Source organism: Rattus norvegicus, chromosome 3, assembly GCF_021556685.1.
Source record: "Rattus norvegicus strain SHRSP/BbbUtx chromosome 3, alternate assembly SHRSP_T2T, whole genome shotgun sequence".
In the NCBI taxonomy this organism is placed as follows: Eukaryota; Metazoa; Chordata; class Mammalia; order Rodentia; family Muridae; genus Rattus; species Rattus norvegicus.
In genome coordinates, this window is record NC_141536.1 from 156,123,356 (window position 1) to 156,193,009 (window position 69,654).

Sequence of the window (69,654 nt, forward strand, 5' to 3'; positions counted from 1 at the left end):
CTACAAAGACTATTAAAAACAAGACTGGTTCGTTCTCCACCCTGCCCCCCCTCCATACTTTATTTTTATACGTGTGGGTACTTGCCTACATGTATGTCTATGCACCACGTGCATGCAGTATCCACAGCGGCCAGGAGAGGGCGCAGGATCAGTGCTGACAGAGGGAAGGGAGGGTCCCTGGGACTGGAGTTACAGAGGCTTGAGCTGCCCCGTGGGTGCTGGGAATCGAAGCTAGGGCTTCTGGAAGAGCAGCCAGTGTTTTTAACTGCTGAGCCATCTCTCCAGCCCCGAGATCGGTCCATTTTAAAATTGGAATAATGCATACACAGCTCTAAAAAGAACTAAGGAATCTTCTGATCATGGAACACAATATTCTCTAAAGGATGTTCCGTGAGAAAAGGGAAGGTAGAGCTCCTCCCAGTTGTTCATTTGTGATGTCTTCTTAGAGAAGGGGGGAAGTAGGAGGACGGGCAGGCAGACTCCTTTTTTCATACACCAGACAGTCTTATCAAAGTGGCATCTGAGAGGCTACCCTTTCGGAGGACCAAAGTTCAGTTCTGAGCACCCCGAGGGTTCCCCCACTGTGACATGGCTAGATGTGGTGGTGTACACCTTTAACTCCAGCACCTCACAGAATCAGGTAGATCTCTCTGAGTTTGAGGCCAGCTAGGGCTGTAGAGTAGGACCCTACTTTATGTGCCTTGAGAGAGAAACCGAGAAACCGGGGGCTTGGGAAACTGAAATCTCAGGCTACGTCAGGCCTCCAAGGCTTCCCTGCAAAGGGCCTGCGGAGTAGCTTAGGTGCTACAGGCTGTCTGGCGTTTGTTGCACACGCCCACCCACTTGAAGCTGAGAAGAAATGGATGGTTCGAACGGACGACAGCTGCACTTTTCAAGGACACTGAACACTTGTGTTGTGAAACATACCCGCTCCTTGCTTGTCATTTGGAGAATGCTCTTGACCCTCAGGAAACCAGGTTGACTGGATGGGACCCTGCTAACCTTCCTACCTTCAGCTCATGAGGTAGGGACCATTCTGAGGGAGGCCTGGGACCACTGGGTTTCATCTGAGGTGGTGGGAGTCACAGATGAGAAGTGGCACACACGTAGGAACCCCCCTCCTCCCCCCCAGGAAGTAGGCACAGATGCCTGACCTCAGTCCACTCTAAATCCATGTTTGCCCTGCACATCACTGACCCAACTCTGTCACCAGATGGCAGCACAAGCCACCCAAACCCTGGCTCCCTCCGCCTACCTCCTAGGCACATGTTCTACAACTGTTCTTATATGGAGGCCTCCTTTTACCTTTGAGGCATTTGTTAAAGTACCAGTCAGGCTGGCTTTGAATTCCTTCTGTCTAGAACTCTCAAATCCCTCTGCCTTGGTCTCCAAAGTAGCTAGAGCCATAGGCTCTAGCCTCCAGGCCTAGCCTCATCCCCTATCCCTAATGGACGGATGGATGCTAACACCGCCTCCTTCAGTGGTCGTGGCTGTAGTGGTCAGTGTTGGCTACCTCTAAGGACAATAAAGTGACGGGTCACATTTGACCAATAAATGCTACAGATATGACTCAGCAGTTAAAACTCGCTTACCGAAGTCATCATTAGGACCAGAATTGGCACACAGCTCCCATTAATAAGCTGGGAGCCCTCTTCTGGCCTATAGGTGCACCTTCTTACGTGTGTGTGCACACTCATACGGGCACATATTTTAAATGCTTTTCACACTGTCATTTCAGGTCCTCAATAACCCCTTTCTCCTCCTTTGTTAATATTGCAGAAAGTAGCCTAGGGGGCCTCTTGTTTATTTCTTAATAAGGATAGGTTCTTACAGCCCAGGTTGGCCTCATACTTTATGTAGCCAAAGATGACCTCGAACCTCCTTCACCTTCACCTCCTGAATGCTGGGATTAAAGGCTTGAACCACAAGCCTGGCGCCACGGAACAGCCTGACTGGATACACACCAGAACATGCGTTCACTACTAAATTCCGGTGCCTCGGAATAAACGTTTGAAATGTGCGTCAGGTGGCGTGAGGCTTCTTGACATCTGCAGTTCCCCTCACTTCCCTGTTCTGTGCGATCTAGTCCTGCTGATCACCCCAGCATCTAACCGCAAGCCCGCGCCTGCCCCAGGGCCTTTGTACATGCTGTCCCACGAAAAGGCCTATTCTGTTCAACCCAGGCTGCCTCTGCTCCCTGTTCAAATGGCCTCCTGTCCCAGCAGGCTCTCCCCTGCTTCTCCAAAGCAGTTTTATTAGTAGCTTCTCACAGATGACCACATGAAGCCATTGTGAGCTGGGCAGTGGTGGCACATGCTTTGATCCCAGCACTTGGGAGGCAGAGGCAGGTGGATCTCTGTGAGTTCAAGGCCAGCCTGGTCTACAGAATAAGTTCCAGGTCAGCCAGAGCTACATAGTGAGACCCTTTATAAAGAAATTATAAAATAAAGAAACTGCAGTACGTTTTTGTTTTTTTGTTTTTTTTTTTTGTTTTAATTTATTGTGTTTTTTCCTAGGTCAGCTCCCACCAGTCTGTCTGGTGGCCTGGGTCCAGGCCAGAGCCATGACACACATTAGATGCCAATGACTCTAAAGGAGTTCTGGGACAGGCCAGCCAGCATGGCTCTAGCACAATCTAGGTGAAAAGTCTTGTGAATGGTGGCACACACCTGTGATCCCGGCACTTGGGACAGTATGGGGATCAGGAATTCAAGGTCAGCCTTGGTTATATAAGCAGTGTGAGGTCACTTTGAGTATATGATACATTGCTTCAAGAAACAAAAATTCAGGACTGGAGAGATGGCTCCTTGGTTAAGAGCACTTAGGAGGATCTGCTTTTTTCCTAGTACCCACAGCACTTCAGTAACTAAAGATCCAGGGTTCCAACGCTCTCTTGTGACCTCTGTGGGCACCAGGCACACACATGGCACACATACACACATGAGGGCAAAACGGAAAATACATAAGTCTAGACAACTTCACTCTGTCGGGGGATAAAGCTCCCCTCCCTCGGGCCAGGGCTAGCTCCCTCTATGCAGCCATCCGGAAACACCACACGGCAACCAGAGTTAAGGAGATGCTTCCTTTGTTATAAATATATTATATACATCCAAAACATGACATTAAAATATTACTCCATGTTACAGAAAGATATTAAGGCTTTCTGTTATTTACATTGACAAGCAAGCACCTTTAAAAAAAAAAAATCCAAATAAAAAGGCCTTATTCTTCCTCCTCTGACACACTGGCCAGAAGGGACACAGTGTCCCCTCCCCAAATGACAAGTGACCAAGCCCTTCATAAGAGCTGCGCCCATGAAGATGTCTCCACAGGGAGACCTCAGATGTGGCTGGACACGTGGACAGAAGAACTGGGGAAGGGAAGGGAGCATCCGCGTGTGGGCAGGACATTCTGGCCTCTCCTTACCAGCTGCCCTGACCCTTGCCTAACTCTGCTGCCCTTGGGTGGCAGCTGGGGTGGCCCATCTACTTAGACCTCTGGGGTCGGTTTGCAGGGCTAAGGGAGGATCATGATCTGGGGACATTTAAGTGTTCTGGGGGCTCTCTGGATCACTGAGACACACCACGTGTGTCAGTGACCCTACACTAGGGAGCAGGCGTGCAGAGCATCAGGACGGGGCTGACCAGTGGAACTGGGCTCCCCTCTGCAGTCAGGCTTGGCCTTGGAGCAGCTCAGTGGCCAGAAAGGTCCAAGGAAAGAAAAGGAGAAGAGGAAATGAAAACTCGGAGGCTCAAGTATTCTGTGTCACTGGGGGTGGGCTAGGGGTGCCCGGGCCCAGCCCAGGGGACTTCTCTTCACTGGAGCAGTAGCTCAGAGACGCCGGGATTTGGCAGATGGCTTCAGTTCAGGTTGGGGAAGGTTGGCGACCAGGAGGCGGGCATGCTACTTGATCTTCTGGGCCCATTTCATGTCGTCCGCCCTCGGCTTCTCACCGGTCAGGCTTTGGATGACGTCCTCCAGGCGCCGCCAGAAGCCTATCACCTCTAGGGGGTAGTTGAGCCAACCTGCGCAGACATAGTCAGGGCTATAGTGAGGAGAGCCAGCCTGCTTGGGGTGGCGAGCCCTCGGGAGACAGGCTGAAGGTAAGGCACAGAGACCTCCCTCACGTGGGGCTTGGGTCCCTCCCTCAGGCCTCCCCCAATCACTACGATTTTCTTTCTTTTTCCGTTTTTCAAGACAGGATTTCTCTGTGTAGACCTGGCTGTCCTAGAGCTGGCTGGCTGCAAACTCACAGAAATTCACCTGCCTCTGCTGGGACTACAGGAGTGTGCCATCCCACCTGGCAGTCACAAGGCCCTCTGTCTGTTGTGTTCACTGCTAGAGCCTAAGCCTAGGGCAGTAAATAGGCACCCAGTAAGTTGTTGTTGGCTCAGTGAGTGTCTGGAGTCACACGAGCTTGAAATAGGGAAGGGGCTTTGGTGTGGTCATGGTCCTGACCTAGAAGAATGCTTGCACATAACAGGAGCTCAGTAAATGTTTTCTGAGAACACTGGGTAGGCCAAGGCCGTATGCCCTCCCACTCTCCTGACCCTGGGGATGGCACCACCCACCTGTGGTGATACAGAAGTATGTTTCATGGGGTGCCACATGGTGAATGCGATGGTGTTTCCGTGGCAGGATCACGTGCCAGTCCTGCAGGACGGTGACCCAGCATGGCAGCCCTAAGTACGTGTGCGACCACTTGTGGATCTGATTGGTGAAGGTGCCAAAGATGATCAGGCAGAAGACGAAGCATTCCCAGGGGTACAGCTGCTCCAGGGTCTCTGCAGGGCAAGGGCACAGGCATGGGACTTTTGTAACTGCCCACTGACTGCCCAGGCCCCCCTCAGCCTCTACCATGAAATCTTCAGATTTAGAACCAGCCAGGGACTGGCTAAGAGTGTGGGCTCTGCAGCCAACTGGGGCTAGGTTCTGTTCTTTTTTTTTTTTTTTTTTTTTTTTTTTTTCCGGAGCTGGGGACCGAACCCAGGGCCTTGCGCTTCCTAGGTAAGCACTCTACCACTGAGCTAAATCCCCAGCTGGGGCTAGGTTCCGATTCCTGCTGACACTTGTGGGTTGTGTGGGCTCGGAGCAGGGACTCTGGGTCAGGTTCTCTGAAGCAGGACTTGAGGACACTCATGTATTCAAGGGAAGACATCTACAGAGCAAGGTAGGTAGGCAGAGTCTGGGACAGGAGTTCAGGCTCTGTGGGGGCCTGGGGGTTTCTAGGGTGCAACAGCTCCATAGAAATCACCTTGGGGGGTCTGGGGAGATGGCTCAGTGGTTAAGAGCACTGGCTGCTCTTCCAGAGGTCCTGAGTTCAATTCCCAGCAACCACATGGTGGCTCACAACCATCTGTAGTGGGATCTGATGCCCTCTTCTGGTGTGTCTGAAGACAGTGACAGTGTACTCATATAAATAAAATAAATCTTTAAAAAAAAAAAAGAAAAAGAAATCACCTTGGAAGTAAGCAAAGCCATGGGCCTTCAGAGGCCTTCACTTGCTGGCTTCTGGCTCATGGGAAGGGGAGAGATAGGAGGTGGGTCTATAAGGAAGGGGCTGATGGGAGACTTGTCAATAAGGGTGGGCCCTGCAGTATCCCATCCCTGGCCTCGGGCAGATCCTCTGTTTCTCCCAAAGGGAGATGTCACCAGCTACCACAAGTTCTGGCTTTGCCCCAGCTGATACCCAGCTGATTCAAAAACAGGCATGCTGGCCTCAGTTCACAGTCCATATTTTGTCCCCCCAACCTTCCCACCCTCTCATGCTGGGATTGAACCCAGGAAATGTGCACAACAGGCCAGCTCTTGGCTGCTAGGTCCCACCAAAGCCCTCAGTGTGCCTTTAAATGATACAACAGATGAGAGCTGGGCTGGCTGTGACTCACAGGGACTGTGTCAAATGAGCAGCTCCGGGAAGGAGGTGTGAAGGAGGACTCTAGGGACCACGTTACCAGAGAATGCTCTGAGAAGTTGGGAATGCAGTATTAGGCTAAATGCCCAACTTTTACATGCACCCTACTAATGGAGAATACTTTAAATGTCACAAGACACCCACGCATACCCTGGGGGCCTCCGTCCCTGAGGCACACTCTGAGGAGCCCCAGCTGCAGGTCTCACCTGGGCTCTGGGTCTGGAACTTGTAGGCCATGTTTAACAGTGGCAGCAGTGTTACCAGGCAGTTGTCACCATTGGTCTCGATGAAGTCGTGCCTTGTGATGGCTGTGGGGTCAATGTGGTGCTCCCGGAATGGCCGGATGAAGGCCTAGGTGGGCAGGGTACAGGCAAAGCTTCCCAGTAAGCTAAAGGCAGCTGGTGCATTACAGACCCCGCTTCCCGCCCCCTACCCTGCCACTGACACAGACCCTGCCCCGGATGAAGTCTGGCCGGCTGCAGTCCCAGATGGCTTCAAAACACTGACGGGGACCTTCCTCAATCCTCTGGGCCTCACCCATACTGGGAGGGCCTTGAAGACAACCTCCTCCCTGAAGCAAGGGAAGAGGCCCCACAAAAACAAAGGGGACCCTGTCTACCTGTCCCTTAAGCTCCTGCTTCTGGGAGCAACCTCCAGGCTCTCAACTCATGCTACTAAATGGAGTCTTCCCTGGGTGAGCAAGACCCAGGAATGGCTAACCAGAGCCCAGTCATCTCCCCGGCGGGGATTGGCAGCAGATGACCAGTGCAATACCCGCTGGACCAATGATGAGGATCTGAGAGTTTGGCTGCCTCTAGGGGAAAGAATTCTCTAGGCAGCCAGGAGTGGAGGCCCAAACCCGGCAGGGGAAGCAGAAACCAGAGATGAAGAGTCCAGTCTGAAAAGGTGGTTGTTGCAGCTCAGTGCGGCTTTAACTTAGCACTGATTGAGTCAGGAGTCCTTGCCCGATGAAACCAGTTTGGATTCAATTTTCTGCATAACCCTGAGAGCCTCACTGACAGCTTACATGCAAGCACAAGATTGACCCTGACTTGAGGGAAGACTCCAAGAAGCTCTCTGACCTGTCTTCCTGTGCTACCATTGGGATCCCCAGTCCAGTCTCCAAAACACAGAATGACGTGTGGGTAGCTAAGGCTCTCTGAGAGGTTCGGGGACTAACCCTGGGACAGTCCCAGAGCCTGTCATACGCACCTTCCCAACAATGGGCAGGTCCACAGAGCCCCACGTATCAGCACCCCAATGTACCAGGCCAGACAGGAAGTCAGCGACGAGAGCTCCTGCAACTGTGGGCAACAAGAATGTAAGCCAAGGCAGGGGCATGCAAAGATGTCTCTGACCCTCCCGTCAGGGGCCAGCCCTCCACCATCTTGCTTGTTTCCTCATCTGTTCATTCATTGTGAGAGTGAAGCAGCCAGGCCCCTGCCCAGTGGACAGAGTCTCAGCATAACATTCCCGGTTCTGGGCTGCACAGAGCAGACTCACCTGCTGAGGTGGGGGTGTAACCAACTTCCTTAAAAAGGCCTCAGCTGAGTTGTCTAGAAACCCAGCACGGGGCTTGGGGGCTGAGGTGGGAGGATCGAGTTTGAAGCTAGCCTGGGCTACAGCAAACATAAGCAGTTCCTTTCTTGCAATTATGTCCCCATCCCACCTGGCTTTTATCGTGGACTTAATCCTTTCAGCTTTTCCTTTGCTTTCAATCTGCTCAGAACTAGCTTGAGGTACCCCTCCCCACCAAACAAGTCACCACAGGCCTTAGATTTGGGCCATACTCCCACCTCTACCATGCATGAGCTGTGTCACTGTATGTGTTACTCAACATCTCTGTATCCCATTTTCTTCTTGTTGGGCAAGAGTGAAGACGTAAAAGAGCGCAGTGTGACCATTTACCAAGTGCTGTCTCAGCAGGGCACACCTCTGTCTGTGGCCTCCCGGTCACTTCCTTACCTCTCTCTGTTAGTAGCATTTAGCTCAAATGACAGAGGTGAGACACAGGCTGGGGGAGAAGTGTTGAGTCAGATACACGGCAGTGGCACAGCTGGATCCATGTACACATGGGGAAACTGAGGCAGAGTGACCAGCAGTGCCCCCCACCCCCTGCAGTTTCTTGTCTTCTGAGCCCTTTCCCTGACTGATCCTCTCTGAACATCTTTCCTTTCCAGGGTGCAGTTGAACAGCTTGCTTTCCTCTGCTGCTTGGGGCTCTGTGCCCTTCCTAAGAGCCGAGTTACCTGGGGCATCTGAGCCCTCCCTCCCATCTCCTGTCACTTTCCTCAAGCACACCTGCCCTTTGTAAGTTTGTACTGTCAGCTCTGGGCTCGGCTCTGTGGGCTCTGGTGTAGGCCTGGACCTTGATTCTGCAACATCAGTGAACTCAATGTCACATGAGGTAGTGCTTGGCACACAGTAGGTCCTCAGAGCTGACTCAGGAGGGTAGCTGGGATCTGTGCAGGTCTGTGCCATCTGAGGCCCCCACCCACAGTTTCTCACTGTAAACTGGTTGTCTGCAGCCCAGGTTCTGAGTTGCAATGATGACCACTTTGGACTCTCGCTGACAGGGGACCAAGGCCTTGGTGTGCCATGAGAACCGTGGGTGAGAACCTTTGGATACCTCCCCAGAGAATGGGACTGTAACCCAGGGCACAAGAGAAAGGACACAGGGGATTGTGGGAATGGAATTCTAGTGTCCAATCTGTTTAAAGGCAGCTGCTAAGGGTAGGTTTTTAGAAGCCCACAGTACCTGTCTATCCCTGGCTACCTATTCACAAATCTACCTCCCACCCACATATCCATCCACCCATCCAAGCACAGGGCAGTGGGGTGAGAGCAGTGGGCGGGAGGCCAAGGATAGAAGGGCTCTACTGCCTAGCGCTGGGCAGTCCTGTTGCTCCCTGGCACCCCAGTGGGTCTGGGCATTACTGAAACACCTATTGTACCCTATGAATGGTGTAAACACATTGCCTCTAAGCAAGGGAGGGTTGGGGGCCCCATCTCTAACTAACCACACTGCTATGCCTCTTGCCTTGTTTGGTCTCAGCGTCCTTCCAGAGGCCTGTCCCAGCTTCACTGGTCAATGACAGATTTAAACACTGCCATTCTGACACACAGTTCTGGGGAACATTGGGTGTCTGTGGTGGAACATGGCAGGGACTCTAAGTCCAGGCTTCTTGTGAATGTTGGGCTCAGGGTCTGGATGAGACAATGTCTTCCCTCAGTGGCTCGAGTCTGGTTAGAACTGTACTAAGCGGCACACACTGGTGTGCAGGCTTATGTGGATCAAGGCTGTGCTGCTGACCATCCAAGGTCACGCTGCAGCTTCTTCTCCAGTGGAATCTAAGGGGCCGGCAAACTTTCTCTACAGAGTTAGACAGGAAAACTGTCAGGCTTTGCGGCCACACAGTCTGTTCCTATGGCTCTACCCTGCCAACATCACAGGGTGACCACAAGCAATGTGTCAGTCAACACAGGGGCGAGGGGTGAGGGGATGGTATTGTCGTAATACCTTGTTTGCGTTTGAGAGTATTTTGGGTTTGGTCTGCTTCACTGGGCTAGCTCATCTGGAGTCACCATGTGTCACGTGCTTGGCCATTTCCCTTTTTACTGCCAAGTGCTGTCCCGTCATTGGGTGCAACGCACGCAGCCTTCACAGGCCCTTTCTTGAACCCTTGCTGCATTGCTCGTTCACGGAGAAGCCTATGTGCTTAAGATCCTCCCATTCCTTGCCCAGAGGACAGCAGAGACATTGTGTTTTTTGAGACAGAGACTCATGTAGCCCTGGCTGGCCTTGAATGTCTCTGATCATCTGGTTTCAGCCTGTCAAGTACGAGTGTGACAGGTGTGCAAACACAGCCTGACAGACAGTGACACGAGGGCTCCTCTAGGCTCTCTGCGTGCTGACCTCTGGCAGAACACAAAGCGCGCAGCTCTGGCTAGTCTAGCAAGCCAGCTTGCCCTGGGGATCCAGTCTCCACCTCCCAAGGGCTGGAACTGTAGGCAGGCCGCTATACGCACTTGGATTTCTTCTATATGGGTGCTGGGATTCAAACTCTGCCCCGCACACTTGTATGGCAAGCAGTTTACCACTGAGCTACCTAAATACCTATCCAGCCCCAATGCTATCTATCTATCTATCTATCTATCTATCTATCTATCTATCTATCTATCTATCTATCTATTTATTTATTGGCAGGGTCTCACTGTGTAACCTTGGCTAGCCTGGAACTTGTTATGTAGACCAAGCTGGCTTTCAACTCAGAGCTCTTCCTGCTTCTACCTCCCAAGTTCTGGGATTAAAGGCACTCACCACTTTTTTTTTTTTTTTTTTTTTTTTTTTTTTTTTTTTTTTTTTTTGTGTTTGGCACTTTTGTTTTTAAACCAGAGCACACCGGACTTCAGTGTATTACCTCTGTTACCCCTTGTGGGCCCAGGGCAGGTCTGTGTGGTTAAGCTCCTTCCCCTTAACTGTCCTGGGCAGTTAATCCTCTGTGATCGGAACATAGATCGGAATAGCATTAGAAAGTCAAGCCTGGCTCCTTTGGGAGCTTCTCCCTCGTTCCCGGCGCCGTCCAGCGCGCTAGGGAAGTGCATTGTGCAGGCCTCACTCTTCACTTAGGTTTGGGCTGTGAGGTTGTCTCAAAAAAGGGGTGGTGGTGGTAACGTGGCAAATAATCCAGAAGGCGCTCCCTGATTCAGGGCAAAGTGACAAGCTGCACCTGTTCTGCTGACACCAAAAGGAACCGGGAGAGCCATCGCCACCCCAGACTCCCGAGACAGCCTGGTAATTCTAGCCAGCGTTCCCAAGTCAGCCAGGATTGCAGGTGCGGAGTCAGATGGAGCCTGAGACCGCCTGCCTGGTATGTGTATGGGCCTGAGCTCTGCCCCCAGCACTGCTCAAAAGCAAAGCAAGAGGCCCAGTGCAGCCCAGCACTCAGGAGGCTGAGGCTGGAGGATCAGGAGTTCCGGGACAGCCTGAGCTACCTAGAGAACTCGAAGGCAGCCAGGGTTGTGGCTGAGAAACTGCCACAGACCAGTAATCCCCGATTAGGGCCGTGACAGGTAACCAGACTGTGCTAGCCTAGATGGAACCCTGGGATAGGAAGGGGACACTGGCTATGGAACTAAAGGCAGGCGATCGATGGTAGAGCATAGACAGCATAGAGCAGCCCCACTGGGAGCTAACTGGCACAAGTGTGGGGCTTCAAAGCCTGCTTCCTTCCACCACTCCTTATGCCGAGCTGGCCTAAAAGCGACTGCTGGGAGAGTATTATCTCACACATAAAGCCCTGGGTTCCCTGGGTTTGATCCCAACCCTGCAGAAACAGCTACCAAGTAAACCCGGCACTCTGAAGGTGAAGCAGGAAGATGAGGAGGTTGGAATTGTCAAAGAGAACTATCTGCTACAATAGCATACTCTCTCTCCGAGTCCAGTGACAGGCCCCGTCACACCTGACCCGCCCCGAGACCTCAGACCTGCTGAGGCTGGAAGGGAAGGACTGTCCAAGGTCGCCTATGGGGTTGGGGACAAGAGGACCACACTCAGCCTCATGTCCCTTAACTAGCAGAAACTAGCCACACAGTACACACTCTGGGCTCTGGCACAAGCTCCTCTGTGACAGCTGCCTGTGCCTGACCCTGGCCCCTCTGCGAGCCTCGGTCTTGCCATCTGTTGGATGGCTGACACCCGGTACTCACAGAAGCATGCTCTGGCTGGTGTCACTGGTGTCAGGAATAATCTGGGTGAGAGAGTGTCCTCTCCCACCACATGAGGAAAAGGGCCTCAATTCCTGCAGCCTGGTAGCTGTTTCTAGGGCGCTCAGTTACCCATGAGGTTCCTTTAATGGGGGCAGGGTGCAGATACAGACGTCTCTTTGTTCCAGCCCTGGTGGCAGCTGGTGGCTGGGTCACCCTGGGAGCAGTTTTGGCCTGGTCGCCATCCTTCCCCGCAGACACTGGGAAGGGCACAAGGATGGTTCTATCCGGCAACAGCAACATTGTGAAGTCTGTGTGGAGCTGAGAGGCCGGCAGGCTGGGCAGACAGACCTTGAGCATCCACACCATTTGGGCTCGGTTAAATCCAAATGCCTTAGGCAGTGTGGCCGCTGGCCCTCAGCGCTGATCCCTGCCCTCCTCAATCTTCAAGTTTCTACTTCAAGGACCCATGGCATCCTCTCCCCAAGAGCATGATCAGCTTGTCGCCACACCCGGTCACCAGTGACCTTCAGGGCCAGCTGCTATGCTGCCGACCTCTGGTGGCGCCCTGTCTGAGGCCCGCTGCCCCCTCAGCTTTCCCCGTTTCCTGCTCCTTGTGTTCATTCCTGCTGTCAAACCGAGGTCTTCCCCAGACCACTTCTGTTTTTCCTCTGCCACCCACTCTCGGGACCAAATATGGACTTAATCCCTTACCTCACCCACCACTCACCCCAAAGCAGCCTGACTGTACATGGAGCTCAACTGCCCAGCTCCTCTCAGTTCAAAAAAACCATCACCACCTGCTCCCTGGATCCTAGCACCAGAAACTATCTTCCCATGAGAAATTCACCAGTGACTCCCTACAACACTCGAGATAAACTGGCAGCCTAGACCATGACCCCAGGGTCCTGTCCCACTCGCCCATCCACGTCAGTGAGAGGCCGGCAGGCTCTTTCCTTTGATGTGCTGCTCACAGCAGCCCCAGGGCCTTTGCACCTGCTCTGCCTGGAAACAAGCCTCCTCCGGCATCTCCTCCCCTTAGGCTGTAACAAACACAAGTTTATCTTGACCAACTCTCAGGCATAGTCTCATACAGGCCCAGCTTTGCCAACTGGAATTCTTTTGGTTTAAGCTCTGGTTTCCGGGGCTACCCCAGGCATTGGCAACCGTTGAAGAGATAGAAATGAGCTGGCACGGTGCCCTCGAGACTACCTGCGTGTTAACAGTCAAATCAGGGCGGCTATTCAAATCGATTGAGGCTTGTGCAAACACCACTATCAGGGGATTACCCGCCCTTATCAGCCCAGAAGCTGGGTGCGATGGGAGCGCTGGCCATCTCCACTTCAAGGATGGGGCTGGGAGCTGCAGAAACCCAGGTATCAGGCAGTGAGAGGCGGTGGTGACCTGCTTGTACGGCACACAGCTGGAACTACTACCGGATGTCTACCCACCCTTGGCCAGGGACGGTGTGGCCAGAGATCCCAGACCAGGGCCAGTGGGCAGAGGACAATGCTGGAATCTTGCGCAGGGAGGTGGCCAACTCAGGGTATGACCCAGTAGATGCTTATAGAATATCCACTGTCAATCAGAGCAGGGACTGAGATAGCCTTGGCCAGTGGCCTTGCAGGCAAGGTCACCTTCCCTCTTCTCCCCGATCACCAGCCCTCTCAGCATGGCCGGATCCTCCAGGCTTTCCTATAGCCCCAGGAATCTATACTGTCATGGCCTCAATATTCAGGACATGGCTGCAGCCAGCACAGCCAAGGCTGTAGGAGACTCCTAGAGATGGGGCCTAGGCTTCCAGGCACAGAGCCGGATAAACTCTCCCCTACACTGGCTCTCCCCTGGACAGTGAGACAGTTTGATTAGCAGGACTGCACACTATTGGGTTAGGCAGACAGAATGCTTTTAACAGGATTGAGAAGCAAAGCCACAGGAAGGACCAGGTGGGACCAAGGGTACACCACAGCTCCTTGGCCAGCCCCGGGGCTCAGGAGAGGAAGAGAAAACACCAAAGGACAATGGGCTGGAAAGGAGGGAAACAGCCATCCGGAACAGGGACTGCAGCTGGGCATTCCGACCATATGTGCTTCAGGTTAAGGGGTAAGTGTCGGGGTTGGGGATTTAGCTCAGTGGTAGAGCACTTGCCTAGCAAGCGCAAGGCCCTGGGTTCGGTCCCCAGCTCCGAAAAAAAGAAAAAAAAAGGGGGGGGGGGAGGGTAAGTGTCTTGTAGGTCCCTCCTCTCAGCCCCCAGTTCCTCATCAATAAGATGAGTTTCAGCCTGGCCAAGGGGAACACCAGGACCTCCTAGCACCGCACACAGTACCCTCTACTCCGTCATACCATCCAACTCGCTGAATTCTCGGCTCCTGCCACATACCAGGGTTCATGCCTGAGGCTAGAGATACAGCAGTGGATGAAACAGGAGAAAAAAAGAATCTGACTTCTGAGTTGCTGGAGACCTAGAGGGCTCAGGATGATAAAGTGTGTGTGGCAGGGCTTGGTTTGCCTCCCAAGTACGGAGATTAAAGGCTTGCAGCCACCATACTCCATAGGGCTGTCTCTGAGGGGTCATCACGGAGAACCTACCTAAGCAGGTGGTTGTCAGTAGTAGATCTTGGGGTTCAGAAGTGTGGAGTCCTGAAGGGCTACAGGCAGACTACAGGCAGAGTGAACGGCTTGTACAAAGGCCCCAAAGGAAGGTGTGTGTGTGTGTGTGTGTGTGTGTGCGCGGCCAGTGTGGCTGAACAGCGACAAGGAGGGAGTGTTAAGGTTGGGGCTGTCACATGGAATGGCCACCTGGTCAACACACTGGACAGGGCCGTGGGAGGGACTGAAGCCCCCGGAAGAAGAGAGTAGGGCAGGGGCGGCTGAATTTCAGTACTGTAAAAGAAGAATGAAACAAACAGGAGCGGGGGGGGGGGGGGGGTGACGGCACCGTGCCACTGGACTGAACGCTCCAAGATGAGCACGTGGGCCTCCCATAGCTTGCCCCTGATGCAAGACCACCCTGAGCGTTCACATGCTTGCTTGCACAAAGGCAAATGACCTGGGGAGGGGCCCTGGCACTCACCGACACCCAGGATGACGAGGGGTGTGTGTTCCCAGCGGGCCAGCAGCAGGAGGTGGACCGAGTTGTGGGCGATGAGACTGAAGCACAGGATCACGGAACACCACTCCTGGAGGCGCTTGCCTGTGGGGAGGGGGAGGGGAGGGCTGCGTGAGGCGCAGGCTGCAGGAGCCTCAACGGCAGCACTGGACTGTGCCAAGCACCCATTTCACAGACAGCACCACTGGCCCAGGAAAAGGGCTTTTGCAGAAGCAGGACACAGCACATGCTGCATGCCTATGAGGCTGGGCCTGCAAGTGCCAATTCTTGACGGACAGGTCCCAATGCTGGTCTCTCTGCAGGCTTTCTGGGGACTTGTGGGAACTTGAATGACATCCTTGCATTTTAACTGCTTTCTTGGAACCATCTGTTCCCCAGGTAGGCGGTCATCTGATGGGAGAGGCTTTTGATCCTTCAACCCGGGAACATCCAGAGCCTATCCAGCCTCCAGGACATAGGCCATCAGCCTCAGGGTCAACGAGAAATAGTGTTGGGACATTAGGCCTTTCAGGGTTGGCATCTGAACACCTGCAGCCAGGCAGGAGTGTGGCCTCCAGAGGGCTGCAGGTGACCAAGAAGACCTTGGGTATGAGAATTCCATTTTCAATGCCATCAGTTTATAGACACGTAAGACTGGACGATCAGGGTCATTCCTTGTGGCTCTGGTGGAGGTGTCAAAATTCTACATATCACCCAAGTGTCCATGGCTCGGGGAGGAACCAGAATGGCCCCAATCATGGCCTCTCTGTGTTGCCCAGGTTCTACAGCGGTGCAGAGATCCATCAACGTGTTGATGATAATATCAATAAAGAAGAAAGGCTGGCCAGCTTGCTCAGCCGGAAAACGGAGCTTGCCACCAAGCATGATCACCTGAGATCAGTCCCTGGGTCCCACACGGCCAGAGAGAACTGACTCCTCAAAGTTGTCCTCTGACCTCCACCACATGCACTATAGCAGTACACACACACACACACACACACACACACACACACACACACACACACACAAAAAGCAAGGATGTGTAAATGTTTTTAAAAAGAGAAAACAGCAAGGGTCAGGAGCTGAGCTCGAAGCTGCTCAAGGCCCCTCCGTACAAAGACATAAAGGAGCCAGCGAGGGGTTGGGGATTTAGCTCAGTGGTAGAGTGCTTGCCTAGCAAGCAAAAGGCCCTGGGTTCGGTCCCCAGCTCCGAAAAAAAGAAAAAAGAAAAAAAAAAAAAGGAGCCAGCGAGATGGTTTGGAGGGTAAAGGCAGGGACTGCCAAACCTGATGACCTGGGTTCAATCCCCGGGACCTACATAACAAAAGGGGAGAACCAACTCCCACAGGCTGTCCTCTGACCTCCACAACAGCATGCTGTGGCACAAATCCTCGCATACACTAAAGGAATAAATGGAAGAAGAAAGCACAGAAGCCACGCCTCTAGACCGCCTGAGGCCGCCCTCCCCACGGCCTCCCCTTGCTCAACCCCACCAAGGTGTTTTCTTCCAGCAATTCATTTTTAAATAAATAAATAAAACCACACATGAATGGTAAGCCTGTTTCCCAGGCAACTGGTCCCAGAGGTCAGAGACCCTTCATGTGACAAGCGATTACCACGGGTGCTCAACGTCAACCCAGCAGTTACTGTTACCAGGGGCCCAGAACCGGCCCAGAAGCAGGGGCTACAGATGGAAAGCAAGGCAACCCAAGGCAGATCGATGTGCCAGCCGCAGAGGGATGCTGTGGTCACCTCTCAACCATCCCCTGGCCCTGCCCTGCTGCCCATGCTTGCCCCTTATTCTCTACCTGCGTCCTGCCAAAGGCTCCTGTATGGGGCTAATAAAGGCCCAGGCCAGGCTGCTGCCCACTTGCCTTGCCCCTGAAGAAAGTTCTAGCTTATCCCCCGCTCTGTGGTTCTCTGACACACCCCCACCACAAACCTAGGGCCATAGCCCTGCCTGAATGGGAGCGCAGGCTACGTACAGCTCCCTTCCCGGGCCCCGGCACTCAGTTGGTATTCAATAAATGCTTGTGGGATGAACACATCTAATCCCAAGCTATAACTGTGTTCTGTGCTCAACACTAGGTAGGAAGCAGAGATTAGACTCCACCTGAGTCCATGTGGCAATCAGCTGCTCTTGACTGCTGGAGCCAGAGCTAAAGCAACTGACCCCAGAAAAGGCCAACACTGGGAGAGGGGGACTCAAAGGTCATTCACCCTTTGCCCATATACAGAAGAGGACACCAAGGCCAAGGAGGGGCGAGGCCCCCAGAGGTCACAGGGGCAGGCAGGCCTGAGGCTTCGGCCCTTCCCTTCTCAGCTGGGCTGTTTCTGAGCCACAGCCTGCCTACCTCTTCCGGTTCCTGCTTGTGGGTAGGGGCCAGGACTCAGAAGCAGGAAGCCCCAGGGGTGGGGAAAGGGGACCCAGGAAGAGTCAAGGGACAGGGAACTCTCCCTGCCGACCTGCTTGGTTACCCGTAGGGATTGAGGGACAGACAGATGGACAGACTGAGTCACAGCCAAGGCTTGGACTAAAACAACAGTAGTGATGATGCTGACATCAGCTGGTGCCCTCCATGTGGGCACAAGGCATGTCTGCAAACAGGACCTTAGTCAGGTTTGTTCTTGCTTCTTAAAAACGTACTTCTTAAAACCACGCACATGCCTAGTTCTCATTAGCCCTGAAAACACAGGGCCGTCTGCCACTCCAGGCCAGACAGTTAGCCACCATTTAAGGGGTCATGTGGTCCCGGGTTTACCAGTCCCCCAGCTGCATTCAGGGCTGTCTGCCTAGCCTCTGAAATCCTGACTGAGACCCAGACAAGGAAACTGAGGAAGAGCTGGGTGTGGGTCCTTGCCTGGAAACTGTAGGTCTAGGCTGTCTCAGTTCCAGGGACATTCAGTTCTCACCTTGTTGGGCAGAATGGCCCTGAAATTAGTTTTTCCTAAACTTACCTATCTTTCAACCTGGGTCTAGCTGTAGATGGACCTCAGTTCTGACATAGGAAACATGCACGGCATGCTAACATGCAGGCTGCACCTCACAATGCCCCCGAGAGCTAGGACGGTCCTCCTGATGCCAGGGAGACCAAATAACTAAGTCAGGACCCAGACCACCAACATGGCAAGCCCATGAAGTCATGGGACCTAAATGGAATGGAGCTACATTATAAACAGACAGGCTAGGGAGGTAGGGCAGGCCTTCACTCAGGAATCAAAGGGGTACTGGTGTGTGTGTGTGTGTGTGTGTGTGTGTAAGCGGGGGTTGCCTACTCAGGACTCAGGTGTCCTGGTATCCTGGCTTGGAGCAACAGATGCTGGGGATCAGGGTCAAAGTGTAGCAATGACTGCTGGCTTGGGTGCCTGTGTTGAGTTGGTGTGGAGCCTGGGAAGAGAGGGAGACTAACCTACTCAGGGCAAGCTTCTTCTTGCCCCAAACAACCTACACTTGTGCTAGCCTCCAGCCCTCACATCCTGTGCACCAAAAGGAGCAGAGAAGGGGGATTGATCAGATAGGACCAGACTGTAGGGGAAGAATGAGATGGAGAAGCAGAAACCAGGGATATAAAAAGATGAGACCAGGGCTGGAGAGCTGGCTCAGCGGCTAAGAGCACTGACTGCTCTTCCAGAGGTCCTGAGTTCAAATCCCAGCAACCACATGGTGTCTCACAACCATCTTGTAATGGAATCCGATGCCCTCGTCTGATGTGTCTGAAGACAGCTACAGTGTACTCATATACATAAAATAAATAAATCTTAAAAAAAATAAAATAAAATGAGACCATAGGGAGAAAGACCAGCGAGAAAGTCAGACTAAGGTAGAGACAGACAGAGCTCGGCCCAGTGCAGTGGGACCAGACCTGGGCAGGGACAGATCCCACAGTGGCTCCAGGCCCTGTACCATGGCTTCAGTCAGGCCTATTTTGGAGTGAAGCAGGGTTCAACTTCAGGCCTAAACCCCTCCAGGACACAGCACTCACAACTGTCCAAGCTGATGGACAGTTGGATCCACGCCCTTTGGGCTCGGTATCCTTACAGCTGGGGAATTTATGAAGTGGCCCCTGTGAGTGCCACCTTGCCTAAAGAAGGTGGGAGGAAGGACCCGTCAAATTCATGAGACTCCTCTCGTCTGGCTTATTGCTGAGAAAGGCAGACCGAGCAAAGCACTGAAGAAAACCTTCAGTGACTGACACCACACAGAACCAAGCCCAATGCCAGGGTCACTACTACCTTACCTCTGAGTATCCCCTTCTATCCCACCCACCCTGGTCACCTTGCTTGGAGCTCCACACACCCACACCAGGCTCTGTGTCTGCTGCCAACCCCACAAACAGGCTGGACCGCTGTCCTAGAACTGGCTAACTTCTACAGCCAGGGTGAAGCTGGCAAACAAGAAATGGGTACTGTGGGTAACCCCTACAGGAACAGGGAGGGCTACCATCCCATGCTAAGCCTCCACAGACATGGACAGGGTGGTCCTGCGGTGCCACAGATTCCTCGAAAGCCAGACGTCAAAGACACACAGCCTACTCTCACCAGCCTTTCTGTGGCAGCAGCAGTGGCATAACCCAAACAGGCCTGGTGTTTCAAGTCATGGGAGCATGCGGGAAACGCCTGCATAAGTCAGTGCTCAGTAAATGGCATCTTTGTTAACTTACTGCTATCAGCTGTCAAATGACAAATCACTGTTGGCCCCAGGAATCTCAAGTACTCGGTTCTGGACGCAGGGAATTCTCTCCGCTCCAGCCCACAGGTTCCTCGTGCTCAGCAGAGGACGTGTGCCAGGCGCACTCCCACCTCAGGGCCTTTCCACTTGTTCTCTAGCCCTCACACACACTCTCTTCTTTTTTTTTTTTTTTTTTTTTTTTTTTTTCTTTTGGAGCTGGGGACCGAACCCTGGGCCTTGTGCTTGCTAGGCAAGCGCTCTACCACTGAGCTAAATCCCCAACCCTTCTTTTTTTTTTCTTTTTTTTCTTTTTTCTTTTTTCGGAGCTGGGGACCGAACCAGGGCCTTGTGCTTGCTAGGCAAGCGCTCTACCACTGAGCTAAATCCCCAACCCCTCCTTCACACACACTCTCAAGGTCCCTTCTTCCCTCCTGTTCTTCCTCCCTTCAGCTCTGTGTTCAAATGCTGTCCTTTCAATAAAGCCAAGCCCCTGTCTCATGTTTTCCCTGCTGCTTTTGCTACATGGCATCTGCCACCCTAATCCATTATTTGAGGGCTTGTTGTTTGTCTCCTAAATCAAAATGCCAGCTCAAGTCTTGCCTGCCTTCAGGGCCGAGAACAGGGACTCATTCCAATACATACCAATAGGTTCTCGATATGCGTCAGGCCTGCTTCCTGATTCTTTTACAGGTCAGGTTCAGAGAGGTCAGGGCACCTCTCTAAGACCACACAGCTCAAGGGACAGAGGCAGAGGGAGACCTACTGAGAGGAACCAGTTTGACCAGTCTTTCCCTCTTTCCAGGTTAGGAAAGAAGGCCTCAACTGAGGGTTTGGAGCCCCAGGAGGCTGTCTGAAGCTATGTGGCTGTTCTTCAGGTACTGAGACCGAATCCTAAAGGAGAGGTGAGAGGTGGCCCCCAGGGGAAAACAAGAGGAAACAATTGGGGACAATAGAAAGTAGGCTGTGAGGACAGCACAGTCACCCATTCTGAGTCCTTCCTCTCCATTTTCCTATACACCTGAGGACCAGAAAGACAAGGCTTGCTTCAAGCTCAGAGAAGGGCAGCTGGCCAGGTGAATCACGGGGATCACCTGGTGTCCACAAAGCCTAGAGCCACACAGTGGGCGTCATTACAGTGGGTGATCAGGTGAAGGAAGAGGCCCCATCCAGGCCATCCAGTTTACCGCTCAGAATGCTACCAGCCTCCCTCAAGGAGAGTGGGTCTGGAGGCTGAGTGTTTGGGTGTGGGCCAAGGACCCAGCAGAACAGACCAAACACCCCAGACAAGTGGAAAACCGCACAAACAGACCGAACCCAAGGCAGGACAATCCTTACTGACCTAGGAACGCAAAGAGGAAAAGCAAATGGTCCTATGTCACGTGCCACTTGTAGTTGAAAAAGCATCAGACGCATGCCAGCCAGGGCAGGGAGCCAAGAGGGTAGTGGCCTCTGCCCCACCCTGGCCAGTGCTGTGCCGTGAAGCTGCCCAGCCGGGGGAGCAGACAGAATGTTGGATAACAAAGCCAACTCATGGAGATACCCTGGCAGAGGGGCCTCAAGGCTGTCATCTGACTCTGGAGTGTACAGGCATTTCCTCAACCCCTTGGGGACACCCAGCCAGGCGGTGAGATTGCCGAGGCTCCCTGGGAGCTGGAGAACAGGATGGAGCCAGCACTAGTTAGGGTTAGAGCGTGTCAAGGAGCAAAGAAACTAGAGGGGACCTGGCCTTGAGGGAAGGGATGGAGCCAGGGCGAGGGGCTGCGAGGGGCTCCGGGTGGTGATAAGGGTTGGGGAACAAGGGTATCACAGGAAGTCCTAATGAACAGCTAGTGTGTGGGTGTGGGAGAGGACAGAGCCAGACTCAATAGGGTCTGAGTCGCTGAAGAGAATCTACCAGTAAGAGGTGAGGGCTGCCGGTCTCACTGGGAGGGGGAGGGGATAAGTTCACTGCAGCTACAGAAGCAGGGACTGTGATGGAGCTTGGGGGAAGAGCTCCTGGGCTACTCTGCAGCTGAAATCCAAATCGGGGGGTGGGAGGGCGGGGGTAGTAGCTGGAGAACTGATAGTCCCAGAAGGGGGGTCAGTTTGCAACCCACCGTCTTGGAAAAAAAAGCACAGAGTGCAGACTCCTAACGTGGGGGTCCTAGGACGGCATGTGAGTTTAGGTGGCTAAGGGCAGTGCCTGCTGCTAAAATGTTTAAGGCTCATCTACCTAAGAACCGGAAGCCTGCTTTGGACTGGGTTCTGGAGACACAAGGCAAGCCAGGGTGGGGTTCCTAAACTGTCCAAGGTGCCCTGGGGCTAGGGCTCCCGGTGCGCAGGTGCACTGGTGCTGTTCCTAATCTCTGCAACCCCAAAGCCTCACAGCTTGGAGTAGGAAGGGGTTTGTTTGGGGTCCCTAGATCTGGGGGTGCTCTTTGCAAAGTTGGAAGTCTTGGAGTTTCGCTTTGGGTGGAAGCTGGGATTGGGATGGGGGCAGGGTTAGGATGGGGCTAGGGTTCGGATGGAGTGGGGTTCTAGTCTAAAGGCGTCCAAATGGGCTGCTGGAGTTCGGATCTGGGTAGAGTTTAGATCTCGGCATTTCGGGTAGGCTGGGGTTCGGATCCGTGGGGGTTCGGATGGGTTGGGTCGAAGTAAGGTTCGAATAGGCTGGGGTTCTAATCCGTGGGTTCCGGGGGGGTTAGGGTTCGAATCCGGGGGATTCGAATGGGATAGGGTTCGGATCCAGGGGGCTCAGATGGGTTAGGGTCCAGGCGTTCGGACCGCCTGGGGTTCGGTCCGGGCGGGCCCGGCGCCGAGCACCCATCAGACCGCAGGCCCTCCGCCCGTCCTACCTGGCGAGTAGAGCGCCGCCAGCTCACGGGCTCCGGCATGCTGTGCGCCCCAGCGCCGGCATTCCGCCGTCTCGTCCTCGTCCAGCTCCGGCTGCCGGCCCGGCGAGTCCTCGGCGCCCGCCATGGCCCGTCGCCCGGCCCGCCCGCTGCGCTCTGCCTGCGGCGGCGGCGGCCGCGGAACCGCGGCGAGATCACGCCGCCCAATGACTGGCCGGCGCGGGGCGCGGCGGCCGGGGCGGGGCGTCGGCGGGGCCGCGCGTCACAGCCAATCGAGGCCCGCGCCCGCGCCGCGCCCGGCCAATCGCAGGCCTTCGGGCCGCAGCCAACCGCGGCGCCGGGGGGCGGGGTCGCAGCTGGATGCAGCTGGACACGGAAGACAGACAGGGTGGATGTGCGCGTCCCCGCTGCGCCCCGCGGGCTCGCGTGCCCGAGCCGAGGAGCACGCGCCTGTGCAATAGTCTGCGCCTTGACTTTGGTGCGTACCGCGAAGCGCCTACGGAGTGCATGGCTACAGAAGGTCATGCATTTGCTAGGAAGCTGCTGGACTGAGCAGCACACAGGCTGCATGCGCTACGTTTCATTTTAATACCTAGGAGCGTCTCGCGTTCGAGGCCAGCCTGAGCTACATTGCAAGACCCAATCACAGAACATAAGTAGTAACACTGCCTGCTGAGAGGCCGCTCATGACCACCTGCTGGAGTGCCCTCCTCTGGTCACTGTGACATCACCCTCACGCTACTCAGTGCTTGTCAGGAATAACATCTCCCTGTCAGGAAAGGAGCCCCCGAGGGCAGGGACTCTGCCTGGGCCAACAGTTGACAGATATTAGAAGGGGTTGAATGAATTCGGACTCAGCGAATGTCCTTCTGTCTTTAGGACATCAGCATTAACAGAGCTGAAGGCTTATGTAAAGACCTTAAGGGATGATAAACAGCATCCAAGACGGAGAGGTGCCTAGGACCCGCAGAGGGAATTTAAGATGTAAAGATTTTTTTCAAGGCTCCATCTTCGTTCTTCTCTGAGATTTAAGCTTCCAAGCTCCTTCTTTGTCTCTTATGTCTACTCAAAGGAAGAGCCACTCAGATGGCCGAGTCAGGCTGCAGCCCAAGTCCTTCCGGGTTCCGGTGAAGCTGACAGCCTGGCACTTGTACTAACTACGCAATTAGATTTGGAGTGCCATGGGTTCTGCTGACTTTCTTTGGCAGGTACTGGGTCTCAGACCCTCCCAAACTGCACGGTGCCTATTAGGAAGAAGGCTGGGGATTTCAGATTAAGGCTGGGGACCTTGCCAGCTGCCAACGCATTGTCATTGACAGACAAGACAGGCATCCTGAACTGTCTCACGGTTAGTCAATTCACAGAGCACCAGCTTGGCTTACGCATAATCTGATAGTTGCTGGAAATGACCAGGGAAGTCCCTTCCTGCAGTATTTGTGTGCATGTGTGTTCATGTGGTGACCATGTGGAGGTCAAAGTTGGCTTGCTCCTTCAACCATGTAATCCTGAGGATCAAACTCGGGTTTTCCAGTTTGGCAATAGGTATTTTGACAGATGACATCCTGTCGGATTTTAAGCAGCAGAATGACAAGATCTGATTTACATTAGTTTTTTTTCTCTCTCTCTCAGAACCAGGCATGGAGGTGCACTCCAATCATCCCAGCACAAGGGAAGTAGGAGCAGGAAGATTAGGTTGAATTAAGTTGAATTACGTTGAATTAGGTTGAATATAGAGAAGGATATTAATTTAATTTATAGAAAGAGAAAGGGGATAAAAGTATATTTATCCGCAGAGATATTAATGTCCAAGGAAGGGAGAAAGAAATGAGGGTTGACATAAATGTTTTCAACAGTACATAGATAAATAAATAAAATAAATAGATAAATCCAGGCCTTTGATCTCACAGTTTGGGAGACAAAAGCATGGATAGGTAAGTTTCTTGCCAGTCTGAGGCCAGTCTATCTTCAAAGCATATCGAAGTCAGTCAGCTTGGGCTGCATAAAGAGATCCTGTCTCAATAAATAAAAATAATTGTTTTAAATTGTTTCAATTATCAAAATGAAGATGAGTATAAACTCAGTAATTATAATGGTGTTACAAATCATTAAAATAGAGCAGACCTAAATGAAAAAGGGGGTTTGCTAGATTAAATCAATCTATACTTTTGATGACTTTTGTTTGCTGGACCAAGGACATGATATTTTGGGAGAAAGGCTCTGTGTCTGTGTTAATGGAAAAGAAAAGAGTCTTTGGGCTCCTTCCAAAGTAATAGGAATCAGATTTGATAGAGGAAGACCCCCTCAAGAACTTGGCTGCAGACGAGAAGAAAGAAATCAAGAAGACCAAACAGGACCAAACATGATTTGCGGACTGCTCTACATGGGAAGAGCCCTGAACTGGCTGGGACAGTGAATATGGCTCAAACCAGAACTTCAGCTCTGCCAATGAATGGATCTTGTTGGCTACAGAGTCCTCGAGATTCCTCGTGCCATCCTTTCAGATGGCATGAATGGAGATTTGTTACAGTTTGATTATATGACCAAACTAACTCATAAAGAAAGTGTCTTTCACCCGCTCAAACAAGGAGCAAAAAAGATTCATCTTTAACTGATCTGTGCACAGTACACATCCATACATCATGTTAATATAGAAACATACATTACCTCTAAAAGCTTTATGTTCACAGAAAGACTGAAAGGACAGCCCTGACAGGATTCACCCTCGGGGATGCTGAGATTCTGAGACTAGTTGTTTCAGCTCCCTGATTGATCCTGCCTCAAACAGATGCTATCTCCAGAGACGTGCTTCTAGAACAACTCCGGAAAGGACTGTTGATACCAAATGACATTGGCTCATCCCGTCCTGTTCCAATCAGGAGTTCAGTTAAGGCCTGAACTTTCTCAGCACATAGACACTGGACAACAAATGGTGCCCAGTTAGCTTTCTTTTGACAAAACCATTTTCCCAAACAGGAATTCTTTGCCCAATTCAGCAAGAAGCAATTATAAGAAGCCCGTCATCCCAATCCCTTAACTGAGAATGGATGGTTTTGGTTATTTTATGAGTAATAGATAGATTGTCATTTTAGGGGATGACTATAAATAATCACAGTATTGGACAGGGAGGAAACAAATACAGAAGTTTTTTTTTGTTTTTGTTTTTAGATTGGTTTATTTATTATGTAGACAGCTTTCTGCCTGCATGGACATCTGCAGTTCAGAAGAGGACACCAGATCCCATTACAGATGGTTGTGAGTCACCATGTAGTTGCTGGGAATTGAACTCAGGACCTCTGGACTGAGCCATCTCTCCAGCCCAAATCTACTCTTTTTTTAATAAGATTTATTTATTATGTATTTTATATGAGTACACTGTCACTCTCTTCAGACACACCAGAAGGGGGCATCAGATCCCATTTCAGAGAGTTGTGAGCCACCATGTGAATGCTGGGATTTGAACTCAGGACCTCTAGAAGAGCAGTCAGTGCTCTTAACCACTGAGCCATCTTTCCAGCCCCCTATTAAATCTACTCTTAAACAAAAGCATTTTATAGCCATAATCTTATATTGGTAAAGATCTTTACATTTTGATGCAAAATTGAGGTTATTGTTTTGTTAGATTGGTACAGAATTCTGTATATTGATACAAAACTTGAGTTTAACTTTGTAACAACATAGTATGTGTATGTTTCAACTCTTAGATAAGCATTGGGTCTATGGAACTTACTTAAAAATACAAGGTTTAGGGCTGGAGAGATGGCTCAGTGGTTAAGAGCACCGAATGCTTTTCCTGAGGTCCTGAGTTCAAATCCCAGCAACCACATGGTGGCTCACAACCATTTGTAATGAGATCTGATGCCCTCTTCTGCTGTGTCTGAAGACAGCTACAGTGTACTCAGATATAATAAATAAATAAAATATTTTTAAAAAAAATACAAGGTTTAGTCTCAATCCTTTTAATAGCTGCTGTTACAAACTGTTTAGGATGATCAAATCATGCAAGTCAATAGTCAATCAATCAAACTCATAGGTTTGATAGTAATATGGATTATCCCAGAAATATACATCCTGGGTTGTGCAGATAACAGGTAGTTGGAGACAGGCAATGTTTGTTTGTTCAGATATTCTATGAGAAGATATAAGGTCTTCAAAAGCGTCAAAGATCCAGAGTATGGTGTTTAAAGTTATTTCATTATTGAAAGATCTATAAGACAGATCTGTTCCTGACAGTACCCATGTTCCATTTCAAAGAAGATGTGAGCACCAATGACCTCCACGTGTAGCTGCTTCAATTGTGCCAAGCTAGTCACTGGGCAAGAAATGCCCTAACTTCATCTGCAGACAGAATGCTGTCCAAAAAGGACAAACAGACGCAGGATAGCCCACTGCTGAGCTCTGACAAGACAAGGTAAGGTAGTCCTCTATAATTCCCCCTTCACTTAAAGTCTTTCAGGTGTTCTGGGCCAGAAGGCTGAAGATAGATACGCCAGCATTATAAGGAATACTGGAGACTGTCCAGGCGGTAAGCTGTCTCTGTAATATCTACAATTTTTGGAAGCTGTGACCCTGCACTTCCTGCATACTCTAAAATATTTATTCATTCTCAGATCTCTGATGGGGTTGAAATCTAACTAGATAGTCATGGTTTCAAAATTAAACTTAAGTTGTTTAGGATTTAAGAAGATGTTCGGGGCTGGGGATTTAGCTCAGTGGTAGAGCGCTTGCCTAGGAAGCGCAAGGCCCTGGGTTCAGTCCCCAGCTCCGAAAAAAAGAACCAAAAAAAAAAAAAAAGAAGATGTTCTAGGTCTAAAAAGATGTTTTTAGTATACTAATACAAGTTAGGATAAAAACTGATTTTTATACAGAACTCTGAACTCACCAAGATAGGATAGATGCTAGAATAAGTTGCCCAATATAAACTGAGTAGACATTATAAATGTATATCATACCTTATAGTTTTCATAATTGCTTTATAATTATTAAAATTGTACACAATTTATATTTAAAAAAGAGAGACTTTTTTTGGACTGGACGTCCAACATGTAGAGAGAATATCTTGTGTATTGTGCTTGTCAATTTAAAAGCCTATGACCTATGGCTTAGGCAGGAAATAGAAGGTGGGACTTTGAGAAGGGAAAGAATTCTGGGAGAGAAGGAGGCAGGAGATTTGCTAGGAAGATGTGACAAGCCAGATGCATGATACCTGAGCACAGGCAACCAGCCACGTACGCAGGCTAGAATAAATGGGATATTTTATGTTATAACTAGTCAAAGATGAGCTATATGGCCAAGGTATTTGTAAATATATATTTTGAGTCTGAGTCTTATTCCTGGGAGCATGGGGCTGGGAGAAAGAACCAGAGCCTAACCTCAACAGTTCAAGGCTATCCTCAGCTACAAGGCAAGTCCAGGCCAGCCTGGGCTACATGAAACCAGCAGTGTCCTGTGGTGGTTGACATCTTTAGTCCTAGTTCTTGGGAGGCAGAGATAGGTGAATCTCTGTGAGTTCAAGGCCAGCCAGGGTTACACAGTGAGATCTTGTCTGAAAACCAAACCAAACCAAGCTTGATCTCTCATTGAACCTGAAGCTACCCTGGTTTTCAGCAAACCCATGATCCTCCTGTCTCAGCTCCTACATTGCTGGGTTTACAAACATGTTCATAGTCCCTCCAGTTTTTTAATTCTATATGGGTGCTGGGATTTGAACTTGGGTTCTCATGCTTTTGCAGCAAGCTTTCTCACTCAGAGCCATCCCTTCAGCCCCACGAGCACATATTCCCATTGTCCTCCCCCTCCCTACCTTCTAATTTTTTTTAAAAAATTTTAATTTTGTGTGCACTGGTGTTTTGCCTGCACGTGTGAGGGTGTCGGGCCCCTGGGAACTGGAGTTTCAGACAGTTGTGCGCTGCCATATGGTTGCTGGGAATTGAACCCAGCTCTTCAGGAAGAGCAGCCAGAGCTCTTAACCTCTGAGCCATCTCCTCAGCCCCTGTCTGTCGCTTTCTAACGCAAAAGAAATGAAACGTTCTCTACCTGGGTCCTCTCTTTTAAACCTGACATAGCGACAACAGGAGGCTTCCTGACGTGCAGACAGACTGCCCAGGAGAGCGATGAATTACATACCGTTTACTCATTTGTTCTCTGAAACGGGGTCCACGTATGCCAGGGTAGCCGCAAACTCACTGTGTAGCTGATGATGAGCCTGAACTCTTGGCCTGTGCTTACCTCAGTGTGCTTTTGGTTTACCTTTCCTGAGTGGCAAGTGACTTCTGTGCTTATTGGCCGTACACGGAACTTTCCACACAAACCTTTATTCAAATCTTCCCCCCCATTTAAAACGTGGACCTAGGGTACTTATGTATAATAAATAAATCTTAAAAAAAAACCCCAAAAAAAACAACAAAACAAAAATGTGGAGGTAGCCCCAGCTGTCCCGGTGCTCACTAGGCGCTCACTATGTAGATGCAGAGAGACCTCTCACCTCTGGGATTAAAGACATTCACCAGCATGCCTAGTCTCTTTCACTTTCTTTTTTTTTTTTTTTTTTTTTCTCAGAGCTGGGGACCGAACCCAGGGCCTTGCGCTTGCTAGGCAAGCGCTCTGCCACTGAGCTAAATCCCCAACCCCAAAACTTGGACTTTTGATGGAGTCTGACTTATCTATATTTTTCCTTTGGTTTTCTCTGTTTAGATGCTACCGGTGTGTGGCTTCTTCTTCGTACATTATTAGGCTCTTGTATAATGTCATTTTTGCATACACAGGTAGATCCACGGGACACACTTGAGACACGGCATTATTCAAACAAATGTTTAAATGCCTTTATCATTTTGACAGATGTGGTCAAACTGGCAGTAAGGAAGAAACTGCCCCTGGAATGGTATGTGGGTTTACTCTCTCTCCAGCCACAGCCTTGCTGACAGTAAATGAATTACAGATGTTTATAATTTACCCCTGTTGTATTAGGCTCACATCACGTGCTCAGCAGTAGCCTGGGGCTGGTGGCTGAAGATCTAGATCAAACCATCTGGAACATGTCCTTCAGGACAGAAAGAACCTTTAGGCAGAATGACCACAGACAGGAGAGCAAAGACAGAGATGAGGGGCGGGTGGTATCCTAGTCTGATCTCTGTTGCTCTGATAAAGACACCAGGGGCAAAAGCAACCAGGCCACAGTCCACCTTGAAGGGCAGGCAGCAGGCATCCGCAGCAAGAATCTGGAGACAGGAACCATGGGCAAATGCTGCTCACCGGCCTGGCCCCTTCCCCGACTTCCCTTGGGGTGTGTAACTGTAAACATTGACCGGATCAGCCTACCCCTTGTCAACTTGACGCATAAACAGATCACTGTCTTTTGTTTTTTGTTTTGTTTTGTTTTGTTTTTTTCTTTTTTCTTTTTTTCGGAGCTGGGGACCAGGGCCTTGCGCTTGCTAGGCAAGGGCTCTACCACTGAGCTAAATCCCCAACCCCTTCTTTTTTTTTTTTAAAGATTTATTTATTTATTTATTTATTTATTTTACTTATGTGAGTACACTGTAGCTGTCTTCAGACACACCAGAAGAGAGCACCAGACCCCATTACAGATGGTTATGAGCCACCGTGTGGTCGCTGGGATTTGAACTCAGGACCTCTGAGAAGAGCAGTCAGTGCTCTTAACCACTGAGCCATTTCTCCAGTCCCCCAATGTTTCTTTAAAAACCCCAAATCTCTTAACTGTGGGCTCCTATAAAGTAAAAAAAAAATCACATATTTTCTTATTTTAAAGCAAAACCAAATGAGGATGGTGTAATTTCAAATTCTGCAGCTCAGTGTCTGACGTCTGGGACTCACGCATAACCTTTTCTGTGATGGGCTTGGGCCACTCACTTCTCTGGCTTGGCATCCACAGCACACACATTGACTCCTAGACTGTGGTCAGTTCTAGTCCACACCAGCCACTGTCATGGTCCTGCCACAGTCCTGGTTCCTCTAATACCCTGGCGTCTTCATGGCACCTGAGGTGTCACTGACACCAGTGGCTGCCTGGCTGATGTGCAGACTCCACCCCTTCCTGTATGGTGCCAAGCCCCACTCCTTCAGTCCTGGGGTTCCCAAGGCAACCTTCGCCAATGGCCTCCTGGCCTCCCTGCTCAGCGAGACTCTAATCCTGCCAGTGATGCCGAATCCAGCTGCTCACTGTGACTTCTTCACGTCTTCAAAACCAGCACTTGTGGAAGACTCTTACACATTTCTGAGTTTGGCTGTCATCTTGAGAGGTGGCCTTGGCCTCCTCAGGACAGCTTCTGTGTGCCGACTCTGAGAAAGCACTTCCTGGAAGATCCACCTCAGTAATGCTGGTCTCTTCCTAACCATTGCAGATTCCGTGGCCCCAGCCGACCAGCACTGATGGTCCCAGTGAAGCAAAAGCTTCACTTCTACAGATGCTTCATTCAGACATATCTTATGCAGCCTTTGAGAGACTCTCAGGTTTCCTGAACCTTCATAAGCCAGGCCTCCACTGTCTTGAGTTGCTCTCAGGGTTCTTCCAGACTACCACAGCTCACCAAACCTGTTTCCAGCCCAAACTTCCAAAATCTTCCCAGTTCTCCCCAAACCGCACGGTCAGCCCCATCCCAGCAACTAGCCCTAGCGTGGCATCTGTCGTGATAAAACTACCATGAGCAAAAGCAACTTGGGCAAAAAAGGGTTTCTTTCACCTTATTCTCCTAGGTCCCGGCTCATCTTGGAGAGGGTCAGGGAGGGACCAGGAAGAAGGCTGGCTGCTCACAGCCTTCCCAGGCGACTCTGGGTTGTATCAAGCTAATAAAGAAGTGAGCAACTCAGGTAGAATCATGCACTCGGGGTGAGAGCAAAGGCCAGCGGTAGGGAGGCTGGCAGAAGGCTTGGCCTGCCTCACCAGGTGACTCTGGCCACGGGGACAGTGTCTCTGGTTTCCACCTGTGAGATGGAGAGATCCAGCTCCTCAGGCTGCACACTGAGAGGTGGGGTAACAACTGTGGGTCAATCTGGTGCCATGCATAGGAATCTGGACGAAGCAAAGGAATCTTGCGGGCAATGGTGGAGATGAGCTTTTGGAAGAACCTTCCAGGCACAAAGGCTCCGCGTGCGTGCTCCTCTCTCGACTCCCATCTGTCACCTTGACCCAGAGACCCACACTCTTCTCTGGCATTCACCGACCCTCTATCCTATCTCCCAACACCTCCCACCTTTAAAAGATGCATTTATTTCTAGTGGTTTATTTTTATTTTGTGTGTATTGGTGTTTTGCCTGCGTGTATGTTTGTGTGAGGTGCTATACCCCCTGGAACTGGAGTTATAGACAGTTGTGAGCTGTCCTGTGGGTGCTGAGAAATGAACCTGAGTCTGTCTGTCTCTCTGTCTCTCTGTCTGTCTTTCTGTGTGTATGTGCACACGTGTGTGCATGTGTGCATGTGATCCACCCTGGCACACGTGGAGGTAAGAGGACATCATAGAAGAGCTGATTTTCTCCTTCCATCCTGTGGGTCCTGGGAGTCAAACTCAGACTGAAGGCTTGGCCGCAAGCACCTTTACCCCCTGAACCATCTCGCCAGCCCCAGACTTTTTTATGTTTATTGAACAGTTTTAGATTCACAGCACCACTGAGACAAAGTCCCAAGATACTCTGCGGGTCCTCCCAACACACCCAGCATCTGTTATCTTTACCTCCATCACCAGGGTGATACATGTGTCCCACCCAACAAGACTACAGGGACACTATTAACACCCAGAGGCCACTGCTGATACCAGGGCACCCCGCATTCCTTACCGAGGAGACCTGGACCAATGTACAATGGTAGACTATAAGTCAGAGTTCTTTTTGAAATGTATGATTTACTTGCATTTCATGTGTGTCTGTGTGTGTGCACACATGCCACAGTGTGCCTGAGGGACTGCTTGCTTGGACTATGGATGGTGTCAGCTATTTCCCAGAATTAAATGCAAAATGTCCAATGTCCCTACGGGCTACCACTTCCGTTCCGCCTCTGTCCTGGCTAGCTTTGTCTGTTTGTTTATTGTTAACTTGACACAAGTTATAGTTATCTGGAAAACGTGAACTCAACTGAGAAGAGGCCTCCATCAGACCAGCCTGTAGGCAAATTTGTGGGGGCATTTTCTTGATCAGTGGTTAACTTGGTAAGGGCCCAGCTTCCTGTCAATACAAGAAAGCAGGTTGAGAAAGCCATGGAGAGCAAGCCAGTAAGCAGTGTTCCCCTACGGCTTCTGCTTCTGCCTCCTGGTTCCTGCCTTGAGTTCTGCCCTGGTTTCCCTCAGTGATGGAGTGTGAGTAGAGGGTTATATGCTGAAAACAGCCTTCCTTCCTGCATGTTTTTGGTCACGTGTTTTTCAAGGCAACAGAAACCCTGACTCAGGGGCTGGGGATTTAGCTCAGTGGTAGAGCGCTTACCTAGGAAGCTCAAGGCCCTGGGTTCGGTCCCCAGCTCCGGAAAAAAAAAGAACAAAAAAGAAAAAAGAAACCCTGACTCAGACATCCTTCTGAGTGGAAATGTTTCCTTGAAGTTCAGAAGCATCTTCCTTGCTCCTCTGAAGTCTGTGATTAGCATGGGATTGACCTTCCTTTAATGTAAGCTAGGCAACATCATCTTCTGGTCCCTGGGGACATAGGGATTTGGTCAGAGGTGATCACGTGACTTCAGAAGGTCCAATCACAATGGACCTCAGGATCCTGGGATGTGAAGGAGGCTGGCGTCAACAGGACTTGCTAGCACAGGTCTGGGGATGTGGTTCAGAGGGTGAGTGTCCTGCCTAATCTGCACTAAGTGTTGGGTTTAGTCCCAGGTACCCCAGAGACCAGGTGACCCTTGCCAGGTAACACACACCTGTGGTCCCAGCACTGGGCACCCAACTATTTCCATGTCTCCTTTCCCATAGACGAGGCCAGGGTAGAGTCTGGATGTCCAAGGTTCTCAGGTCTAGTTCTCTAATCCCAGGCCTGGACCTGCTACTGACCTGAAGCCTTTGAGCCAGCCGGCCTCACAGACTAATTTCCTCCCTTTGTTGACCCAGGCAAATCAAACAGCTTAGAGGAGCTTCCAGGAACTGCTCCTCCTTTTTCCTTGGCTGCAGGCAGTGCAGTTAAGTTGCCCTTTGACCCATGGGCCCTCCAGGGAGCTGGGGACTGACCAGTTCCAGAGGCACTGAGCTGCTGGAGGAGGGGCTGGCTGCTGGAAACACAGTGATCAGCGATATCACTGGTCCACAGAACTGTCTGTTTCCTTTCTTGTCCCCTCCCTTCCTCTCCCCTCCCTTCTTTTTAAGGTTTTCTTACATTTATTCATTTCATGGGTGTAGGTCTGAGACAAGTTGCCCGGAGTTGGCCGGCTCTTGGGAGGTGAGTTGGTTCTCTCATTCCGCCATGTTGGTCCTGGGAGGTCATATGTTCTGAGGCTTGGCAGCAAGCCCTTTTACCGCTGAGTCATCTCAAACATTCCTTTCCCCACCCACAAACTTGTGGCAATCCTCCTGCCTCAGCCTTCCCTGTACAGGGATGACAGGCCTGTGCCAACCATGCCCAGCTGGTCCACGTGGGCCTTGACATTCTCAGTGTTTGGGCTGGCCAGTGTCTGGTGCCACCTGTGCTCTATAGATTGTTTCTAACGGCCCCGGGACTCGTCGTCACTGGATGTCATTGACGACTCTCTATGAAATTGAGCCTTGGCACCAAGTTCTCCTCTCTCACTTTTCTAATTGTGTTGACTGAACCCACCAGAGCAGGAGCAGACTCATCTCATGAGCGTCACCCTTTGACTCCACCCTTATACCCATCCCCCCACAATAATGAGAAAAGATGGGAGGAGGGAGGGAGGGAGGGAGGGAGGAAATGGGACTGTATGTTCCCAGGCACGTCCCCAAACATGCCCCTCCCATCCTCGAGTCCACGGATCACCCAGCAGTGTAATGTCTTCGAAGAGAAAGTAATTCTTCAGTGCCCGATGATGCAGCAATTCCGCTTCTGGTGCGCCCTGCCCCGCCCTCAAAATGCAGAGCAAGGTCTGGAAACAACACAAAACAATTGTTCTGCTGTGACAGCAGCTGGAGAAAGAGTCCCCTGGGAGCCCTGGGCAGCTGTCAGCTGTCTAAACTGGCAGTCAAGGGGAAGGGGAGGGGGAGGAGAGGGAGAGGGAGAGGGAGAGGGAGAGGGAGAGGGAGAGGGAGAGGGAGAGGGAGAGGGAGAGGGAGAGGGAGAGGGAGAGGGAGAGGGAGAGAGCGCGAGCGTATTAGCCTCATAGTGGACTGACTGGGTACCAGCTTTTATTGACAGAACAGTCCTAGAAAGTAGTCCTGCTCTGGGGAGGGTGGGGCCTCTGCCGAGTCACCTTAGGCTCCTGTTGAAAATATCAACTGTTTCTTTTTTCCCTATGGCTTTTAAATTTGTTTGTTTATTGGTTTTTCAAGGCAGTCCCGGAACTCGCAGAGATCCTTCTGCCTTTGCCTCCCAAGTGCTGGGAGTAAAGGTGTGGGCCACCGCGTCTGGGTTTTTACCTAAGGGTTTAAAATTGTGGGGATATAGGGATGTGGCTCAGGTAGTAGAGTCCTATGCTTGGGTTCTAGCCCCACTGCTGCAAAAACCAGATAATGTTCCCATCTGTCATCCCAGCAAGGGAGAGGTGGAATCCAGGTCAGGAGTTCAAGGTTTACCTCGGCTGGTAAAGAGGTTGATGTTGCCTGGACTGTATGAGACCCTGTCAACCACCACCACTACCACCACAATAATAAATACTAAATCTATGGTAAAATACACAGCGTAACCATCCTAACCATTTTAATTTTTTTATTTTTAAGATTTATGTGTATGTAAAATGCACTATGTCTATACCTGGGTAGGCCAGAAGAGGGCGCGAGATCTCCTGGAACTTGAGTTAAACAGATGGCTAGGACACCCCATTGGTGCTAGGAACATTTTTTTTTTTTAAAGAGACAAAGAGACAAGGTCTCAGTCAGTGTGGTGGTGGCACACACTTTTAATCCCAGCACTCAGGAGGCAGAAGAAGGCAGCTCTGAGTTCAAGGTCATCCTGGTCTACAGAGTGAGTTCCAGGACAGCCAGGGCTGCACGAGAAACCTTGTCTTGAAAAACCAAAAAGGAGGAGGTGTGTGTATTTCATGTAGTTCAGGCTGGCCTTGAACTCTGTATATCTGAGGATGACGTTGAACTTCTGGTCCTTCTTCCTCTGTCTAAGTGCAGTTTTTGAAGTTTTACATTGTGTGGAAGACTGAACCCAGGGCCTCATGTGTGCCAAGTGACCTCTTAATTAACTGAGTGGGGACCCCAGTCCACCATTAGGAATAAACAGTTTAAGGACATTAAACGCATTCATGGTGGGTGTCATGACACATCTCCAAAATTTCATTTTGTTTGAGACAAGGTTTGGTTATATAACAGAGGATGGCCTTGAACTCATGACCCTTCTCACCATGCACCACCTAACATGACTCCACAGTTCTTGACATCTTGGTCCCCTCTGAACACCTTCTCTTCTGCCCCTCTGTGATGCTGACCCTGTCCTGCCTCTGAGGGAGTTGCAGCCCTGGGCCTGGGCCTCTGGGATCCTGTGGGTGGTACTTGCACACTGTGGTGTGGTCCCCACTCCTTCCACTGTAGGCAAAAGGTTGCACTACATCGAAGGCTGCTCTCTTTGCCGCTCAGATCATCTGCAGAGACCGTTGGGGGCGTCCATTTTCTGAATGTGGGCGTGTCAAGATCCCCAGTTTTCAAATCTTTTGGGCACCAGAAGGGGAAATGTTTGGTCATAGGGGATCTCCAGTTTAAGTGTTTGAGAAACTCCTTGTGGCAGTTTGAATATGCTTGGCCCAGGGAGTGGCACTATTTGGAGGTGTGGCCTTATTGGAGGAAGTGCGTCACTATGGGCATGGGCAATGAGACCCTCCTCCTTACCACATGGGGGAGAGTAAGTCCTCTAGCAGCCTTCAGATGAAGATGTAGAATTCTCAGCTCTTCCTACACTACGCCTGCCTGGGTGCTGCCATGCTCCCGCCTTGATGATAATGGACCTAACCTCTGAACCTGTAAGCCAGCCTCAATTAAATGCTGTCCTATAAGAGTTGCTTTGGCACAGTGTCTGCTCACAGCAGTAAAACCCTAATTGAGACACCCCGATCTGTGTTTCCTGATCAGGGAGCCACATCCCCCTCCCTCCAGCCTCTCAGAGCACATTGAGCTCACATCAACTCTCGCTTTGTGTTGATATGGGGTCTCATGTAGCCCAGGCTATCCCCATAGTCACCATGGAGGATGACTTTGAATTCCCAAGCCTTCTTCAGCCCTGTGACACCACACCTGCCTCTTTTTTGTTGAGTTTTGAAATCAGGACTCTTAATCTTGAAGCCTTGTTCTCTTCTCCCTCCGCCTGTCCTTCTTCCTCCTCCCCTCTTGCCCCTCCCCCCATTGCCTCACTCTAGCCCGAAACTCCTGGAGCTCCTCCTGCCTCTGCCTCCCAAGTGCTGGGACCACAGCATGTTGCCTTGGCATCTGCATGAACTTGGGGATGACTTTTCTTTTTCTGAAAAAGTCACTGGGACTTCAGTGGGACAGCAGGTTCTCAGGTCAGTCCAGGAGCTACTCCCAGTGCTTCTGGGTGTGTTCATATCCCCCCACCCCCGTGTCCCGTGTGTGTGTGTGTGTGTGTGTGTGTGTGTGTGTGTGTGTACTCAATGTCACCCCTTCATGGTTTCATCCTGTAGCCCAGGCTAGCCCTAACTTGTGGCAAGCCTCCTGTCTGATACACTTTAACGTCCGATCACCCCCATTCCTTTCCTGTTGAGAGTGTGATGTCGTGTCATGTGACACGGGCCCATGCATTTTTCTCACTGTCTCCATCTTACAAACAAGGAAACTGAGGTCCAGAGAGAATCCTGACACACAGCTGAGAAAGGTAGGATCAGGACTCACCTCAAACTCTCCACAGCATGGTTTCTAGGGCCCTGACCCAGGGCTCTCCCGGTAGTGTGTGACCGTTGGAGAATGGATGGATGCCATTATGGTAAAGGAACACTCTAAAATAGGCTGTCGTGCTCTGTAAACTAGACTATGATGCTGGCCTTAGCCTGTTCCACTCTGGATCACAGAGTGGTGAACGCACACATGGGCGTGTCAAGAGACTGCTGTTTTTCTTCTCATATACCGAAATGTAAATACACTTTGGATCATACAATGGAAATTTCCAGTTGCACAGGAGAAAGAGGCGGTGTCCCTGAAAGCAAAAGTGCACCATTGCTGGGGGTTGGGGATTTAGCTCAGCGGTAGAGCGCTTGCCTAGCGAGCGCAAGGCCCTGGGTTCGGTCCCCAGCTCTGGAAAAAAAAAAAAAAGAAAAAAGAAAAAAAAGTGCACCATTGCACCCCGGATAGATTTGTCTTCTGAAAAGGACAGGGGCAGAGACTCCGCCCCTCTCTGCTGCAGCCTAATGCAGCCTAGTGGGGAGCAAAGCCCACGGTCAGAAATCCATAGCCAGTGAACGCAGTTCTCAGGCGGCAGGTCCCACTAGCTTGCTGTGTGTCCTTGGCTAACCTCGTGCCCTCTCTCGATCTACTTTGCTTAGCTGTCAACCAATTTGTGCAACTTACTGAAATCAATACAAGCAACTTAACCGTTACTTCCACTCTTTGAGATTCTGTTTATAGCCTGCGAACAAAGGTGCAAAGACACAGCTGCGGCTTTGCTTGAGGCGCAGAATCTTGCAAACTGCCTGAAAGGGAAAGCCCCCCTCCCCTCCCTCCCCCAAACACACACACCACAAACACAAGGCATTATTGGCGTTGATTCTGTGGTTTGGCCGTGGCCAGGGATTCCTGGCGACACCTGCTGGTGGATGTCAGTACTGCAGCCTATGTAGCTGGGTCATGTTTTTCACATACAATTTTGGTTCCTTAGGGACTACTGAAGAAAGAGCCAAGGTGAGGAGGCCGCCGGGGAGTGGACGTTAAAACCTCCAATCAGATCGAATTCCGGTCTCTGCGCCGGGCGCTCATGGGCGGACCTGTCATTGCCTACATCTTTTTAGGAACCTGGGTTCCTGAGACCTATCTCTGTTCAGGGCTGCAAGAAAGTATTCAATCATTTGATACTTTAGTGTGTGCAATAACCAGCACCTAGGACTGGAGGGTCTCACCGAGGTTCTTAGGATACCGACCTGGTACCAGCTTCCTAGAGAATAAACTAGTGAGGGTGCCCAGAACCCTGGATGTGGGTGACAACGACTTGTCAACCAGATACATCTAGAATCATCTGAGAAGGGAGGGCCTCTGAGAATGTTTGTGAGGGATGTCTTGGTTGAATGATTGACATTAAAGACCCGCCCACTGTGGGTGGCACCATTCCCTGGGCTTGGAGACCCTGGACTGTGTAAATGTAGAGAGAGGGCCCAGGGCTAGCTAGCACAGACACATTCATCCATTGCTCTCTGCTGAGTGTGGATGTGATGTCCAGATGCTTCAAGCTCTCATTCTCCCGTGACTTCCCCAAGTAATGGACTGGAACCTGGAATTGTACGGTGCATAAACCCCTTCTTCCTTAAACTGCTTTGGTCAGGATATTGAGTTTGACTCCCTGGTAGGCAACCAGATAGGGAGAGGGGCCACAGCTAGAAAATAAAGTGAGTTTCCAAGATAGTCAGCCTCGTTCTCAATGTCCTGACTTCCCTCCCACCAGCAGGTTCCATGCTGATGAACTGGTTTAAAGGACCTGGTCAGGAATGCAGCACTGTTCCCAGCCAGCCAACCTTCCGAGCTTCCTTGAAACTGACGGCTTCAAGTAGAGGAGGAAAACTTTACGGAGGCTAAAACGTTTGTCCCAGGCCTTGGGAGGAACTGGGTTTGGACTCTTTCAATCCTGGCTTGGCTGTGGGGTCTTTTTCTCTGAGTGTCTGCCTTGTGCTTGCTTCCTTACCCCCAATAAAAGCTGTCCCTCACCCGCTGACTGTCTGAGGCGCTTGAGAGTTCTCTGTGGCTACATTTAAGGTTTTCTGCCTTCTAATTCCTTAACTGGCAGAGCACGCAATGGTGGGCACAGCCCTTGACAGTTCAAGTATGTTATCACAGCAACAGAGATGAAAGGAAGAGAGGGGGCTGTCCTAACAAGAAGTTACCTCAGCAGGTGAAGAGCCAGACAGCAGGAGGCCCGAGTGTGGTGCAGGCCTGCCTGGGCTTCAGTCTTATCTCAAAAGCAAAATGAAACAAAATCCCTTTATTTATACCCCATGATAACCCTGTGGTCTCCATGGCTTCCTGCCATGTTCTTTTTTTTTTAAAGAAAAGATTTATTTTATGTCTGTGAGTACACTGTAGCTGTCTTCAGACACACCAGAAGTGGGCATCAGATCCCATTACAGATGGTTGTGAGCCACCATGTGGTTGCTGGGAATTGAACTCAGGACCTCTGGAAGAGCAATCGGTGCTCTTAACCGCTGAGCCGTCTCTTTAAGAGCAGGGTCTGGAGGGACACATCTCTAGTCAGGAAGTTTGTTGAGTTCTAGGCTATCCTGGGCTACACGAGATCCTGTCTGAATGGGGGTGGTGGCTCACTGGTAAGGCATTTGCTGAGCGAGTATAAAGACCTGAGTTTGATCCCCAGCTCCGACATAAAGAGGGGAGTGCATCTATGTAATCTCAGTGCCCGGAGGCAGAGACAGGGGGATCCTGGGGCTCACTGGCAGCTAGCTGAGCTGAATGAGTGAGCTCCAGGTTTAGCGAGGAACCTTGACTCATAAAACAAGGTGGAGAGAGACTGAGGAAGTTACCTCATGTTAACCTTTAACCTCTGATGTGCAGCTAAACACACACACACATACACACAGACAGACACACACACACACACAGAGAAAGAAGACACACAGAGACATAGACACATAGACACAACACAGAAACACACACCCACAGACATACACACAGACACATACACAGACAGGCATACAGAAGGACAAACAGATACACAAACAAAGACAGATACAAGCACACTCAGACACACATGCACACAAATACAGACAGAAAGATACACACACACACACACACACACACACGTAAACACAGACAGACACACCAGACATGCATATAGAAAGACAGATACAGAGACAAACACAAATACAGAGACAGATATAGATATGCACAAATACAGACAGACAGACAGACATACTTCTGACTGTCCTTCTCCTCTCTGATAAATAGAACATGTCAGGAAGGATCCGTGGTCCTCAGTCTTAGAAAGCTTTGTGCTTTCCCTGGATGTCTCTGGGGACAACGGCTTTTGTGTCATCAAAATACTCCAGCGGCCAGGCAGCTGGTGTGAGGGCTGAAGTCACAGCCCTTGGTGGCGGCATCTGGCTGAGGTTCTAGCCCTCCAGACCTGCTGCACCCACATGGGAGCTACAGGGCTCTGCTCCCATGGGACATTGTAGGCATACAAGACCAGAAAGGACAAGCCACAGGTTTCCAAAATGGCAGGACAAAAAGAATAGCAGAGGTCTCACAAGCCTGACCCTTGGGAGGCTGAGACAGGAGGACTGTCCTGAGTTCTAGGATACCAAGACAGGTCTATATAGAAAGACCCTGTAAAAAGAAAGAAAAGAAAGATGAGGGCCAGAGAGAGACGGTTGCTCTTCCCGAAGTCCTGAGTTTTATTCACAGCACCACATGGTGGCTTGCAACCATCTATAATGAGATCTGGAGCTGTCTTCTGGGGAGCAGGTGAACACTCAGGCAGAACACTGTAAACACAAGAAATAAACAAACCCTTTAAAAATGCATTTAGGAAGAAAGACAGAAAGAAAAAAGAAAGAAAGAAAGAAAGAAAGAAAGAAAGAAGGAAAGAGAGAAAGAGAACGAACAAATGTTCCAGCCACAGGACAGCGAAGAGGCAACAGAGAGTGGCAGGCCACATCTGCATCTTAGAGGACATAAATAGCTGAGGCCAGTGGTGCCATCCAAGTGAGCCGGAGCCATAGAAATGCTTTGGTTTATATTAGTGAAACTCTAGTCTCAGCGCACCTACTGGGTCTGGCAGAGTAAACTCTGGCGCTCCCATTTTAACAGCTCAGAAAGGATAACAAGGCCTGCGTTGTATCAAATTAAGCATCAGATGGTAATAACGGAGCAACTATGTATCTTCTCTCTAAATCTTAAATTGTTTGTTTCATAATCAAAACACTTAAAGAGTGGGCGGACCAGAGGTAGAGCCCTCACCTATGCCGCACAAAGCCTTGGGTCCATTCCCAGCCTCACGAACTGGATCTGTTGATACCCACCTCCACCATGGAGGCAGAGGCAGGAGGACCGGAAGTTCATAGTCATCTTCGGCTACACAAGACCTTGTGGCCAGGCCTATAATCCCAGCTATAGGGTAGGCTGAGGTAGGAAGAATGGAAGTTCAAGGACAGCTTTGGCAGTCAGAGGGCTGGAGGGTTGACTCAGCAATGAAGAGCTCTTGTTTTTGCAGAGGATCCTAGTTCGATTCTTGGTGCTTACATGTTGGTTCACAACCATCCAAAACTCCGGGTCTAGGGGACACAACACCCTCTTTGGAAGTTTTTAGGCTCCAGGTATGTAGGTGATATACATAAACGCAGCAAACACACCCCATGATACAATAAATAAATCTAAAAATAGTGGTTGGGGATTTAGCTCAGTGATAGAGCACTTGCCTAGCAAGCGCAAGGCCCTGGGTTCGGTTCCCAGCTCCGAAAAAAAAAAACAAAAGAAAAAAGAAAAAAAATCTAAAAATAAAAACTTAAAGAAAAACGTTGGGGCTGAGCAAGATGGTTCAGTGGGTCAAGAGGCATTTGTTGCTAAACTTGAAGACCTACATTCAATCTCCAAGATCCCCATGGTGACAAGAGAACTGATTCTTAACTGGTTGTCCCCTGACCTTCACACGCCCCCTTGTGGCATGACTGCACCCTCCACACAAATAAATAAATGCAACTTTTATTTTAAGTTCCATTTTCAGCACCAAAACCCAAGCTATCACTGGGGTGGGTGGGAGGTAACAGCGGGTCTCTACACAGAAAGCCACCCCACTGTAGGATACCTGCCCACGCAGATGTTGTGCACACAGAAGTCAAGCAGGGTAGACGCTGGCTCTCCGGGAGGCAGAGCAGAGTAGGTTGGCTGGCCTGGTTCACTCAGGGTCATCTTCTGGTTAGCGATCTGATGTCAGGCGACATTGGGCGGAAGCGCCCTCTGGCGGTGGCTCTGCGCACCTCACCTGCAGGTGTATCCAGAGAGAGCTTTGGCCCATAGGGCGGGCGTGCGTGCGTGCGTGCGTGCGTGCGTGCGTGCGTGCGTGTGTGTGTGTGTGTGTGTGTGTGTGTGTGTGTGTGTTTCTGACATGGGGCCCTCAAACCACTGCTTCTGAGCCCACTGTACGCCCTTGGAATAGTGACTTAGACAATGTATAGAAGGGGTGTGTGGTTTGCCTTGGCCCAAACAGAGCAGGAAGGGGTTACAGAGGCGGGAACAGAATGGACAAAGGTTAGTGGCAGGCTTTCTGTTGTCGTCTGTATTTGAATCCTGCAGAGGCTGGGGCGTTGAAGGCTTAGATGCGCATTGGGTTGAGGGTGTGGGTTGGGGCAGTGTTAATGAGCAGAGACTGAACATCACCTGAGGTTAACCCTGGGACCAGGCAAGTTCAGCTCTTCGGAGCTGGGGCTGTCACGGGAAATGGGAACTGAGGGCACGCCTTCTCCTCTCTCTGCATCTGCACTGCAGTCTTATGTACCTTTCCTCTGTATGGCTTTCTGCCACAATGCTTCAGCCTGGCTTCCGGCCCATGGCATCGGAGCGGCTGACCCGGGACAGGATCCTCTGAAACAGTGGGACAACATAGAAATCCTTTCTCCCGCTGGCTAATTTCATTTGTGTCTCTACGTATTTTAAAGACTTTTTTTAGATTTAGATTTTTTTTATGCTGTGTGCCAGCATGTATGTCCGACCACCATGTGCACGCAGTGCTTGCAGAGGCCGCAAGAGGGCGTCAGATCACCTGAAACTCACTGGAGTTACAGACGGCTGTGAGCTGTCAAGTTGGTGCTGGGAGCTGAGCCAGCCCGCAAAAGAGCAGCCAGGGCTCTTACCCCTGAGCGCATGTAAATGTTTGGGGCTTTTCTTCGCCCGCTCTGCCTCTGAAATAATGACATAGAGAGCTGGTACACCTATTAAAAAGCCTCTTGTGTTATAGCAGGGTTCTCATCTGTTCTAACCTGGCCATAGTGGTCTGGTTGTTTCCCAGTCACATGGCATTACCTGCTATCTTAGTCTTGCTCTGGCTGCTCTTGTTCCACGCACCCTCTCCTGGTGACCCTCCTGGTGAGTTCTCATGGCCCTTGCCCCTCTCTCTGGTCCCCCACTGGAATCAGAAGTCCCGCCTTCTCCTTCCCAGCCCAGCTATTGGCTGATCAGCTCTGTATTAGCCAATCAGAGCTGAAGGAGAACTATTTACATAACATCGCGAGAGAGGAGATGCTTGACAATGCCAATGTCTGGACTGTAACTCCAGCCCCCTTTGTGTCTAAATTATTGACTCTCAGGTAGCACAGGTTGGCCTCAAACTCTCTCTATAGCCCAGGACAGCCTCAGAACTCCTGGTCCTCCCATCTTTGTCCCCTACGTGCCACCTCAGAAGCCAGCTCTTTCCTTCCACATGCGGTTCAGGGATTGAACGGTGGCCCCCGGGCTACTGTAACTTTCACCTGCTGAGTCACATGACCACCACCCTCTATTGCATTAGTCCATGTTTCCCTCAGGCATTTTGTCACACTGATGGGAGACTGACCTGAAGGTCTCGAGGGTGGAGGTCTTTTGCTGGACAAAGGCTGTATGTAACCTCTGTCCCGGAGCCACTATTGGATTTAAGCCTAGAAAGGTCTGGTAGCTTCCATTTCGACGATACTGGAGAAGCCCGTTGCCATGTCAGAAGCACATGCTGGGAGATGGGGAACACCGGTCACATGGGAGAGGATACCAGGAAAGCCAATGTGGACCATGTACTAAGGTCCCATGGAAACCACACAGGGAGGAAGCAGCTCTTGGGGACACGGTGGAATAGAGGGCTGCAGTCACAGACACACCGCTTATCCATCCATCAGCCCTGTGGGCCACCCTAGTGAGGGCTGAACTCAGGGACGAAGAAGCCACTTTGTGGGTGTCCCAGTGGGCACCTGGCCCCACTAACACCCACGTTCTGACCCCCTAGGAGCCTGGAAGGGTAAACTGGTGTGTTTTTTCTGATTATTCCCCAACCACTGAGACAGGCTTACTCTGTCATCTAGGTTGGTCCTGAACTCATTATGTAGCTGAAGCTGGTACCCTCTTCTCAGTCTGCTGAGCACTGGGTTTGAGCACTCAGGCAATGAGCTAGGATAAAATAGAGGCTCGGTGGGGTTTGGGGTGAACTGCTTGGCCCCCGTCTACATGGCTCCAACTTTCTTTCTTTCTCTCTTTCTTTCTCTCTTTCTTTCTTTCCTTCTTTCTTTCTTTCTTTCTTTCTTTCTTTTTCTTTCTTTCTTTCTTTCTTTTCGGGAGCTGAGGACCAAACCCAGGGCCTTGCGCTTTCTACCACTGAGCTAAATCCCCAACCCCTGGCTCCAACTTTCTTATGCCTTCCATTTTGAGCAGGAGCTTCCACCCTCTCCCAAAACTATAGCAGGTTCCCACCTCAAAGTTTTTTCTTCAGTTAACATGAGATCATAGAGGGGGCAGGGCAGAGGGTAGTGAAGTGTGATGGTTTGTATATGCTTGGCCCAGGGAGTGGCGCTATTAGAAGGGGTAGTCCTGTTGGAGTAGGTGTGTCACTGTGGGTGTGAGCTATAAGACCCTCATCCTAGCTGCCTGGAAGCCAGTCTTCTGCTAGCAGCCTTTAGATGAAGATGTAGAACTCTCAGCTCCTCCTGCACCATGCCTGCCTGGACGTTGCCATGCTCCCGCCTTGATGATAATGGACTGAACCTCTGAACCTGTGAGCCTGCCCCAGTTAAATGTTGTCCTTTATAAGACTTGCCTTGGTCATGGTGTCTGTTCACAGCAGTAGAACGCTAACTAAGACATCAAGAGCACTGGCTGCTTTTCCAGAGGACCTAGGTTCGATTCCTAGCTCCCATATGGGGGCTCACAACCGTCTGTAACTCTAGCTGTAGGGAATTTGACCCCTTCTTTTGGCCTCTGCAGACACCAGGCACACAGACATGCAGGCAAAACACCACATGTAACACAACAACAACAACAAAACCACCAACCAGTAGATGGTAGAGATAATTCTAGACCATTGTTACTCAGTACAGTGGTCACCAGCCACAGGTGAGAACTTAAATATTAAAATTCAAGGGTTTGGGGATTTAGCTCAGTGGTAGAGCACTTGCCTAGCAAGCGCAAGGCCCTGGGTTCGGTCCCCAGCTCCGGAAAAAAGAAAAGAAAAAAAAAATTCAAGCCAGGTGTGGTGGGTCAAACTTGCATCCCAGTGGAGCAACAGGGGTCAAGGTTGGCCTGGGCCACATGAGACTGTCTCAAAAACAAAGAGGAATGCAGTAAAAATGTTTTCGGTGGCACCAGCCAGGTCCCAGGTGCTTGGGAACCACACGCAGCTGCTGTGACACACAGGGAGAGGCTGTTCCAGGCATACCAGAAAGTTCTGTTGTGCCGCGCTGCCTCATTCCTCCCCCACAAAGCCACCTCATCCTTTTACATTCTCCGCAGAGACAACGCCCCTGTGACGTCACCAGCGCTGGTGCAGATCCACCTGTCTCTGAGCCTTTGTAAATGAACTGGTATTTCTAGGCCAGAGATAGCAAAGGATTTTGATTTATTTTTTGAGTCAGGGTTTCACTATTGTAGCCCAGGCTGGTCTTGAACTCAGAGAGTGCTGGTATTCAAGATGTGCGCCACCATGTACTGAAACCTGGAATGCATCCTTCTGTGATCATTTCCTGGGTGTAGGACCACAGGCCCGCGTCACCGTGCCCAGTGCTTGTGGAGTTACCTCACGGAGTCATTTCTCTTTCACACTTTGTAAAGAGGCTGCAAACTTGCTATGGCGTAGGCACCAATCATGCTCCGGTGAGTGCCTTAGAAGAAAAGAGCTGCATCTGACAGGGATGCTGGCACAGGAAGATGTGGACAATATGCGGGAGATGTGGAGCCCAGATCTCAGAAGACCTTGGAGGGAGGTGAGGCAGGCTGGGCTCTGTGACAAGATGGCTTCCTCATGGAATGTTGTGTTTGTGCACTACTGAATCCAGTGGAGGGATGCATTCTCTCTCTGTTTCTGTCTGTCTTTCTCTCTCTCCCCATCTTTCTCTCCCTCTCCTCCGTCTCTGTGTGTCTTTTTCCTCCCTCTCTCCCTGTCACGCGCGCGTGCGCGCGCACACACACACACACGTCTTTTGACGATAGTCTCACTATGTAGTTAAGGCTGGCCTTGAAAAACCCAATCCCCCTGTCTCAACCATGAATACTCACTGAGAGGAACAAGAATATCCAAGCAACAGAGAAAGCATCTCGACCTTTGTGTAGTCATTCATCAAACCTTTTCTGGCCATGGATTCAGACCCTAGAGACAGAGCAGGCCACTGAGGTCACTGTATCAGGGTATTGTGATGGTCTTTCCTCCAGTAGAGTCCTGAGCATGACCAAATCCCACCATGTCCTCCCTCATTTCCTGACTCATGGGTGTCTCTCCCTCACTGGCCTGTACCACAGACCATACCCCACAGGGAGCCACAAGGGTCCCTTAGAGGTCCTGTCCTGTCTCCTGTCCCTTGGAACAACCAGTTAGTTACGTTGTGTCCTCGATGATCAGCAAGGCTGTTTGCAATATGGCCTCCAATACCACGCTGCAGAGGTGCAGCCTTTGCCTGGTCTCACTGCCTGGTACAGACGCTCTCCCCACTCCCAAACGCTGGACATTTTATCCCTGGCACTGAGCCTCATCCCTGCAGTGTCTTCCCTGCATCCAGTGTCTCCAGCATCTGAACCAGTTAAAAAGTGTTTGATGAGTGACTACACGAAGGCTGAGAGCCTCTCCCCATCCCTTGGACAGCAATACTTCTCCTTGGGGCATGCTCCCGTCCTTCGAGTGCCGAGTGTGATACCCACAGCGCCTGGTTCTCCACAGTTGGTCTCCATTCAAAAGATACGCGAGTCGTTCCTGCAGTCCCAGAATCCGCCACTAGATGGCAGCACACACACAGGCAAGCTTCACAGACAGCCGGTATGCGGAGGCCAATCTGGGACTGAAGACTGCTGAGCACACGGGGAAACTGAGGCCCGAGAGAGGAGGCCCGGTGGTTTCCCTCTCTGCTTATTTTTCTTGGCTAGGATCGAAACCAAGTGCTGTACCCCAACAAAGCTCAGGTGTCTCTCAAGGACTCCGGCATCACTAGGTATGTGGGAGAAGTTGTGAGCCACTGAGGACTTCCTCATCTGCCTGCCGCGTAGGGTTTCCATGGCTTTGCCACCGTTAAGCCCTGTGTGGGGCTGCAGGGAGGTGAGTCACCCCCACCTGTCAGGAGAAGGCCAACAGGACCCAGAGACAGGACATTCCACAACCCCATGCTATATGCCCAAGGGCCACAGAAATGTCCGGGGCACCCTTGTAAGGAGGTCCCTATAGGAACAAAAGCGGTCCCGACTCTTCTCACCACCTGCTGTCCCATCTGTACGGAGTCACAGCTGCTGCTTGCAGGCTGGGGGTGGGAGGGAGTGGGGGGGGTCGGCTTCAGCCTCCTCCTCCTGCAGATGGGCTAAGTCCTCCTCTCCCGGAGTCTGGGGGTGGCAGAGTGTGTGCAACCCATATTGGAAATGTCCAAGCCCACAGCCACTGTCACCGCACCAGAGGCCAGTTTGGGGACCCGAGTTTAAAGGAAGAACTGGACATTGGAAGTGTGGTGTGAAGTCTCTGGTTTTTACCCGGTAGGAATGAATTCACTTAAAGGAACGGCTGGGACTGGTAGCACAGGCCTGTGATCCCAGCTGCTCTGGAGGCTGAAGTAGGAGGATTCTAAGTTCAAGGCCAGCCTGGGCAACTTATCAAGACCCTGTCTCAAAAAAAAAAAAAAAAAAAAAAAAAAAAAAGAGGGCTGGATACAGCTCGCTGGCAGAATTGTGGCCAGCATGTGCAGCATGTGCAAGGCCAGGCTCTTCCAACTCCAGCATCGTGACAATAAAATAATATAATAATATAATATGAAGTAAATAAAATAAAGTAAATAAAAAAAAAATGAGCTCCCAAGCACAACCCATTTCTGTGCTGTTCTGGCTACACCAAGGGACCTTTGCAGCCCAGGTTCCTTCAAGCATGAGGCTGGGACAGGGAGAGGGGAGGAGCTGGGTCTGAATGGGGAAGGCTGGCTGTGCCAGCTGCTTTGGCTTGGTGGGACCTCTGAGCCCTGAGGAAGGGCTGGCAGCCACGTCGAGGTGACAGGCATGGCCTATTGAGCAAGGACTCCGGGGGAGAACAAGGGTGCACTCCTCTGGCCTCCCTGAGGGACGGTTGGGTCAGCCGTGGGTGGGTGAGCCTAGCAGGAGGCTGCCGTGAGGCAGGCTAGCCCAAACTGGAGGCCAGAGAACCAAGTGATCTGAGTCTGGTCTCCAGGGCCTGAGTCACCCCTTGTGTCCCTGTGTGACCGGAGTCACCTTTCTCTAGACTAGAGTTTACTGTTAGAGCCGATTACAACCCCACAGCTTGGGAGACTTTCTCCACCACCGTTTCTTCACTGTGACGACCCTGAGCCCTCACTTAGATCTGCTGAGCCCCCCCGTCTCCTTACCCGTGAACACAGACAGAATGGCTCACCTCCCACAATTACCAGGGGGATCAAATGAGTATAAAATGAGGCTCAGAGAGAGCAGAGGGCTAAGGCCACACAGAGATGCTTGGGGTACTGTATAACTCTCCCCAGGTCTCGCTATGTCTCCCCAGAGCCCTGAAATGCCGACAGGAAGCTAAGGCGCAGAGCCAGTCTGCCAGAGACCACACCCAGCCAAAACAGGGAGTAAAGAGAGAAGTCAGGCCATCAAGATGGCTCAGTGGTTTAAGGCACTTAGAGCCAAGTCCGAGGACCCGAGTTCAATACCCAGGACCCATTGGATAGAAGGAGCGGCCTGTGACAGGCAGTGAACTCTGAAGTTCTGACCTTCACATGCAAGTTGTGGTGCACATTCACACAGTAAATAAATACGATAGACAGACAGACAGACAGACCCCTCCCTGGAGGTGCTGACATGGGGAGTAGGCAGCAGGGACAGAAGGAAGAGTGGCCAAGTGAAATAGGCTTTCAGGTCAGGAGTGTTAGGGAGCTTGGGGCTCAGGAAATCTTGGAGGGCTTCCTGGAGGCAAGCTCAGCCGAGACCCCAGCAGGGAACTCCTGGAGCAGGGTTGAGGGAATAGGGAGCACTGCCTTTCTGGAGCCCAGTCTGAGGGGAAACTGAGGGAAGGAGGGCAATGGTGTGAATGGTGGCCTAGAGGCAGAAAGAACAGTCACCAGTGTTGGATGAGGGAAGGCCTGTCAGTGAAGCCCCAATGTCCCACTTTATAGCCAGGCCTGGCTGGGTGGCCCTGGGGATGTCACCACGCCTCTCTGGGCCCTGATCCCTTCCTGGCCCAGAGGCTGCTGGGAAGGCCAGAAAGCCGCAGGCAGGGCTAGTGTCTTATCCTTTCCCTCCCTGCCCCCCACCCCCAAGGGCACAGGGAGATGTCATTTCTCCAGCTCTTGGGGGCGGAGGTCACCCCAGCTCAGCAGATAACACCGAAGGTTGAGCAACACCCCACCAGCTTGCCGGGGCCAGGCCTGGGGTCAATGGGTCGGGGGTCAGCCCCAGGCAGGTTGGCAGCTCCCGCTTGAGTGGCCCGGCTGGGAGTGGCAGAAGAGTGGGCCCCCAAAGTTGTCCTGGGCCTTCTCGGAAGAGTCTCACCGGGGAGAGGCTGGTGGTCCAACCTGGTGCCCATTCAAGTGCATGGAGAGTTTGTTTTTCCAGCTCTCCGGGTGACCGTTGCGTCCTTACGACTGGACTTGGGTCTGCCATGTTCCCACCGCAACCACCTGAGGAGCTGCAGCCTCCGGGGAGGGCTGTGCGGGTCTTTCTTGGGGTCCATTTGTCTCTGATACCCGGACACCACTACCGACAATACCAACACTGTCCACGGAGGAAACTCAGAGGAGCAAAGTGACTCACCCACAGACACAGTGTGGCAGAACCCCCACCCTTGCCACCTTCGCGGAGAGGCGTGGGGAGTGGAGTAGGCTGGTGCGGTGGGCGGGCCATACAAAGGGTTGAGGGTTGGGATCCGGGGACAGTAAGCATCCCCGGGGTGGGCGTGCACAGGGTGGAGAGTTCTGCTTCCAGGAGTTGGGGTCTCAGAGGCGTGGGCAGCACCTGGGTGGGCGGACATGCACCGGGTGGAAGGCTGTTTCCAGGGAGTTGGGGACCGGGGACAGCGGGCGGGATCCGACGGTTGGGGTCGTGCACCGGGTGGACTGATCTGTTTCCCAGAAGTTGGGGGCCCGGGAGAGCGGACAGGAGCCGGACCAGTCACCGCGTCCTCCAGCAGGGGGCGGGCGGCGGCAGCGCTCCTCAGTGTTCCCGAGGGGCGGGAAGGGGGCGGGCTAGCGTCACCCGCGTCCGTGGCGATCGCGGGGCTGGCGGGGCGCCCAGGACACCGCTCAGTATCCCGCGCGCGGACCCCCGCCGCTCCCCACTCCCCGCCGCGCCCTCTCGCGCTCCCGCGGCCGGGCAATGACGCGCACCGACCCGGCGGCGGGGCGGCGGGAGGGGCCCCGGCGTGACGCAGCCCGTTGCCAGGCGCCGCCTTATAAACCTCCCGCTCGGCCGCCGCCGAGCCGAGTCCGAGCCGCGCACGGGACCGGGACGCAGCGGAGCCCGCGGGCCCCGCGTTCATGCACCGCCTGCTGGCCTGGGACGCAGCATGCCTCCCGCCGCCGCCCGCCGCCTTTAGACCCATGGAAGTGGCCAACTTCTACTACGAGCCCGACTGCCTGGCCTACGGGGCCAAGGCGGCCCGCGCCGCGCCGCGCGCCCCCGCCGCCGAGCCGGCCATCGGCGAGCACGAGCGCGCCATCGACTTCAGCCCCTACCTGGAGCCGCTCGCGCCCGCCGCCGCGGACTTCGCCGCGCCCGCGCCCGCGCACCACGACTTCCTTTCCGACCTCTTCGCCGACGACTACGGCGCCAAGCCGAGCAAGAAGCCGTCCGACTACGGTTACGTGAGCCTCGGCCGCGCGGGCGCCAAGGCCGCACCGCCCGCCTGCTTCCCGCCGCCGCCTCCCGCCGCACTCAAGGCCGAGCCGGGCTTCGAACCCGCGGACTGCAAGCGCGCGGACGACGCGCCCGCCATGGCGGCCGGCTTCCCGTTCGCCCTGCGCGCCTACCTGGGCTACCAGGCGACGCCGAGCGGCAGCAGCGGCAGCCTGTCCACGTCGTCGTCGTCCAGCCCGCCCGGGACGCCGAGCCCCGCCGACGCCAAGGCCGCGCCCGCCGCCTGCTTCGCGGGGCCGCCGGCCGCGCCCGCCAAGGCCAAGGCCAAGAAGGCGGTGGACAAGCTGAGCGACGAGTACAAGATGCGGCGCGAGCGCAACAACATCGCGGTGCGCAAGAGCCGCGACAAGGCCAAGATGCGCAACCTGGAGACGCAGCACAAGGTGCTGGAGCTGACGGCGGAGAACGAGCGGCTGCAGAAGAAGGTGGAGCAGCTGTCGCGAGAGCTCAGCACGCTGCGGAACTTGTTCAAGCAGCTGCCCGAGCCGCTGCTGGCCTCGGCGGGTCACTGCTAGCCCGGCGGGGGTGGCGTGGGGGCGCCGCGGCCACCCTGGGCACCGTGCGCCCTGCCCCGCGCGCTCCGTCCCCGCGCGCGCCCGGGGCACCGTGCGTGCACCGCGCGCACCTGCACCTGCACCGAGGGGACACCGTGGGCACCGCGCGCACGCACCTGCACCGCGCACCGGGTTTCGGGACTTGATGCAATCCGGATCAAACGTGGCTGAGCGCGTGTGGACACGGGACTGACGCAACACACGTGTAACTGTCAGCCGGGCCCTGAGTAATCACTTAAAGATGTTCCTGCGGGGTTGTTGCTGTTGATGTTTTTGTTTTTGTTTTTTGTTTTTTGTTTTTTTTTTGGTCTTATTATTTTTTTGTATTATATAAAAAAGTTCTATTTCTATGAGAAAAGAGGCGTATGTATATTTTGAGAACCTTTTCCGTTTCGAGCATTAAAGTGAAGACATTTTAATAAACTTTTTTGGAGAATGTTTAAAAAGCCTTTTGGGGGCAGTAGTTGGCTTTTGAAAAAAAATTTTTTTTCTTCCCTCCTGACTTTGGATTTATGCGAGATTTTGTTTTTTGTGTTTCTGGTGTGTAGGGGGCTGCGGGTTATTTTTGGGTTGTGTGTGGTGGTGGGTGGGGGTGTCGCATCTGGGTTTTTCTCCTCCCCTGGCAGATGGGATGCCAGCCCCTCCCCCCAGGAGAGGGGGCAGAGTGCCGGGTCAGGAATTCAGGGTGACTCAGCACCCATGGGTGCCGGGGACCTTGCTAGAAACCCTGCTTGGGACGGGCCGCCCTCTGGGCTTGGTTTGAGTATCAGGCTTGTGTTGACTAGGCAGGCAGTGACTATGTAGGAAGGGCTAGTCCAGACAGCCGGATCAGGGAGGTGAGCACTGTGTTCAAAGTACTGTGTGTTTGGTGGTGTGTAGCGCCCCCCCCACCCCATCCCATGTCTGTTTGGTTTCTATGTCCCTGTGTAGCTGGAAGAGAGACTGGGCCAAGAGGAGGGCGAAGGGGACAGACAGTTCCTTCTCCACTTTCCCTTTCTCACTACTTCTCTGCCCAGAAGGGCCTAGGGGCCTCCCTTACGTGCTCAAGGTGGCTGAGCCAGGACTTGAATGCAGGGCCACCACTCACAGCTTTGCTGCAGCCGGGCCGCATTAGTGAGAGACGGGGGTGTCCAAGGAGTAGTGGATGTGCTGTGTCCCGCCGTGCCTGGCACGCCAGAACTGTTACATAAGCGTTTGTTCTTGTTATTATTTTTGATGGGAGGCTCCTGGCATTTGACTGTGAGTGTGGAGCGCCTGCCCAGGGCCAGCATTCTGCAAGCCCTGGGCCTGCCTGCATCTCCTTCAAGCCTCATGGAAGGTAGACACTAAGTGCCCTTTGCTTTATGGATGTGGATAGCTTGTGGCCCTCAGGTCCCTGTGAGCACCCTGCTGTGAAGAATTCTGGGTAACGGGTCACAACAGTTTGCCAAAGGCCTAAAGGAGCCCCGGAGCTTAGGGGTGACCAATGACGCTGGCTGGAGAATAGGGAATATGTTTTCTTCCCTTTCTCTTTGGGAACCTGGAGTGTTGGGCCTGGTGACCTGTCTCCCATTGATACAGGGTGAGGACGGAGGTACTCTCCGCCTGCCTAATGCTAAAGTGGATGGACCCTCAGACACTTGCTTCCATTCAGCTTTCTTCTAGGCCCAGACAGACAGACACTTGACTTGGTGGGCCCTGGAACCAAGGTCCAGTGTCTTGGTGGCTTCTGTCTACACCAGTGGTTGTTGTCAGCTCTGTTGCTCCAAGGCTTAGAAGCCAAGACTGGGTTGAAGCTGGGAGATGGGGGAGGCTCTATCTTCCCAGGAATGGGAAGCTTCAATGCCCCTCTGCAGCCAGACTGGCTGGCATCTGTTTCTCAGCAGAAGTAACTTGAAAGTCCCAGAAGTGCCACGCCCACTCAAGGTGGATCTCCAGCAAGTTTGGGTTGGTTTGTAGTCCCTGTCCCTACCCCAAATCCTCCACCCTTCATGGAAGGTTCATTTCCTGGCTCCGAGATCAGGTACCCCTTGCCCCTAGTAGAGTGGCAGCATAGACTAGAAAGGATGTGAACCCAGGCCCATCTGATAAGTGCAGGATCAGGAAAAAGCAGTGAGTGGGTCAAAGGTCAAAGGCTTTGACTGCCTGCCATCGGGGTGGCCTTCTGTAGCAGAGGCCACTGATGGGGTGACATGCCCCACGGATCAGATCACCAGGCTGCCAGCTGGACCACAAGCTTGGAGACAGACAGCAAGATGGGGAGGGAGAGCAGCTTGAAGGGTAATTGTTGGGTGGTCAGCCATATTGCCCACAGCTCCACTGGGTGGTTGTCGATGCTGAGACTTGCTGGGAGGAGGGGCAACCAGAGCCCTCCCCACGCCTGCTCAGGAGCGGGGCCTTGACAAAATGTACTCTCATCGTACTGTCTAACGAAGCCACCCACAACCTGGTGACTTTACCCAGGAGAAAAGTGGGTGTCGGAAAGGGAAGCTGGAGGCCACACTTGCCGTTGTGATCAGCTCAGTCTTGATTGGAGCTTCTGCTATAGGATTCTTCTGCCTGGAAAAGAGTCTCTAAGAGGGGAAGTAACTTCTCTAAGTTTGCACAACTGGGAAGGGTAAAAGTTGGCATGGGAGCCAGGAGTCGGGGGTGGGGGGGTGGGCTGTCTCCTAAAACCTTCTGAGGAATGTTCCCCTCCCCCACATCCAGCCCTGACTTGTTTGCTCTTTATCTCGAGTAGACATTTATTTGCCTGGTTCCTTTTCATTTATGTGACAAACATTTATTGAGCACCAGCTATATGCCAGCTCCATTGTTGCTGTTGGAGTTGGGTGGTGACAAGGACCGAGGTGACAATTAACAGGGAGAGAAGGACACTTAAATATTCAGCCACTGGAACGACATAATGACAGGTGGGGACAAATACTCTGAAGGAAGAAAAGTGGGGCAGGAAAGGGTGGGGAGGGGCGAGAAGGTCCCTGAGGGCTTCTGAGAGGAGGTGTCTCTCTGGGGCCAGCCTAGGCTGAGTGGGGAGTCCAGGACACTATGTACAGTAGTCACTGAGCTGTGTGCTTCTCAAGCCCCCATGAAACCGGCCCTAGTTCTCCCCTTGGCAGAGGCAAAGTCACTCTTCTCAGAGCTGCTGGGCCAGGAGAGTTTGACTTCCCAGTTCAGTGTGACTTTGGAGGCTCTTCACCAGCCCTCCTGTCACCTTAGACCTCCTATTAGGGCTGTTGTGCCTTCTCCCCACTTCTTATCCTATTCTGGAATACCTGTGGGCCTGCAAAGATAGAGGGACCCCAGTAACATCCCCCCAACTACCCCTGTGGGGGTTCAGATGTTACTGTTGGCTGAGCGTGGGTTTGGGGCAGGCTGGACAAAACAGGGGAGGGGGAGAGCTGGTGACCAAGCCCCCTCCTGCATCCTCTGAGGTAATAGCCAGGGGCCCCATTTTGTGATGTGTGGGGACCCACAATTCTTCACAGGACATTCTTTGCTCAAAGAGTGGTGTGGCTTTTTTTTTTTAAAATACAAAATGGTGGGGTAATTTAAAGGCACAGGATCTGAATGGGATTTAAACCGATCTGGGAGCTGGCAGGTGGAGGACACATTCACTGCAGATAAAAAGATGGGCCCTGTAAATGTGTCGGAAAATGCTACAAGCTTCTGTGCCAGAGGACCAATGCTGATGGAGCTGGGTTTGAACCTAGGCAGTTGATGGGTTCAGACCCCTCCCTGCTGGCCTAGTCTTGCCATGGGGCTGACAACAGGCACACACAACCTCTGAGGGGAAGGTGTACCTCAGAACCTGTGACTCTGAGCTTTGTCTTCTGATAACTAGAGACATCAAACAAGACATTTGACCTTTCTAGGCTTGTACCTTCTCATGGAGAACAAAATATCCATTTGGTCAACCTACAACAAGCAAACACTTTGCTGCAGGCCCCAGTGAGGGGGATTTACCTGAGAGTAACAATGTAACAACAGTAGAAACAATGTTGGGGGATACCTGGTAAAGTGGTATTTGCCTATTATCCCAACACTCCGGAGGTGGAGGCAGAAGGGTCAAAAGTTCAAGGTTATCCTCTACTACAGAGGAAGTTTGAGGCTAGCCTGAGCTACCTAAGACTCTGACTTAAACTCCTCACTCTTTAAAAGGACTCCATAGCAAATTGGTAAGGTCATTCAGACAGCGATAAGAGGCTTGAGAAAATAAGACTGAGGAGTGGTAGAATGTACCAGAGGGTGGGCCTCAGGGGATCAGTAGGTGCAAAGGTCCTGAGGCAGGCTGGAGGGGTGGCAGCAAAGGTGGGAACTGGCAGAGGAGTATGGAGGCTTGTGGATTCCTTCTGCAGGGCCTCTGAAGCCAGACTGAGGTCAAGAGAGGCTGTGTGAGGATGGCTGAGTGGGTGCCCCTGCCAGAGCCTGGCACCCATAGAATCCCTGATAAATCTGGTGACGAACAAAGCGGGCCCCTTGGCCCTGGAGGCTAGGCAAAGTGCAGTGGGTGAAGGAGCAGAGTGGCTGGCAGCCTGCCTGGCCCAGGAGAGCTGAGGGATTCGAGCCTGTGACCCAGGGCCTGGAGCCATTCGAGTTGAGCCCTGTGCCAGGCAGGAAGAGGGGCCAGGCTGGCCAGGAGGGACTGGGAGCCAAGATAGAGAGGAGTTCTCTGGGAAGCTATGACTGTGGGACAGAGGGCAGCTGCCTAGGGGTGGGGGTTGGGTGAAGGGTGGTGGTGAAGGGACAACAGTTTATGCTGGAGAGAGAAGCTGGGCTCCTATGGTCTCAGGACTGGGAGATAGGCTGGAGGCTAGATTTCTAAGAGGCATTTTGTTTCTATTTAATTTCCAGAGAATGTGGATCACGAAAGAAAAAAAATTAGTCAAAAACACTAATGATTTTAATACCCAGAAATAAACCTGTTCACATTTGCTGTGTGGCCTTAGATATGTTACTTCTCCTCTCTGTGCCTCTGATTCGTTGCTTATTAAGTGGGACAATGAACTGGCTTCATAAGGTAGTGAGGATTGAGTTGGTTCACATGATCCCGTCCTAGTACAGGGTGGGTGTTAGCCCTTGGCTTTGTACAGTGCAGCTGAATCCACCATATCCAATACACGTGAATCGGGCAAACAAGCACTTCTTTTCCCTGGCCGTGACGAGAAGATAGCAACATTCCTCAGTGTTTTGAAAAGCTCTGACAGGTTAGTTCATGCAGAGACCTCTGGAGATGGCATTTGTTAGCTTCTAGAATGTTCTTCCTCAGATTTTTCACCCCAACCCCCTCACTGTAGCTAATGCTGCCTGTGCAGTGTGCACGCCAACCCCTCTCCCTCAGTCACAGGACTGCCCAGTTCTAGGAACAGACACCTTGTGGAAAGACTACGTTCTCCCAGCTTCTCTTGCAGCTAGGAGTGACCCCCGAGCTGTGAGCATAAACTGTAGGAAGGGCTGCACAGAACCTCTCTCTGCAGGACCCCTTCCTTCTTCCTACATTCTGCCTGGAACTCAGACAGCTAGAGCTGCAGAGACCATCTTGAACCCAGAGGCAGCATGTCATGCATGTGTGCGTGGTAGCAAACCCAGAAGAAAAAAGGCGTTGAGTCCTGATGGCAATGGGATGGCGGCAGAGGAGCCTCACTGCTCCTTGCTGACCTTGCTCTGTGCTTGTTTATGTGAAGAAAAGAAATCCCTGTTCATTGAGACCTTTGTCATTCCGTTTCCTGTTACTGGCAGCTGAATTCATTTCTGACACATTTGCCCAAATGGCTCGGAGCTCACTGGGCCTCTTTGTCACCTGTGTTTCTCAGGGGTGGTGGCCTAGTGCTTCCTTGTCTGGGCTGTTCTGTTGACACCATTCCCCTGAGAGGAGAAAAGGTCTCTGTTAGATGAGGTGAAAGGGTTGATTTAATTCGTTTGAATTACAGAAGTCATGTGTGAAGGCGGCTGGTGTCTCCAGATAGTTCTGGAGTCTCAGCCTGCTTCAGCTCAGGCATGACCCAGGCCCTTGGGCTGGATAGAAACTTCTCAACTAGCTTCAGCTGGCTCCAGACCCTGCTTTCCCACCCGAGTCCAGAAAGGGGGCCCAGGAGTGTCAGAGAGGCTCAGGCCCTGCTGTGGTGCACAGAGCATGTTGTCAGCTGTGCAGGGCCCAGATGTCACCTGGAATGACCTCTTTGCCCCAAGCCCCAGACATCAGCACCTGCTCACTGGAGATGCCAGCCTGCCAGGGCTGGAAGGCCACCTTCACCAGGCACAAGGGCCAGCCCACCGAGATCGCTGTGGGTCGAGTCAGGAGGCCAGGGAGCTGGCTGGGTAAGTTATTATTTTTATAGTTGTCACCAGATCCCTGGCCCAGCCCAGCAGCCCTGGCAGGGACAGAGGCAGCCTGGGAGGAGAAGGAATCCTCAGAGACCTGGTAGCCAGGGCAGGGACTGTGGAGAAGAGAACACTGGGGTGGGTCAGAGCCTGCTGGGCCGCAACCTTTCCTGCTCCATGGGGTGGAGAGGGTGGTGACAGACGCACAGATGTGGCATTTCTTGTCTTCATCCCTGACCCCAGGCATGTGCCGTGAGGTTCTCGCAGGCCATTCCAAGAATTGCACTGCACCTGTCGTGAGTCCCCGTAGGCCTACTTGAAGGCCATGTCTCACTTGTTTTACAGCCTTGTCCTGTCTGGTCCACGTGGCCGTCTCCTGCTGTGGATTCCTCTTCTTTAATCTACCATCCACACCTGCAGAGGCACTTAGCTTCCCTCCCCTCCCCAGGGACTGCTAAGGACCAAGCCAATGCCTATGAGCCCCTCCCTACATCTAGGTTATCAGCACTTTGATTTTGTTGTTGAGACAGTATGGCATGTAGCCCAGGTTACCCCTAAAATGTTGGTCTTCTTGCCTCTACTTCTCAAGTGCTGGGATTAGAGGCCTGTATTATGCCGGTTTCATGAGATGGTGGGGATTGAACTCTAGACCTCGTACATGTTAGCTGAGCCACATCCCCAGCCACCGTACTGTGAGTTCTGATATCAAGAACTGGCCTACCTGTTTCTGTGAACTGTGTTAAAGGAATCCCACACTGTGGCCCCAAGTCCAACCTGACACTTCCCTAAGTGGCAGTGTGTGGCTTACTAGTCCTTTTTATTGCAGAGTGGCCACTCATTTAATAGCTTGGGGACACAGTGGTTTCCATCTGGGTTCTTTAGAGCTGGCTGAGGTGGACACTGTACAAGTAGGTGGTCCAAAGAGTGGACTTCAGGGTCACACCCCCAGGAAGCATAGAAAATGAGGGATGTGTCTGAATTCCTGCTCATGGTGATGCCTCCCTCAGTGTGTGTGTGTGTGTGTGTGTGTGGTGTATGTCTGTCTGTCTTTGTCTTAAAAGACAGACATTTTGAAAAAGATCGAAGATTTATAGGAAAATTACCGCCTGACATATTTCATCTGAACTGAGAATAAATCACTGAGTTCTCACCAATCCTTCATGATTATGTTTCTCTTGAACTTTTTGTTGGGGCTGGAGATGGTGCAGCCATTAAGAGCACTGGCTGCTCTTTCCAGATGATCCGGGTACAATTCCCAGCACCAATGTGAGCCTATAATTCCAGTTCCAGGCAACCCGATCATACAGACAAATATGCCAGCAAAACACCAACGCACATAAAATAAAAATAAGTAAATCTATTAAAATGTTTGTTTCTTGGGGTTGGGGATTTAGCTCAGTGGTAGAGCGCTTGCCTACGAAGCGCAAGGCCCTGGGTTCGGTCCCCAGCTCCGAAAAAAAAAAAAAGTTTGTTTCTTGCTGGGCAGTGGTGGTACACACTTTTAATCCCAGAACTTATGGGGCAAAAAAGGAGGCAGATCTCTGTGAGTTCAAAGCCAGCCTGGTCTACAGAGCAAGTTCCGGGCCAGCCAGGATTGCACAGAGAAACCCTGTCTCAAAATGCCAAAAAATAAAATAAAAATAAATAAATAAATAAATAACTTTTTTTTGTTCATTTGTTTTCAGGACAGCTACAGACTATGAAACTGACTGGCCTGGAGCCTACTATGTAGACCAGGCTGACCTTGGTGGCCTCATGTCCTTCACCAGCTTTAGCAGGTCGAGGGACTCCAGGGGGCTGTTTGTGACTTGGTCCTCCCAGCAGCTCCACTGAGCTCCTTGAATGTGACTGGGCTCTGAGCCTCTGCAGGACTCAGAGGGCTGAGTGCCACCCTCTGTCCCAGTGTTAAAAGTCATACTTTGGTCACCTGACCTGGGCAAGTCCTGCAGGCTTCACTTTCAGTTTTGATTTAGGGTTTTTTGAGACCAAACTGCCCTGCCTGGCCTCAAACTTGCAGTCAATCTCCGGTTTCTGTCTCTGGAGCTCTGGGTTCACCAACAGCCATCACACAGGGTCAGGGGGTCAGGTTTGTAAGGTAGCTTCTCCCTCTTCATACCTAATAGGCTTTGGAGGGAGGAACTTTGAAACAATGTAAAAAAGCTTGAATGGTCTCCAACTTTTAAGTCGTTACTTATTTACCTCTAAAAGAAGCTTTTTTTTTTTTTTGGTTCTTTTTTTCGGAGCTGGGGACCCAACCCAGGGCCTTGCGCTTCCTAGGCAAGCGCTCTACCACTGAGCTAAATCCCCAACCCCTAAAAGAAGCTTTTTGTGACTATTTATTTATTTATTCATGTGTGGCATCACAGGGCAACTTGTAGGAGGGGCTGTTCTCCCCTCCCTGTGGTCCAAAGGATCAACTCTGGTGGTCAGGCTTAGCAGCAAGCAGGTTTACCCATCAAGCCATCTGCCTGGTCTATACTTACTTCTACTTACCTATTTATCAACTGGTTCTCTCTCTCTCTCTTTCTCTCTCTCTCTCTCTCTCTCTCTCTCTCTCTCTGGTTTATGTGTGGTGTTGTGTGTGTTGTGTGTGGTGTGTGGTGTTGTGTGGTGTATGTGTGTAGTGTATGTGGTGTGTGTGTTTATAAGGGGTGGGTGCATGTGCACTCATGGAGGCTGTAGGTCACAGGCAGGTGTCGTCCTCAGTGGCTCTCTGCCTTACTTTTAAATCCAAGCTCTTTCACTGAAACAGAGCTCATGGGTTATGCTAGACTGTCTGGCCATTAGGCCTAGGGTTTGCCTGTCTCTGCCTCCCCAGCACTGGGGTTACAGGCTCACCCCATCACACAGGGTTTTGACAAGGCTGCTGCAGATCTGATCACAGGCCCTCAGGCTTGCAAGGCAAGCACATTACCCATCTCCCAGTTCCTTATTTATTTTGACCGCTATAGAGTCATAAGTTATTATCTGCAGGGTTAAACCAGCATCACCACCAACACTTTAATTTGTTAATATCCTAAACTTGTCAGGGGTTCTGGATCTTGGACTCCTGCTCTGGTGCTCTGAGGACAAGGCTTGGGCTGCCCTATAAGGCCCTCCCTCTCAGCTTCCCAGAGGTTAGGAGTTCTCAGACTCTCTGAAGCCTCTCAGGGCTTACAGAACAACAGCTTAGGATCTGTGACTCACTCTTCATAAGACGAAGCTCTCCCTCAAGTTCTGTGTATGCTGGATATCAGAACTGGCCCTTTTCTCATCAACCACTGGGCAGATAGATAGCAGGAGACAGCGATGGTGAGGCCTGCCTGTCAGCTCCTGAATGACTTAGGTCTGGTGTGGGCCAGGGTGCTGCAGCCTCAACGCGGGTGGCATTTGGAATGGGGTCACTTTCTTTCTGGGTTTGCATGCATCAAAGAGTAGTTACCACAATTCCTGTCTTCACCTACCAAACTCCACTGGCTTCTCCCCAAAGTGGGGTCTTGAATACATGGTGATCCTCCTGCCTCAGTATCCTGAGTGCTGAGATTACAGGAGTAAGTGTCCACTCTTAGATTGTTCATTTGTTTGAGATAAGATCTCTTTGTATAACCCATATTTGCCTTTAACTTGCCATCCTCCTTCCTCAGCCACTGAAGTGCTAGGCTAGAAGGTATGCACCACCACACTAGGCTCCCCATAGAAGCTTCTAGCTCTTGCTTGGAGGCAAAACTGCTTTTGGTTGGAAAATCTCTGGTATGGAGAGATAGTAAGTGTCCCTTGGTGGTACGTGGGAAATATCTGCTTTCCCTGTCCCTGTCCCTGCCTTCAACCAGGTGGGATGAATCCTGAGCTCCTTGTATCCCTGTCTCTTTCTGGGTTGGGTAGGAATTCTGGGATACAGCCAGGACCAGGGCCAGGGAGATAGGTCAGATACAAGGAGAGAACATTGCAAAACCAGTCGTTGGGCTGTGTCTCGTTTAATCCTTGAAATCACTCAGTGGGATGGGACACTTCCCTGTCCTCATTTTCCAAACATGGGACAAATTAAAGGTGTCCTCACAGGACATTCAGCAACCCAGTGTCACTCCTGCTGTCCCCATGCAGAAGCAGAGAGCCCAGCTCTAGCCCTCAGGGAATGTGAGGTGAATTCAAGTCAAGGAATGCCCTACAGAACAGCTGGGTGGTACCCTCAGTCAGGCAGAGGTCTCAAGAATGGAGGGAACGCCAGGGAAGGAACTACTTTAGACGGTGAGACCCCAAACACAAGGAAAGGGACTTATGTCACTCTGGACCGGACAAATGTCAGAAGACCCACATGTGGACAATTGCGATGTTGACTTGAACTCAGCTTTAGTACTGTTGTGTGAGTGCACACATGTGAATGTGTGTGTGCTGGTGTGTACGCGCATGCACATGTGATGAAGGCCAGGAGATATTGGATGGGGGGGGGTGATTCCGTATTAACAACTCGTGCTCAAATGCGATAGAAAGGCAGTACTGAACTGAGTCTGGCAGCGTGCGCCCAGATTCCTGGCTCTGGGGAGGATGACTTGGTCCAGGCCATCCCAGGTTGCACCATGATTTGAAACACTGTCTCAAAAATAAAAGAAAAATCAAAAGGAAAGAGGGCTAAAGTGCAGGGAAGCTGTGGGAACAGCCTCCCAGGGAGACAGTCTGGAGCCTTACACCCGTCTTCCCATTTCTCTGCTTGTTTAAAACGATAACCAAGAGAAACCTGACCTCCTATGCACCCAGGAGAAAGAAAACGCTTGCAAAGGACTTGTGAGCTTACAGCGGTTACAGCTCTCACAGCCTCAAACCAAGGCCAAGGAATATTCCCTGTGACAGATAGCAAAATCACAGCTAAGCTGCAGATCTGAGCGCATGGTTCATGAATCTTGGAGGTGTTCACTGTGTGAGGGGGGCTAGACACCAGGGAGTCCCCAGACACTCTGGCAGCTTCCTCTGTGGGCAGGGGAATTACTCCCTGGAGAGGGGCATCAGGAAGCCTCTTGGACAGCTAAGAGGGGTCTGAATCTTACCCAGGAGGGTGGTCTCTGGATACATCAAAACCCACCTGTAGAACTGTACGAAACGTGGCAGGTTCAATTGGTAGAGCATTGGCCTAATGTCAAGAGGCCCTGGGTTTCATTCCCTGGTATGAACGTGGTCTTATGGTGGTGCACGCCTGTCACCCCAGCCTGAGGGAGACGGGTGCAAGGACAGTCAGGGGTTGAAGGTCGTCCTTCCCTACATAGGGAGTTTGAAGCCAGCATGTGCTACATGAGGCACTGCTTTGGAAAACAACAAGACTATATGAGGTACATATAAGGTTTATGGAGCTCGGTGCATCTGACCCACTCCCTTACACGCTGTGCCACACGGCTCAAACCCAGAGTCAGAGTGGCACAACCGAATAGCCAGAGGAACACTTTGAGACAGAGGAGACTGAGGTGGGAATGGGTTAAAGACGACAAAGCACGCCAGCAAGCAAAGAGCCCTGTGCAGGCAGTCGTGTCTTCGGGGAAGGGGTGTCCCAGGCACCTGAGCTCAAGGAGAAAAACTAAAACACGGAGTTCAACAGGGCCACGCACATCGCTGGAGGTCACACAGAGAGTGGGTCTCAGGACCTGATTTGAACCCGGCTCTGAGGATACCGGTGTGCTCCCTTCTTGCTGCTCTGGTCTGGCCTCACCAGCAGGAAGAGCCCCAGCGGCAGTCTGGGAGGCTCCCCAGGGCCTGCTGAAAATGGCGAAAGAGGTTTGGCAAAGAAGGTCCAATCCAGAGCTGCAGCTCCAAGTGGGGAGGGGGGTCAGTGGGGCACAGGCCCACTGTGGAGCGTCCGTCTCTCCCGGGCCTGGGCAGCCAGAGTCTCCACCTACCTCCTTGGCTTTTGCCTCGCTTCCTGGGTCAGAGCGTGGGATCTCTTGCCTCCGGGCTTGGGTACAAATCCAGTTTCATCTGGCTTGGCAACACGGGCCCTGGGCCTGGCTTTCCAGCCCCAGAACCCAACCTCTTAGTCTCAACCAGGCAGCATGGGGGACTCAGAAGAAGGTGGGACTCACTCCAGTGCCTGCGTCCCAGGACTGCCAAGGTAGGAAGGGGGCCCTCAAACCCCAGCCTGCCAGAACTGAACGCCGAGTTCTAGAAGAACACCTTCCTGACTGATGGGGTCAGAGAGGACTCTTACTGACCAAGTGGTGTTTGAGAAGGTTTTCAGCAATCTCAGGGGACTGTGGTAGGCTTCTGGGGGCATGCCCTACGCTCTCCAGGGCAGTGCGAGGGAGCAGGTTTCAATTAGAGCACGCTGGAGGTCCGGCAGGAAGCGCATTTGTTTGAGGCCAGAATGAGATCCTGGTTCAAAAAACAAAGCGGGGCTGTCGAGATGGTTCAATGGGAAAAGGCCCTTGCCGCTAAGCTGAAGACTTGAGTTTACTCTCCAGGACCCACACCTCAGTAGGAGAGAACCGATTCCCACGAGTGTCCTCTGACCTCTACACACGAATGGCGGGTGGCACACCCAAACATACAAATAAAAACAAACCAAAATTAAAAACAAAGTCATGTAAGCAAGGACAAAGAGGAGGAGGAAAAGAAGAGAAAGCGCTGGCCCCTGCAAGCTAACAAGGCCTGCTACCACCCACCGGCTTGACAATTTTAGTGGTTCTAGAAGGCCCTGGGTTTCTGTGGGGCTGGCTCTGTAGGGCTGTTTGCCTGCCAGGTCACCCGAATCATCTCCTTGGAGGGTCAGTGACAAGCTGAGGACAACAGTCCCCACCACTCACCTCTCTGACCTGCATCCTCCCAGGGAAGGCCACTGGGGTAGGGGTGAACCCTGAGCTCTACCCTTGCACCCATATCAAGAAATATGGGCAAAGATGGGATTGGCAGGGCAGACAGTACCACTGGGAATTCGAGGGGCCCTCCATCCATCCAAGGTGCTCTTGACTCCTGCCTGGCCTGTCTTGTGTTCCTCCTCCTTAGCCCCCTTCCTCCCCCTTCCTCCTCTCATTATTATCATGTGTGCACACGTGTACATGTGTGTGTGTGTGTGAGTGCGTGCACGCCACAGGTCAAGCTCAGGTGCCCTTCCTCAGGCTCCACTCACCTTGATTTTGACACAGGGTTCCCTCCAGCTTAGAACTTAGCTGGCAGGCCAGCGAGCCCCAGAGACCCACCCACCTTACCCTCCCCACCTATGTGTGCCAGCAAGCCCAGCTTTTGCACATGAGTTCTAGGGTTAGGAGTCAGGTATCAACTGAGCCCTCTTCCCCAGTCCCAGAGTTCAAATCACTCTTCCCAGTGGTTATGGGAGGATGGGGGATTGAACCCAGGGCCTTGTGCATACAAGGCAAATACTCTACCACTGAGCTACATCCCCAGTCAATGTTTTACTTTTCATTTGGAGACAGTGTCTTGCTCAATTGTCCAGGTCGGCCTAGAACCTGCTCTATGGTCCAAACTTCAAGGCAGGCCTCAGTTTCTTGAGCAGCTGGGATCACAGGCCCGAACCTTCAGATCCAGCTGCACTGACTTGAGACAATCTCAGTCCATGAACCAGACTGACCCTGAACTCAGGGCCTCTGTCTCTGCTTTTATTCCTGTCCATGATGAATAAAAATGGCTTTAGCCATACATGTGAAGATTCTCAGAGATGTTTGCCATGAGACCAAGATCGATGGGTGCTGGATGGCCAGGCACAGGCTGAGCCTTCCTCTCACACCCCATGGGGGCTTTGGATTAGGGGGCTCAAGTTCAAACCTCCTGTTTATTTCCTTTCCTTCATCTCTTTGCAAGCATTACGTCTTTTTTCTCTGCTAGCCCTTTTGAGCACGTGACCTCTTAGCGGTCACAGGCATAGTGAAGGCAGGGGCTTGAAGTGTTTCCTAGTGGAGTCCACCTTGCAGGCTTTCCCCGGATCCTCTGCCCTTCTGCCTGACTTCCCCCAGGGCAGCTGACCTGTGGGCCACCTACTGGGGGGTGCCTGCTCTTGTGTTTAGTGTCTTTGCCTTGGCAACACTTTTTGGGGTCCATCTGTGGTACGTGGTGCCTGGTTTCCTACAGTGACGTAGACCTCCAGGTGACAAGCTGCTTGCTGTCCAGCTAGCTGCCTGTCAGCGGATACCGGGCCACGCCCATGGTCCGGCTGTGGGTTATGAAGGCACCAGGCACATTTCTCGAATTCTCAAGCAAGTTCTGGCCTCTGCACTTTTGTACCTGGGCAGCTAGGCTAGGCCTGGGTCACTCTGTGACCAGCTCCAGTGGACAGCACGGGGGGGGGATACAAGCCAGCCCCAGCAGCCACCCCAGTTGATCTCAGAGACTCTATGGGCTGTAATTGTGAGTCGTCCTTGTGTGTTAATGTTTCCCGAGGTGCTTCTTCCTTCTCCTTGCTTTTTAAAAATCTTACTTATTTTCCTTCGTAATTATGAATGTTCTGCCTGCCTGCATGAAAGTACACTGCACGCATGTATGTATGTGCGCTGTGTGCGGCCTGGTGGGTCTCCTGACACTGGGGTGACAGGTGGTTGTGAACTACCATGCAGGTGCTGGGAATGGAACCCAAGTCCTCTGAAAGAGCAGCCAGCGCTCTTAACCTCTCCAGCACCCCCAAAGCCGCCTTCTTAGTGCTGTGGTAGCTTCACACCAACCATGTCACCACGTTTCCGGGTTCCCAGATGTCAGTCATGCCTCTGAGTGGGGGGCCCTAGGATGTCACATGCTGGGTGTCAGTGAGCAGCTGGCTGGTGAGTGAATGAGTAAACCTCAGACGCTTGCACCCCACCAAACCTCCCTGAGCCCTTGTAGGACCCAGGGAACTGGATATCAAACAACTGGAGTTCTTTCTCCTCCCTTTTGTAACCCTGGCTGGCTTGGAACTCACTATGTAGCCAGGCTGTAGTGGGGAGAGGAGGGGCAGGAGTGGGGTGCGTATGTGGTCATGGGTTCCTAAGCAGAATATGCTCCCCTGACTGCTCCCCTGCCACCCCCCACCCTTCTACCCCCACCCCCCTAGCTCCCCACCTCCTCTTACCCCTCCACCCCATCCAAAGGCTCAAGGAGATTTGCTTTTCAGTAATCCCTGGGAAGGCAGAGGATCTGTGGAGGCCTCGCAGAGGGCCTCGCTGGGCTTCCTGGTGGAGGTGGCCTCTCAGTGTGGGAGCTCTGGTTCCCCCACTCCCACCCCCTTGCTAACCCCAGGCAGGGCCTCAGGGCAGGGAGACAACTCTCTGGAGCAATGCACAGGTGAATGGGAGGGGCCGGTGGGGTGGGCAAGAGGGTGATTCCAATGGAAGGCTGGCCTTCTGGGAGGGGCAGGAAGAGGATCAGACCCCTAGGGGGTTCCCAGCACCCCTTCTTCTGCATCCCAGGAGCTGGCTCCTGGCTGTGTGGTCCTCTCTTGCTGTTTGGTCTGCTTCCCATCCCAGTTGGTCAAAGCTCTCCATCGCTGGTTTTATTAACCCCCCACCCTTTGAGAACCCCAGCACATACACAGACAAGAAGAAAGGGCTTCAGGAGAGCTGAGGCTCCAGCCTTCCACACCCCAAGAGCCTTTCCAGTCAGAGACCTAGCCTTGTCCACCACTTGTCCCACTCTAGACTCTTACTGATGGTCACTGCCAGGCACCTCCAGCTTGGGGGCTTCTGTTCTGGGGGTGTCTGGAGTAGAGCCCAGAGACCTGCAGTTTGGCAAGGCCACCTGTTGCTCCTCATTAAGATTTCATACCATGTCCCATGATTCTTCTGTCTTATAGCTTAGCAGACTCAGAGGTGTGGGAGTACACATATGTGTACATATACATGTGTGCACATATGTGTACAGGGATATGAGGAATCACTGACACTTCCTGGACCGGAGAAGACTGGCTTCTACTAAGATGTAGGGAGGAGGCCCGGTGGAGGCTGTCGGGCTACTGGTGGGCCCGGAGGTAGAAGCTTTCAGCCAGACAAACTTTCTGGTATCTCAGTCACTGTGCAGGGGCAGAAAGAGTGAACTGTTTCTCTACCTGTGTGAGAAGCAGGCGATGCGTGGATGGTTCTGGAAGAACTCCCAGGACAGGAGGCCCAGTGGCCTCTGCGGAAGGAAGCTGGGGGCTGGAGGGGGAGCGAGTCTCTCTGAAGCCCTGCCCAAGGCCCTGGGGTCATATTCTGACTGCAATTAGCTGTGTGGCCCTACGCCAGTGGTGTGCCCTCTCTGAGCTTTGGTTTCCTCAAGTGTGAATGGGGGCCCTTCCGGGGAGGCTCAGACCTACTGGTCCTACTCAATCTTGAGTTCCCAAGAGGACCCGAGCCACGCCTCATCTTCCTGAAGCCCTGCAGGTTCAGAGTGATAGGTCCTGGTTTGGGTTGACCTAGAAGAATGAGGCTGGGAAGAAGACGCCTGTCTCTACCCTGTGCCCCTGGGGCTAGCCAGAAGAGTATCTACTCAGACCTCAAGCTGGAGACCGGGGATCAGGTGGGTTGGGGGACAGAGATAGAGAAACAGGGAGAAAGGCAGGTCAGCTAGGGGGTAGCAGCTGAACTGTGTACAGCGAGGGCGGGGTGGGTGCACACAGTAGGAAGGGTGTGGGCACCACATGCCCACTGGGAATGGAAGAGGCAACCATATGTGGGGACTCAGTGTCATGGGCATGGCCCTCCAGACACTGGTCACTCCTTGTCTTTCCCATCCCCCTGGTCCTGTGGTTGCTTCTCCAGGGGGCTTCTTGAGAGGGGAACTGGAAAGGCCTCAGCACTGAGGTAATCACAGTCTGGAATGTTCTCTAGGAGGTCCTGGTGCCGGTGAATAGACCTATGAGGTCTTGGACTCCCAGGGCCTTGTGTGTCAGGGCAGACATGTCCTTTTGTCCTAGAGCCTTCAAATGCGTGAACTACCACACCCCCTTGACAGCTCTTCTCAGCTCCTTGCTAATGGCTTCTGTGGTTTCTTCTGTGTAAACTAACCTCCCCCTTGCCTGGGGGCCCGGGCTCTGGCCTTCCTTCCTGGCCTCCTCTGGGGCTTGCTGCTCCTTTCTTCTGCCTTTTCTGAGACCAGGCCTTTCCACATTGCCATGGCAGCTGGCTTGACCTGCTGCTATTTTGTGAACCTTCCGAATTCGACCCACCACAGATCCTTGGCACCGGCTGTGCTCCCTACCAAGCTCTTCCCAGTTGTCCGAGGTCAGGCCACACATCCTTCAGCTCGAAGTCCCCAGCAGCAGGGACTCAGAGAAGCCCGTGCTTCTCAGGATCCTCAGACTCCTCGGACTATCCAGCCTCTCTCCTCCCCAAAGCTCAGCATCCCCTGCTCTCTTCTGAGTGGTGTTGGTTTTGTT

General features: G+C 52.0%; 2 protein-coding genes and 3 long non-coding RNA genes across 11 annotated transcripts in view; 3 read left to right on the plus strand and 2 right to left on the minus strand.

The window, feature by feature from the left end:
• Window positions 1–3,083: 3,083 nt before the first annotated feature.
• Peds1 (plasmanylethanolamine desaturase 1) lies at window positions 3,084–22,350 on the minus strand. Its single transcript, NM_001113752.1, is given in 6 exon segments — window positions 3,084–4,025; window positions 4,572–4,784; window positions 6,121–6,265; window positions 7,127–7,218; window positions 14,693–14,812; window positions 22,211–22,350. Coding segments are annotated over 6 exon segments (816 nt in total). The 5' UTR covers window positions 22,335–22,350; the 3' UTR covers window positions 3,084–3,903.
• Window positions 22,351–32,947: 10,597 nt separating this feature from the next.
• On the plus strand, window positions 32,948–39,172 carry LOC120101790 (uncharacterized). Of its 3 annotated transcripts, XR_015684861.1 has the most exons (6): window positions 32,948–32,975; window positions 33,535–33,574; window positions 34,084–34,233; window positions 36,663–36,806; window positions 38,132–38,154; window positions 38,909–39,172. It is a non-coding gene; the product is annotated as an uncharacterized LOC120101790 (long non-coding RNA). The 3 variants fall into 3 exon arrangements; XR_015684860.1 differs by lacking the exons at window positions 32,948–32,975; window positions 33,535–33,574; window positions 36,663–36,806; window positions 38,132–38,154 and having other exon boundaries at window positions 34,100–34,233; XR_015684862.1 differs by lacking the exons at window positions 32,948–32,975; window positions 33,535–33,574; window positions 36,663–36,806; window positions 38,132–38,154 and having other exon boundaries at window positions 34,100–34,233; window positions 38,912–39,172.
• Window positions 39,173–51,081: 11,909 nt separating this feature from the next.
• Cebpb (CCAAT/enhancer binding protein beta) lies at window positions 51,082–52,513 on the plus strand. Of its 3 annotated transcripts, none has more exons than NM_024125.5 (1): window positions 51,082–52,513. In NM_024125.5, the coding sequence occupies exon 1, from the start codon at window positions 51,135–51,137 to the stop codon at window positions 52,026–52,028; it is 894 nt and encodes a 297-aa protein (NP_077039.3). In that variant the 5' UTR covers window positions 51,082–51,134; the 3' UTR covers window positions 52,029–52,513. All 3 variants share the same exon structure in this region, with proteins under 3 accessions (NP_077039.3, NP_001288644.1, NP_001288649.1).
• An 11,144-nt stretch (window positions 52,514–63,657) lies between these two features.
• On the minus strand, window positions 63,658–65,329 carry LOC147995824 (uncharacterized). Its single transcript, XR_015684866.1, has 3 exons — window positions 65,126–65,329; window positions 64,223–64,694; window positions 63,658–64,082 (listed from the first exon to the last, which is right to left on the minus strand). It is a non-coding gene; the product is annotated as an uncharacterized LOC147995824 (long non-coding RNA).
• Window positions 64,229–69,654, plus strand: part of LOC147995826 (uncharacterized) — a 42,143-nt gene continuing 36,717 nt past the window's right edge. For 2 of the 3 annotated variants that reach the window (XR_015684865.1, XR_015684864.1), the window contains exon 1: window positions 64,348–64,434. This is a non-coding gene — a long non-coding RNA (uncharacterized LOC147995826). Of the gene's footprint in view, window positions 64,435–69,654 lie in introns of all 3 variants that reach the window. The other variant, XR_015684863.1, reaches the window with a different exon arrangement.

Excerpts from the sequence above, each read along its gene's own strand:
- Cebpb (NM_024125.5), top strand. The coding sequence starts at position 51,135 with ATGCACCGCCTGCTGGCCTGGGACGCAGCATGCCTCCCGCCGCCGCCC.